Raw genomic sequence first — 72,089 nt, forward strand, 5'->3', positions numbered from 1 at the left:
TGTTAGTTTATTCATCACTAAAGTAAATAAAATGAGTTGAGATTTGAACCCTATTGCAATCCATAATGACTGAAAAGTGCTTTGAGTCTCTGCCCACTATTCTTACTCAAGTTTTGACTCCCTCGTACATGTTTTTAATCGCCCTAATATAAATTACAGTCACACCTCTAGCCTCCAAACATCTTTATATAACCCTTCTTGGGATTTTGACGTAGGCATTTTTCTACATTAATGAACTCCATATCTAAATTCTTTTTCTTCTTTCTATATTGCTCAATCAATCTCCTTACTAGACGAATGACTTCTATAATTAAACGCTCCGATGTGAATTCAAATTGATTTTCGTAACAGACACACCTATTTTTACCCTAAAGTACTACACCTATCCTCTATCAAATGTTCATTGCATGAATTAACAATTTAAACTTCTATAGTTGTTGTAATTTTGAATATCATATTTGTTTTACAATGAAATTATTGTACTCCACCTATATTATTCAAGCATTTTTTTATGTTAATGAATAGCATTAAACAACCCGATTGTCATGACCCGATCCTATATATCCTGGACGTGGCCGAGAGAGCCATTGCTGCTCCCCAAACGAGCCCTCATCTTGGATACTACAAGTGAAAGACTAACTCAAGCATACACAAACATCAAACTGACAGAAACGTTTAACAACTTACTGTATCTCAAACTCTCTGAATATTCTGAGTATGATACATAAGTTTTAAATAAAACATATGAAACTAAAAGATTCTCCAAAACTGTTTGTCTATGAAGCCTCTATTGTATAAAGACGAGTTTCGGGACAAGACCCACAACATCAAAATGCTACTACTAACAACTCATAAATATTGGAGTCCATCGGAAGCAAGGAGGTTTCACTCAAAAGCTGATGAGATGATGAAGTGATCTTAAAGAAACTCCTATTGAGGATCCTAAGTACCTGAATCTGCATCATAAAAATATGCGGGTCGAATGACACCAATACATTGAATGTATGGGTATGTAATATAGCTGAATAACAAATAATTGAGCTGAAAGTCTGAAGGTAACGCAACTAAAATATAGTATAAATCATGATGAAAATTCGTTCAAGATCTTACGCTAAAGATGCAATAATAGAAAATACTGAATTGAAATATATATATATATATATATATATATATATATATATATTACTTTACTCGGGAGTTTCTCTAATCGACAACCATCACTATGAGCCTTGTGATGTTACAACGTCTCGCTCATGCTGCTAGAATTGTCCTATACCTTGTCGGGATATAGAACAAACTCAACTCATGGATCCACTAAAAGGTCTACTTAAAGGCAATGAGGAGTCACCCGAAAGTCGGTGCGATCCTAACTCACGTTGGCTTCGTGATTTATGGAGAATGTGAGTTGTCTGAACTCTTCTGTATATCGATGCTCAATACTACTCTCAAAATATATATAACACTCAATGCTCAAGTAAAATTACTCTTTGATTGAGATAAGTTCTCAAAAGGGCCTCTTTAAACGGTAACTGTTCTGTACTCAATCTTTCTAAAAATTCTGAAAACACTTTATACCTTTTTGGAAATAGTACTCTCTTTTCAATGTGAAAATAATACCATCTTTAAGGGTAATAAAACTTCTCTTTATCTGATTAATAAAATCCGATTCTTTTAAATTAATAGTGTAGACATTAAAATTTTGTGGGACTCTACGTTCAATTCGAATTGGGACTCTAGAAGGTGTGTTCAGTTTCAATTAGAATTCCTATAGGCTACTCAACTCTAAACCCTAGTTTATGCCTATATAAAGGGTACTAAATTCTCTTAAAAGACATCTCAAAATATCCCATAAACTCTTGGGTATTTTTAAAGATCAAGATCTCGAATATTCTACAAAAGTCATGGAATATTCATATAGAGGTTAAATTTAAATCATCCTAGTTCGAGAAATACGCCATTAACGGCCTTCAAATCATGTATAAATCTTAGGAGAGTAGAATCAAGGGAGGAACAAAATTGTACCCGCAAATCTTGATCAATAAAATCATGTTTCTTCATATTTTATTTGTGTGGTTTATTTATTTTCCATATGTTTAAAATTTGTTGCAAACAAATAGTAACATCTTTTTTTTTCATTTCATCATAACATATTATTTTCTTATTTATTATTAAAAATATACTTAAATAAATAACTTTAGAATTTATTTTTCTTAAAAGAGATGATTATATATTTCAATAAGTTCTAGAATACACGCTTTGCGTGTACCTAGTATATAATTTTTCTAGAAAATCATGTAAATATTATTAAATAATATGTTTGAGTTATACTATAAAAATTAACTTACAAACTAGTTTAGGTCTCTGGAAATGATAAATATCGATGATATTTGAATCTGTTTGACACTAATGATGAGAGGCCAAAATCACGTCTTTTGAGAAAAAAACGTTTTATTTTAAAAAATTTAGGTGTTTGGCTAATTAGTAAAAGTATTTTTAAATGGAAGCAGAAATAATTTTTGCTGTTGTTGAAAAGAAGTTAAATTTTTATATATATAAAATAATTTAATGATAGATATTTAAAATAATCTTAATATTAAAAGTGTGTTGATACTTGTCACTTTTCATAATTTGACTCTCAAAAGTGTTTTGTTTTTAAAAGATTGGTCAAACACAAATTAATTTTTTTTCAAAAGCATTATTCTGAAAAACTATTTGAAAAAAAAAATACTTCTAAAATCAAGTAATTTTTAGCCTGGATGAATGAATTAAAAAAAGATAACTTACTATAACTTTTATCCGATTTTATCTTCTTTTTTATTTTTATTTTTTTGTTATCTCTTGTTTTTAAAAAATAAAATAAATTGTTCCAGTTGTTATGTTTAGCTTTCAAATATTCTTTAGAAAAAAATCAATAAAGACACAAATATTATTTGAGTAGGAAATTATAAGTTTTCACAAAAATAAATTGAATGAATTGAAGTCATGTTTCATTGTTCGTATACTGAAATAATTTATATAATGTAAAATTACCCGTGCTTTTAAAATCCTTAATACCTACACTTTTCATATAGTTCAAACCGAAATCAAATAATGAAAAAGACAATATGTAATTTGATTTTTGTTTAACTAAAGAATCAAAAAGAAAAAATCAAATCAAATTATACACATTTTATATCTTTTTAAAATTTAATCATTAGGTTGATTTTAATCTACTTATGTCACATGCATTATGGTACTATTAAAGCTCATTTCTTAAAAAACATGTCCACACACATTTTAAAAGTTTAATTATCAAACACTCATTTGATATGGTGTAATGTAATACATTATCGATTTTTAGTTTTCTTTCCAAAGACATCTGTCTACTTTTATTTAAAATTATATATTATTTTGTTAATGTGAAACATGTGAAAGTGAAAGAACCTTTATAATTATGCAATTCAAATAATACAAAAACTTCAAAATAATATTGAAATATAATATAAAGTTCAGATCCATTCATCTTATAATAGTAACGAGAAACTATTTATTTTTAATACTCATTTGAAATAATTATTTTATGTCGGTGTTTGAATCAAATCAAATGACTTTTATTTGATTTGTTTTTATTTAATTTAGAAGTTCAAAAATTAATATAATAAAATTAAAAAGTAATATTTCCATTTCTGATTCGGTTGAGACCGCGTGGATCCCACCACAACCAAAACCGCCAACTCAAACTGATTCGTAGGCGGTGTGAATGAACCGTAAATAAACATGATTACATTGCTTATAAGTTATAGCCAAATAATGAATCATAAATGGAAATCTATCAAATGCTATTCATTGTCATCATTATCAATTTAAAAAAAATTTCAATTTAGCAAAAAATATTAGTTTACTTTTGAATTAAATAGCCATAAAATCATTATTCTACTGACCAGTTAAATTTAGATATACTAACAATCTGTCACATAACAAAACAAGTGGTCTTAAACTCATGTAATAGGAGCATGAAACTTTTAATAAAAAGTCAGAGAAAAGTGTTGAAAACTCCTCTAAATTTGATCAGAATTTAGTGGTGTATTTCACTCATGTTACAAGATCGGATATGCATTTAAGTTCAGTTAATCAAGTAAAAATATGTTTTTAAGACTGTCAATAGTTTGATGATAAACTAATAATTTTGCTCTGAAATTAAGGTTATTTCTAATAATTATCTTTTAATAAAAAGAATATGAATCAAATGATATTTATGTCATTAAGTCACCGGAATCTTTTCATAAAAAAGTTACCTTATATATATAAATAATTCTTTTTTTTAATGTATATTTATATATTTTGATTCGATTCCCTGAATAAAAAATCAGCTAATAATTAGTCGGTTAAAAAATTACATGGTGTTAGTTAACCAGCATTAACGATTGATTGCGCCTTAAATATTAACTTAAACTTCTAGTATTATATTTACATGTGTCGTCTTCTTAAATATTCTTTAAATAAAAATAATGCCTTATTTAATTAAGCTTTAAAGATTTCTTAACTTCGCCAACACCTTTTTTATTTTTGTCGCAAATAACTTTTTATCCCCTCTTAAAGTAGCTTCCTTCATCTTTCAGTCTCTTTCGTCACAAGCATTTCTCTCTCTCCAGATCTTTAAATACCTGACCTAAACTGTACTAACCTTTTAATTATTTCCACAATTCTGATCAATTCAACTGTGTATCAAATGCTACAATAAAGTTTTAGAGGAAATGGAGAACGGAAAAGTACACAACGGAGGAGTTTCCTCGTCGGAAACCTTCAACGGCGGAGAAGATGTATTTAGTTCTAAACCGTCTGATGCTTCTACCGCCGATCATCTTGTTATGATGGTACACGGTATCCTCGGAAGGTAATTCTATGATTATGAAATGCGCGTTAATATCATTTTTCTCAACTTTTGCATCCAGAAATTAAGTTTTTAGGCATTTGTCCTGTTCGATGAAGATTCAAGTTGATTGTTTTTTGCTTTTTCTTTCAATCAGCATGTAAAGCTATAGATTTCCTTATCTGTTTGTAAATTAATGTCCTAAATTTGGAGCTGTTCCAATTGCTTCATTCTATGGGGAGTTCTGGGACTTATTGTGAGCAATTGATTGCCAGATCACAAGAATTTCCCTTGCCTGGCAATGAGAAAAATGGATTTGAAGTTTAATAATATTATCAACGATTTGGATAGTGTTTTGCATTGAGATTTTGATTAAATAAATTGTTGTCTTTGAGGATTGATAATAATAGTTAATTGTTAGTTGGAGCGATATATGAGATACTTGTGAAGGAAAGTGATTTCGCTCATAGTTGAGGGAAGATATTTTTCTCCTTTTGATGGAAAATGCTCCTGCTGACCAAACACCACAAAATGACTTCATACATTTTCCGTCATATCAAAGCCCAAGCACACTCTAAAATGCTGACTAGCCAATCCTGTTTCCTGTCTATTAATTCAGTTTGAAGTCAAATAACCACCACAGAAAAGTCTTTTCTGGAGTAATGATGGATTCTTACAAAATAAGTTAGTGCTTTTCTGGTGTTGGTTTTAAAAATTTATATTTATTGCTGGGTTTACTGTTCTTGTACTACGACAGTGCTTCGGACTGGAAGTTTGGTGCGGAGCAGTTTGTTCGGAATCTTCCCGACAAAGTTTTTGTTCATTGTAAGTACATATTGAGTGCCATTTCTGTTGTGTTTCAGCACTTTGTTTCTGTATGTCACGTAATTCTACCCTTTAATCCTCACCTTCTAATATTTGGTAGCTATTGCTCTAAATCAAAACTTTTCTTTTGTTCTTGCTTGCTATGCTGATTGACAAAGTAAGTTGGTTTCCCTTACTTTATCTTCTGTTTCTGTGGGCAGTCACCTAGTCTTTTTTTTCTTGCCTCCCACACTCTGCCTCTTATGCTGTGTAATCTCCTATTCCACATTCATTGCATACTAAAATTCAAGTCTGCTCTGATTGTGATTCCCAACTTCATTGGTCCTCCCTTTTCTAATTTGAGCGTTCTTGTATTGAATAGGTAGAGAACTTATTCTGTAAAAAGAGATTTTCTTACCTTCCCTGCTCATGTGGAACTTATTAGTATATGTATCAATGTCTCTGTTTTTACCTTCTTCATAATGGCCGAGCACTAGCATATTTTGCATGGTCTTGATGGACATTATTTTCTTCTTTGATGAACGATGAACATAATTTTCTTGGCAGGCAGTGAACGTAATATGGCTAAACTATCGTTGGATGGTGTGGATGTAATGGGAGAGCGATTAGCTGAGGAGGTTGATAGCTTCTATGTGATTTGATTTTCTTTTGTTTTTTCTCATTCCTTTTTCCTAATATTTTCTCCAAAACATGATGTGTATATCATATCTGATGGTAATGATATGGCTGTTAGGTTCTTGATGTGGTCAAAAGAAGGCCAGGTTTGAAGAAAATTTCTTTTGTTGCACATTCGGTTGGAGGAGTAGTGGCAAGATATGCAATTGGGAAATTATATAGACCTCCACGAACGGACAATGTGCAGAAATTCTCGGATGATACCAGTGAAGAAGGGTCAAAGGGGACAATAGTCGGCCTGGCACCAATAAATTTCATCACTGTTGCCTCACCTCATCTGGGTTCCAGGGGTAACAAGCAGGTATGAATTTATTTTGTCACCAATAGTTTTATGAGTATTTTATTGTTTGATAGAAAGTGGCCTCATCATATCTTGCTGAGGAAGAAAGGTTAATTTATGCATCTATGCCTTTGCCTTATGCCTTTTTAAGCTGGTGAAGCTTACTCTTGGATGAGAGGGCTCTGTCTCTTGGTGTTTTGAGACAATCGACACAGTCGACAATGAAATTTAGTTAGTGATTACGGGTGACTTAGTGCCTCAATATCATGGAATTACAATCACTTTGTAATGGATTATAATCAGGGATTTATGGGTGGTGCTACTATTTCACACATCATTGTATTTGATTACTGTCTGGATATCCCGGTAGACCATCATTTATCCAGTTGAATCTAGTGCTTGGTGTAAAACATACTATAACAGTTTAATCATAAAGCACTCCCTCATAAAAAAAACTAATCATAAAGCACCCAGTATATAAGTTTAAGTTTTTCCATGAATCTCAAAACTATCATGAAAAGAACATATTATCACCAACTTTTTAAATGATGGGTTCCTCATCTTCGACTATCATCTCCATCCTTAGTTGGTAAAGTAGCAAGTGTCGAGACAAAATCAACAAAAAACTTGAAAAGAATAATCAATAAATTCACTGAGATTGTAAGGTAAAATAGAGAAGCAAGGAATGCGCTGCATCAAGGGGAAAAACAATGGAAAGATGCATCTAATTTTTGGGAAAATTATTCTACAGCAGGAAGGACTTGGAAAAGCTTACTGCAAGATACAAAGTTTTACAGCTGCAAGAACCAGAAAATAACAGGAAGTATTCCTCATTTCCAGACAGTTTGTGTCCCTCCATCTTGATTAGTTGTCCAAGGGAATCTACCAACACGGGATGATATTTAACTTATCTTATTCTGATCCATATAGCTAACAACTCCTTAGATCTAATGGTAGCTTTGACTGTTCAGTAACCTTGAAGTTGTTTCAGGGTTTTCCTGTGTGTGATTCTGATCCTTCTTTTGATAAGAAGACCTCAAAGTTACTGAAATGTAAAAGAAAGATACCTCTTTGATTAACCTCGGCACTTCTTGTAAACTACATTCTTCTGCGTGTTACAGTGGCTTCTAGAACTACCAAGTTAATTATGATTTTGGATCATAGTATCATACTATATCATCTACTTGCCTAGCTGATAGTCAGTATTCTGGAGGGATCCTCTCTAGTAATAATAGATATTGATCCCCTATTTAATGTTGTGAACTGTGAAAAGGAGAATAGCTCAGTTATCTAACAGAAGGATCAAGAAGCAAAACTTTATCCATGCTTCTTCTGTTGTCTAGGTCTTAAGGAATGAGCAAGTATTCTTCTTTTTCTGAAGTCTATTTTTGCATTATTAAGATTGTGAGTTTTCTCCCTCCTGATCTTAAAAGATCTGCTTTGCTTTTTCTCTCTACAATATCTGCTTTGTCATTGTTGTTTTTTGCAATATTTAATTTTTGAGCTAATTGTCAGGTGCCATTTCTTTTTGGTGTAACTGCCTTTGAAAAAGCTGCTGGGCTCTGTGTTCATTGGATATTCAAGAAAACGGGCCGACACCTTTTCCTTAACGAAGATGAAGGAAAGCCTCCATTACTAAGACGGATGGTGGAAGATGATGGTGAATTACGCTTTATGTATGTCATAAGATTTACTTACTGCATGCATTGGACAACATGATCCTACCTTTTATGAGGATCTGCAGTAAAAGTACAGTTTGTTGATGCTAATTTGTTGCAAAACTCTCACATACAGGTCTGCATTAAGTTCATTCAAGCGAAGGGTCGCATACTCAAATGTTGGTTATGATCGTATCCTGTTTGTACTGTTGAATCAGGCAATCGACCTCTGTTATCAGAACTTCTAAAAGATCAAAGGCTATTTTTCCTTAACAACCTTTATTTAGATATTGTAGGTTGGGGAACATCATCAATTAGACGTAATAATGAACTGCCTAAGGTACAGAATTTGCTAGTGGATACCAATCAAATCGTATGTGCTACATTATATTAACAATTTGTGCTTGCAGTGGGAGGACTCCTTAAATAAGAAGTATCCTCACATTGTGTATCAAGAACATTGCAAGGCGTGTGATGGTGAGCAGGGTGAGTCTGTTGTGAAGGAAGGTGATCATTTTGACAAGCTAGAAGGTCAGTAACTCTCTTCTTATGAGAGAAATTCACTTCCAGTGAAATCATCCCTTGCTGCCCCCTCCTCCTGAGCTAGGTCTCAGATACATTTTCTAATGCTGCTCACTGAGCTTTTCATGATGCTATATGTTCTCAAATGTGTGCGGGATTGCTCTTTCTGTTATCTAAGGCTTAACACCAATACAAACAAAAAATCTGCTGTTCCTAAAGGACTATGCAATTTAGTTTGTAAATCAGAGTAGTCTTTGACCCTCCGATCTTTTTGAGAAATCAAGTTCTAAGTGCTTACTAGGACTCTTTTGTTGATGTGTTTTTTTTTTTTTTGGTTTTCCACCCGGTGTCCGGGTACCCACATTGGAGCCCGACTAAATCCGGATTCGCGCCAGAAAGTCCCACATTGAGGGGTAAAGCGCTCCCTAACAAAGACAACTCCGTACCCAAGGGGGCTCGAACCCGAGACCTCTTGGTTAAGGATGAAGGAGTACTTACCACTCCACCACAACCCTTGTTGGTGTGCTTGTTCGTTTGCAACTGTATTTGTTTTTAATGCAACTGAAATTTAGAGCTTTTGATGAGAGTTTAGTGCCTGTGGATAATATATTGATACAATACCTATCTCAAAGAAGGAAGAGGAAGAAAAGGTTGTTTTGTCTTGGCTTCCTAATATTGTAGTACTAAAACTGATTTGACCAGTTGACCTATAATAAAATATTATTGTGCTAATGCTTTGACCATTTATCCAGAGGAATTGGTGACTGGTTTATCTCGGGTATCCTGGGAGAAAATAGATGTCAGCTTTCACAGCAGCAGGAACAGATTTGCTGCACATAGTGTTATTCAGGTCTCCCTCTTTCTGTACTCCCCTAGCATTATCTCTCTCTATGCCTATCTCTCTCTCGCCTTAATACAAACAATTTCATCAATGCACAAAACCTTCTTTTTAAATATATTTTGTTTTGGTTTGGACTTGTTAGAGAATTTCTATTATAAAGTACGTATATATTTAAGTTATTTTGACTTTTATTTTATTTTGTATGATGGGGATAAGAAATGAGCTTAAATGAAGAAGTGAGGGTTCATATAGCCGACCGCAACTTGTTTGGGACTGAAGCATAGTTGTTGTTGTTTTTTGTTCTCCTGGAATCACAGTCAGTTACATTTAATTTATGTTGATGAATCTGAATCACGTGCTCACTTTATCAACAAAAATCTGACAACAACTCCTATTTTTTTCCTGGGTGTTACTTGTTAAGTATTGATAGCAAAAGCATTAACTAGTCGTCCTGCGTAGACTAGGCATGTTCTTTAGGTTTATTTGTGAGACTGCATATGCTTACCCACAAATTTACACTTGAAACAGGCATTTTTCCATCTTTTATTCTCTGAGATGCTTATAAATTTATTTATTTATAAAAAGAAAAATAAAATAAAATAGATTTTATAAGGAAAAAAATAATACAGGTTTGAGCAGAGGGCGTGTGTGTGGTGCTCAAAATATGGAAGTTACTTGGATTAGATTGTCTATCACGTGCTTGAATAATGCCCTTTTGTGCACTATTTTTGAGGTTGGATAAAGTACCATTGTTACTTTTGTCCTATATGTGCAAACCCAAATCAGGTGGATCCTTCCAGTGATCACATATACAAAACCAAACACACAAGGAGCCCTGCAACATTTTTTTTTTATGACAAGGGAAACTTGCAGCCGCACCCTTTGGGTGCGCACAGGGTAAAAAAATCCCTCCTGTGCAATAGCTCGCAAACCACACAGGAGAGGTAATCCACACTAGGCAAGCCTGGTGTGACGATCGACCCAGAAGGCAAACCCCTTGCTTTCGTTGGCAAGGGTTTCGAACTTGAGACCTCCAACATGGAATTCCCAAGCCCAAACCACTGGGCCACCCCGAAGGGTAAGGAGCCCTGCAACATAGTGCCTAGTTTGCTTGAAAGGATTGTAAATATCAGGTTACTGCCAAAATGTTGCAAAGTTTTCCAACCCATATAATAAAGTGTTAATTGTTCTTATCTTGGTAGGAAGCACTTTTGTCCACCACATAATGTTTTTGATGAGAGCTGTAGTGTATGTGATGATCAGAGTTGCGTTGTATCACCTGAAAATGTGTTGATCTTTAGTATTTGGCCACTTCTACATATTTTTGAGACTACATAGCATCAATGGCACATGTGCACAAATTTCTGAGTAAATATGTTTGTACTTTGGCAAGTTAGCTCTATAACTGATAGGGTACTTTATAGGCTTGGAGAGTGATGGTGGTTGGAACAAAGTGATGAAATTTCATGCCTAGATCTTCATAAGTGAGCTACGTTTATGCCTATTAGGTACTATACAGCATCAAGGGCACTTGTGCACAGATTGCCGAGTGATTTGGTTTGTATTGGTAATTTATTGACCTGGAGAGTGGTCATCGTGGGAAGAGCTTGTGTAAAATTTTGACACCCTTGTGGCATGGTAATGAATTTTCTTCTGCAAGCTATCCCATGGTTCATTTTTTTGGAAGTTTAAAACCAGTTATGCTAATATAGTATTAGTTGGTGGCTCAGTTTGGAACAAAGAGGTGGTTGGTGGACTGAATCTGGTGTTCGTAAGTAAGACTGATCTTAGGTCATCAGTGTTGCTTATCAGGGGTTGACCGTGTCATTTACTTAAAAAATCCTGTAACTGAATGATGATCAGAGTATACAAAGGTCAATCAGAAGGAAAAAAAAGGGGTCATTTGGCATGATATTGTGTAAGGGAAAAAGTGAGCGTTGGATCTGTTGTATTGCTTGACATTTTAAAATTCCTAGTACAATTTCTTGGAGTTTTATATTCTATGCCTCTATACTGTTTGAAATAGAGCTTCAGACTTGACAATGTGTATATGTTCCTCAGATTTTATGTGCCTGCTTCAAAATTGAGATCCTTGTGTTGCCAATGATGTCACGCATATTAAAAGAGATATTGTACTTGTAATTAAGGCTTTCCAGTCCTTCATGCTTATTAGTTAATATTTAGAATGCTTGTTGCATTGCTTTAAGGGTTTAAGATCAATAGTGTGTATAATCCTCGTGGTATTGCTTGCTTATAGGTGAAGGATCACTACATGCATGCAGAAGGTGCTGATGTTGTCCAACATATAATAGATAATTTTCTTTTATAGAAGTCAATAAAATCTGAAGCACATTGGATCGTGGTGGAGAATACTGAATTTACAAGGTAACCTTAGCTTGCGTCTACAAACCTGTTTCTTTTTCTTTCAAAAGATTTAGATGTTCTGCTTAGGAGATCTGGTATAGTTTGTGTGATTTGTTTTAATTTACTTGGTTGCAGGTCAGAATTGTACTAGTGTCTTGTGATTACGACATTTATGAAATTTACAGTAAGCAGTTTTGTTAACTCAATAATGTCCTAATGTAACCTTAAACCTGTTTCATTCTCAATGAAAAAACATTATTTTTCCATGTTAGAAGTAGTTATTACTTTTCTGTGGAGGTTGTTGGATATCATGCTCCAAAGTCCAAACCGTTTTCCCTCTCTTCCCCGATGTGCTATTACAGTAGGCATGGACGAATTGGAGATACAAAGTTGTATGTGGATACAACTTAGGTTTTCACTTGCCTAATGAAGGAAAGCTGGGGGAGCTGCACATTTCTTATATTCATATTTCAATCAGTTGTTGCTCCCGTAAGAGGGGGTTATGTTCATTGAGTTGTTCGATCTAGAGTCGATTAAAATATGAAGTGAAGGCTTAGTAGTTTTTGTTCTGTTTTATACCGAACGATTTCCTAGGTCTTTTAAGGAGGACTGACAGCCCAAAGCAAAAATGATCCTTGCCTCAAAGCAGTCAGAGTTACCAAAGGGGAGCATGATGAGGAAAAGGTAAGGACGAGTAGAAGTAGGATTTGTCATATTAAATTGAAAAAAGGTGTAACCAAGGGGTTCTTTTACACGAGAAAAATACTAAATTATAGAAGAGAAAGGTACTAAGCAGTTTCAAAGACTAATTCGTAAATGTAAGCTTGGCGTGTCTAGTGCAGGTCTCTATGAGATAAACTCATTTTCTTTTTGAGTTTTGATCCCATAACCTTTCTGACTCTCCTCTTCAACAACCCGGCAATTTTAATCTTCCGTACATGAATTAAATAACTTCATACATAGAATCGTCTACTATACGAACAATGGACACACATGTATTTAGTATACCAAAATCACAATATAAATTTTTGATATGGTATGGTAATTCGGTATATACTACACCATTCCCACCCTTGGTCTTAGATCTTGAGAAATAATTTGAAGAATAAGAAATTAATGTTAAGAATAAAATAATAATAAAAAAATTATTTTTTCTTGATATATTAAAAGTGATGAGTAAAAATAAAAAATTATTTTTAAAATATTGAATAAATAAAATTGAATAGAGTGAGCACTTCCTTATAAACACAAATTTTCATTTTCTAAAATGGATACGATAAAGAAAAGTAAAGTAAAATGTGGGGAATTGGTGTGATGTGGTTGTCCTGATTAGAACAACAACAATAATAATAACATATACAACAAAATTTCACAAAGTGGAGTCTGGTAAAAAGTATATATGAGCTTTATTACTATTTCTTCGAGATAAAAATGTTGTTTTTAATCCACCGACTCAAGTAAATCAAAGAAACTATTAAAAATGATAGTGGAGAGAAACATGACAACTAGTAACAAAGTAGTGCAGAACATATTTGCAAGAAATTGTAACAATAACAACAACGTGCGATTACTTAAACAAAATAAATTACAAAAAGTATTAGATATCAAAAATTCAAAGACTACATGAATAGGCTAATACTACAACCGATACAATGTTTTGTACGGCTCCCAAGCCAAATACATAAATAAACTAGTAATAAGACAATTCTCAATTACCTAATACCCTTCTACCAACACTAACAATTATAATAACATAACTTGTGCAAAAAAATGTTCTCACTCTGTTTATTTTTACCTATTCAATGTTTTATTTATCACTTTTGATATATAAAAATAGAATTATTTCTCTCTATTTTATTTTGAATATTAGTCATTCACTTAATTATATATTATTAATTAGTATAAAATATTATAATAAATACTTATATTAATATTATTTTGGCATGCAAAATCAAAGCGGTAGAAAGGAGGGTGTGCATTTTTTTACACAAGGTTATGCCATTATTTGTTTTTATTTTTTTTGGATAAAGTTATGCCATTATTGTTATTAACGTTGAGAAATAAAAATGGCAAGTCAAATAAATGTAATATGGAGTTTTTACACTTTGCTCTGATCAAGTCAACCTCATCACGCCAGTTCCCACATTTCACTGCACTGTTGGTTGCTTCAATTCCCTCTCTCTTCCTCATTCACCTTCCACAGAGCAGCTATGGAGCTCTCGTTATCCAACTCTTCTTCACTTCGTTTTCCTCAAAATGATTTCCTTTCTCTCCATAATTACTCAAGACCTGGATCCTTTCATACATTTTCCAACAAAAAATTGGCATCAAAATCAATTTCTCTATGGAGACCGTTGATTTGGCGCCAACCTCGTTTACTTCGACTCAAAGCTCAAACCTCTACCGAAAGCAATGCTAGTGGTGATAAACATGGCGATGACGATTTTATTGTAGAGGATGTTCCGCACTTGACCGATTTTCTTCCCGATTTACCGGTAATTTACGAAATCCTGTAAAAATATAATTTGTACTACTTTGAAATTGCTTGTTGTTTCTACCTACTCGAAACTCCTGTTTCCCGATCTACGGAGTTGTATTTGGATGGATTGTTTCTGTAAGATCCTTCAATTTGATTTTTTTCTTTCAAGCGTGTCATTTTGAATCCGTAGTATTAAATTAATGTTTCCCCTGAAAATCTAATGCTGCTAATGGTGTTTCTGGCTTAATGCCAGATGTTAAAAGAAGGATAATACTTGTGATGGTATACGATTATTTTCAGTTGTGATGTTTTTGGGATATAAGGTAGTATGATATATCCATCTGCCTATCTCAACTATCTAGTGATGTGCATGTCACTACGTAAAATTATCCGTCTTTCTTTTCATGGTTTAATTGTTGCCAGCTCTTCTAGTGTCTACCTGAATTTTTGAGAACTATTATGCTTGTAGAGGTTATTTGAAAATTGTAAGAAGTGGTAACATAGTAGTTGGGTATTTGGCTGAGTTACCAAAGAAGTAGTATTACAAAGTTTCTTGGTTATTGCTAATCCGGCATTTTTATTGCAGTCATATACTAATCCATTGAAAAAGAGCCAAGCTTATGCTATTGTCAAGTAAGTAAGAGTGCTTTATTTTTGTGAAACTTAAAAAATCTACAGTGTTCTGTCTGTGCCTTATCTTGTGAGAGTATTGCTGCTTAAAGTTCCAGATGGTTTATCTTGACACAGGAAAACTTTTGTTAGTCCAGAAGATATGGTGGCAAAGGAAGTATGTGGCCCTTTTATCTGTTCAGCTGTTCCCTTTATGCCTATTATGCCTTCTTTAGTTTAATTGCTAGTATGCATGTTTGGTTTTAGATCATCGTTCAGAAGGACAGCCCCAGGGGAATACATTTTCGGCGTGCAGGACCTCGAGAAAAGGTCTCACTTTGAATGCTAACCTATAATACTGGTGTTTTAAAAATATTTCATTCTAAAGATACTTTTGGTTTTAGGTTTTCTTTACACCGGAAGAAGTCCGTGCTTGTATTGTGACATGTGGTGGTTTATGCCCAGGAATCAATACAGTGATTCGTGAAATTGTATGTGGCTTAAAGAATATGTATGGAGTTGATGATGTACTTGGCATTCAGGTCAGTATAATGGGAACACAATTCTTGTGTTTTCATTCAATGTATAAATTCGGTCATTCATTTCCAAGAAAAAAGAAAAAAAAACAAAGATAAAGATTGCATAATATTATTGTTCTCTTTGAAACTCTTCATTGAATAAAATTGATTCTTTTCTGGTTTCTAGTGGTTAGGGAACACCGAACTGATATTGGCTGCTGGCTGTCAGTTTTACACGAATAGTACCAAAGTTTAGTAAATGTTTGTGAATCAAGTACCACTTTTTTTTTTTGTGGGGCGGGGGGGGGGGGGGTTAAACTTTGCCTCCATTGATCAATGAAGTACCACTCTTTTACCAAACATACGCCTATCCAATTACAATTTACTTTGGGCAGATTATGTGCTAATCAATGAAGGATTTTTGTCTTTGCAATACATCCAATACGCAGTACAAATGCAAAAATGACCGGATTTTCAAATAACCCAAAGAAGATATGAGGTGCTTGGAAATGGTTGAAGTGTCGAATAGGATGATCACTATGACTCTAACCCTCAGTAAGTATACCAAATAGAAATGACTAACTCAATGTTACTAGAGTTGCTTCACAAATAATGTATGTTACCAGATAGTCATTATGTTTGGAGCCTGACGGTGAGTGTTGGGGAATAATAGAGCTTCTGTTAAGTCATTCTATGAAAATCATTTGAGTAGGGAGGAGGTTGCATTTTCATATAGCTCAATTTAGATCCCAAAGGTGCCGAAAAAAGGTGTGTTTCTTCATGTGGTTAGGAACTAGAGAGGTGATTCTGACAACAGAGAATATCAGGAAGTGGCTGGTCATTTGTGTTAGTTGGTGCTTCAAGTGCATGGAGGCGGGTAAACTGTCGATCATCTCCTTCTACATTGTCGTTTTTCCTTGAGGTTATGGTGGAATATACTTAATTTGTTTGGTATATCATGCAAGGCCAAGCACTGTTAAGGAGTTAGTGTTGTGTTGGAATTGTGGGAGGAGGAGGACAAGGCACATGGCTGAAATGTTGTGCCACAAGCACTTTTGTGGGTTATTTGCAGAGAAAGAAATAAGAGTGCTTTTGTGGGGGTAGGGGTATAGATGGATTTTGTTAAGTTGAAGAGTACTCTTCTATCCCTTGTTTTCTCTTGATGCATCCATGAAGTTCCTTGTTGTATAGAAGATTGGGTGTCTTTTGTAAATAAAAAAAATCATGTATTATGTAGGTTCTCTAATTTTTGGTATGAATGCATTTTGGCCCAAACATTAGTGAGATTTATTTACTTTATCAAAAAATTAAGGAGTCTGTTTGATTTTCGTTTGCTGGTCCAATTTCTTGCTCTTTTCTTGTGGTTTGGTGATGATGACGAAATACTAAATTTTCATTTGGTATTCTGAAATCTTAGAAAAATTATGAAGTTTTGATGTGAGCTTTGTTAATCTTATTTATTTGTCTGTTTCTGTTGGAGCAGTCTATCAGAGATCCTACCGTCAATATCTTGTATTTCTACATGTTTGTCGTAGTTTCTGCGCCTAGAGGCTTTAATACTATTTCTATATTTCCAGGGAGGTTACAGTGGGTTTTACTCAAAAAATACCCTGAACTTGACAACAAAAGTCGTTAATGATATTCATAAACGTGGTGGAACCTTTCTTCAAACATCTAGAGGAGGTCATGATACTAAAAAGATTGTTGACAACATTCAAGACCGTGGAATAAATCAGGTATTGTTACTTGTCCTCCAAAAAGAAAAAAGACTGGTGTATTGTACCCATCTGTGATGTCAAGCCTGGAAGTTTAGTACAACCTGACAGTGTTTAGTTGCTTTCTTCATTTTTGAGTTCTAGGTATACATAATTGGAGGGGATGGAACTCAAAAAGGGGCTGCTGCAATCTACAAGGTGTTTGTACTATGCTATTTTCTCTTCCTCAATTAGTTTCTAACTATTGAAACTATTATTCTTAAATAACTCTAAGATTGCATCTATATGTTTGCCAAGGAAGTTGAAAAACGTGGTATTAAGGTAGCTGTTGCTGGGATTCCCAAGACAATTGATAATGATATCGCGGTAAGTAATGCCAACTAAAGTGTGATGTTTATCTTGTACTATTTCTGTTTGCTGATGAACACTTAAGTTGTGCTGCTTGTTGCCTCAGGGTGATCTGTTTTGTCTTATAAGTTTAAGTCATGATTTATGCCATACATTGAGGAAACAGGGAAAAACGTAAGGAAACAAAAGTTCTGCTCAAATACTTATACCATATGTGAACTGGAGCTTAGTTTCTGTTCAACATGGAATGACTTAGTCATTCAGAATATAGATTGATACATCTACAATTCTTTTGTATTTCCCTGTTTGTTTTACCTGTTTGTTTGTCCAAGAGCCAATCAAATCAAAGAAGATTTGTTGGGTAATAAATAGTAGAAGCAAGTTGATATATCTCAAGAGAATTTCCAGTAAAATTTGTTGACATGCTTCTAAAATATTCCTTTATAATGAGTGCAAGTTTCTAAAATTCTCTCACATGGAAGTTTATATATTTGACCTAGAAGCATAAATAGGACACAACAACTACATTGATACTCATGTTTTAAACAATTTCCTGTACAATGTTTGGAAACATAAAAAGGGCATGAAAAGAGACGTACACATGATTTTTGTCAGCTGCCTTGCACATGATTTTTGCCAGCTACCTGTGCTAGATTTCTCCTTCGTTTAATATGAGAACTAGAAAACCTCCAAAGTCTTGTATGATGTGCTAAAAATTTCCGCTCTCTCTTTTCCTGATGTGGATGGTTTGGTGAATTAGCAGATGTGCATTCCGTGGAAAAAATTCAAAGAAATGTAACTGTTTAAGAGATTGTGTGAATGAAACATTTGAAATAAGAACTTACTAAGCACGGCTAATTCACATTTTCTCTTACCCCACTGCACAAGCTAATTTCAGACTTCCATGGAGTATTACTTTTATGTTGCCGAGATCATGTTTGGAGGGATCTATCTGAAAGCTCCCTGAAGCGTTTCCTAGTAATTTTCCTCTTCAAATAGATGGTAGTCTCAGGGCCTGCATGAGAGATAGTTACTTTATGTGCTTTCACTTTATGCATTTTTTAATTTATCCTAGCTGGGGATTTTTAAAACGCTTTAACACATGAAAGAACCTAGATGACACTCTTAAACATATCAAATCATTGGACTTTCCACATTGAAAAACTTCTCGTATGCATTTCAGCAGGGTTGTGTCCAATTTTTTATTCTTACAATGTCATGTAGGTGATAGACAAATCTTTTGGCTTTGATACTGCTGTGGAAGAAGCTCAGAGGGCCATTAATGCTGCCCATGTAGAGGCAGAAAGCGTGCAGAATGGAGTTGGTATAGTAAAGCTTATGGGAAGATACAGTGGTAAGTAGCTTGATTGATGTAATAGGCGATGTTCCTTGTCTCATTTCTTGTCATCTTGAATTCTTATGTATCTATGAAACATCTCTGTTAAACATTTCCTCTTTTGGTTCTGCAGGATTCATTGCAATGCTTGCAACTTTAGGTAACCGTGATGTGGTAAGACCTTGGCAATGGAGTTTTAATATTTTTATATTTCAAATTCAATAGGTATATGATATCTGATATCGCGTGTCTACAGAAGACTAAGTGATCTGGGGAAACGCCAGAAAGATTGAGATTGACGGCATAGGTTACAAATTGGGGTATTGCGGATTAGATAATTTAGATGGAGTTGATCATTGCACAACCAGGACTTAAATAATAAAGTTTTAGAAGTAAAGAGATATTAGGGGTTTCCTCTAGGGTGAGGAAATGAAACAATCAACATACTAGTGTCTCTTGAGAGGAATTCTCTTTCTCAAGATTTTGTGGGTTAAAAGATCAAATAGCACATCCAATTTACTCTAACGACAGTCCAGGTAGATGAAGTACAAAAAAAGTTGGGTTCAACTGCCTTTATTTTACTTTCAAGAGTAAAGGGTCTCGAATCTCACAACTTGTAACTCCACCTACTTTTCTCATGCCAGAGTGATCAATTGTTGCTTGAGAGTGATTAGCGGATATCAAATGAATCACAACATGCAACTGTGAGAGGTATAAACACAAGAAAAATACTATTAAGATTATCCTGAACTGTATACTGAGACCTATTTATACTCTATTCTACACAACACATAATACACCATTTCCAATGTAGGACACTAAGTCTACTACATACAGTAACTATCTTACGCTCCCCCTGAAGATCGTGTGTCATATGTAAAGAGCTTGTTACAGATGTAACTAAAACGAGGACTGGTGGGACTTGAGGAAAATATGCGGAAGCTGGTCATTTGGCTTCACAAATGTTATAACAATATTTCCCGAGAGTATCTTTTTTATAATAAAGTGACAGTCAATCTCAACGTGCTTAGTCCTTTCACGAAATGCTGAATTTGAATCAATATGAAGGGCCACTTGATTATAATACATAAGTTCCACTTCCATCTGAATGATCTCTCCAAACTTTAATTCTCTGAGCAACTATTTGGTTCAAATTAGCTATCAAGTTGCTACAACCATTTCTCAATATTCTGCTTCTACATTAAATCGAGCAACTACATTTTTTTAGCACCAAATTACATCCCAAAACACAATATCCTAACATAGAATGTCTATCAGAAGGTTATCACGTCTAATCAATGTCTGTATACCCAACAATCTATTGTGACCTTGATCCTCGCAAAGTAGTTCTTTGTTTGGAGCTAACTTTATATATCATAAAATGCTGACAATCGCATCCCAATGACTATCACAAGGAAAATCCATAAACTGACTTACAACACTCATAGGAAAAGATATGTTGGCTCTAGTCATTGTGAGGTAATTCAACTTAGATACCAACTGCCTATATCTTTCAGGATCACTATGCGGCTTCCCTGTCCTAGCAAGAGTTTAGCATTCGGATCCATTTGTGTCAATGTGTCTACATTCCGTTGTTCTTGTCTCTTCAAGAATGTCTAAGGCATACTTTTATTGTGAAATAACAATGCCTGAACTGGACTGAGGCGATCTCATTACCTAGAAAAATCTTCAGTTTGTTGAGATCTGTAGTCCAGAAAGTTATGTTGCTTCAAATTAGTAATATCATCCTGATCATTTGTGGTAATAAAAATATCGTCAACATAAACAACCAAATAAATACACAGTTTAGGAGCACAATGCTGCTAAAACACAGTGTGATCTACTTCACTTTGAGTCATGCCAAACACTAATGGTTATGTTGAACTTACCAAATGAGGCTCGAGGAGATTGCTTTAGGCCATAGAGCGACTGACACAATGGACATACAACGCCACTAGACTCTCGTTAAGCAACAAAACTGGGTGGTTGCTCTATATAAACTTCATCCTCAAGATCACCATAGGGAAAAACATTCTTAATGTCCAACTGACAAAGTGACTGATGACAAACAAGAACTATAGATAGAAAGAGGCGGACATATGCTATTTTTTAGATATAGGAGAGAAAGTATCATTGTAATCAAGACCAAATATTTGAGTATATCCTTTGGCAACAAGATGGGCCTTAAGCCAATTGATATGGCCGTTTGCACCAACTATGACTGCATAAATCCGACGACAACCAACAATAGGAAGAGTATTTCGGAATTACAAAATATACTAGGGATAAAAACGTGAAAGGCTTGGTCAAAGTAAAAGTGCTTATAAGCTGCAAAATCATAAGTTGGGATGATCAACTTATGACTTTTGGCTTATTTTAACTTGAAAACACTTAGCTTATGAACACTTTTGATGTTTACCAAATGCTAGATAAGCCAAAAATGTTTATAAGGCAGTTTGGCCAGCTTAAAAACTTAAGTCAAATACTCTCTAAAGCTAAAAATTTAGAGGATATGGATACTTTGGTATGGGAGATCCCAATTAAACACTCATTTCTTTGTCGAATGAAATGATAATGTACTTCTATAATCTATACCATGCATTCTTTCATAAAATTTTGGGTTTGAAGCGATGTGCATTGCAACTTGGTTGTCATAGATCAATTGCATTAGTGCATCTTACTCCACAAATAACTCTTTGTGAACCTACTTCACCCATACAAACTCACATGTAACCAAAACCATTGCTTAGTATTCAGCCTTTGCAGATTGAAGCAATAGCCGTCAACTTAGGGTTGCATTTTCTAAATTTTCGGCTTGTTAAAAAAAAAAGAACTAAAGCATCCCAGGATGAAGTGGATTGAGAACCATGAGGTCATACGTTCAAATTTTAGTGGAGGCGAAACACTAGGTGATTTCTTCCCATTTGTCTAAGCCTTGGTGGATAGAGTTATCCAGTACTTGTGTTGGTGAAGATAACATGTATCTCATGGAATTAGTCGAGGTGCACACAAGTTGGTGTGGACACTACAGTAATTGAAATAAAATGATAAAGAACTAAAAAGAAAAAAAAATTAAGAGAAGGACTTGATACCCTCGTCCTGATACTATGTAAAGAAAGAAGAGATACGAGATTAAATTTATTGTTTGGTTATTTCCTGAAGCATGTTGGAATTTAAATAGCGTTTAAAAGTAATCCAAGAAATAGAAAAAGATAGTAATTCCTATGCCTAATTACACAATTGCAGGGATTCTAAACCTTTGCAACATTCACAAGGTACGATTCTAGCCATATTTACAATTTCCTAATATTTGACATTCTTAACATCATGATAATCAAAATAGAATAGAGAAGTCATTCCTGCGACTTTCTTGCAAAACCAATTTGTCTATTTCTATTGGAGGAAGGGGGGAGCTTGCTCAAATGCTACTGCAACACAAGGGCAAAGATAGGATGTACTTTGGTTGAATAAGAAATTATATAATATATGTAGAGTCTTGAACCAGCATCAATATTATGGATCATATAATAAACATCTGTATCATGTCCAATGATATCTGTCTTTTTTCAGTTTGCACATGTTCATAGTATATGCTATGCAGTTCAAAGTATCTTCGTTAAACTGAAATCTAAGGGTAGCATACTTAAAAAAAATGGAATCTAAGGTGAATCTTTTATGTGATTTTTACTTTACATAGTACTTGATTATATTCATTTAATAATGTCTTAATTGTGCCAGGACTGTTGCTTGATCCCAGAGTCCCCATTTTACTTAGAAGGTCCAGGTGGGCTCTATGAATATGTTGAACAGCAGCTCAAAGAAAATAGGCATGTGTTAATTGTATTAGCAGAAGGTGCTGGGCAGGAATATGTTGCTCAAAGTATGCAAGCATTTCAAGAGAAAGATGCATCTGGAAATAGGCTACTCCTAGATGTCGGTCTTTGGTTAACACAACATATTAAGGTATAATCCGAGTGTCTTCCTCCATATCGCCGTTGGAGAGTTCCGCTGATAACTTGAATCTTGGTGTTTTTCTTTATATTATTTTTCTTGGTTTTATTCTTTCTGAACTTGGATCTGTAAGATGGCTCAAGCATTTCATAGCGCTTGGTTTTTAAGATGATCAGCCCAATTGCATGTGCATACGTCACATCCAGCTTAATGTTGAGCTACTTATGCCTTATAAACACTATTAACAGATTCCCTTTTATATAGATTGTTTTGTCAGGATGTACAATTTAAGACCCAAAACAATTTTAGTAGTGTATCTTCTTCCTTGTTCCCACTCTTGGAGTAGAGCTATTGCTCTGATTGGATGTTTTGTGCTGTTTGTTACTCTACTGGAACTGAATCATTTTGAATTTATGAGATCATGTAATCCCAAAGGAAATATGTGGATTGCTAGATGAGTGGTTCAATTGAATTTTTACAACAAACCAGTTAAATATTCAACTGTCCATGCCTAGGAAACTCTTTTTATGGTGAATTGTCTCTTCATCTGATATTACCTTATGTACAGGACCTGTGATTAGATACATGAAACACTTTATCTGGTGTCTTTTCCTTTCTTGATTACTTACTCTTCAAATGCCATTTTTGTTTGATGTTACAGGATCATTTCACAAATGTACGGAAGATGACAATAAATATGAAATACATAGGTACTTCCTGTTTCTTTGGATCTTGTCTCGGGCATATGATGTATGCTGGTTAAGTAATTTACAGTGTTATGCATCCCCTATTTGCTTATTGTCGAAATGTTAGTTCCTCCAATATCCCAAATTTATCACCTTTGTTTGAATTGGATGGATTTCAGAATAGGTTGAAACTATGTAGTACATACAGTAAAGAAAGCAAGGTGAAAACTAGAATTGAAGAAACTCTTTGATGACCTTGAGAAGTTGAGGAATAGGAGTCAATAGGGTGGATCCATGTAGTGATGTAGAAGGGTGGGGGTGCACTAGCACCCAGGCACTTGGCTAAAATCTCTTGTATGTATAGATATTTTCCAAAAAAATCAAATATAAAGAATGGGTGGCACCCGAACTCACATGGAATGCAGATCGTAGCTGCATTGGTTAAGCATGCGGGTTCCACCCGCTTGACCAGAGTTCGAATCTGTCCAAGTAAACATGGGCCTAATTTGCATTTTTTTATGACAAGGGAACCCGCAACCTCTACCCTTCGGGTGCGCACATGGTAAACCCTGCTCCAGTGTAATAATCCGCAAACCACATAAGGAAGGCAATTTATCTTTGCTCCCATCTTTCTTTGCTCAGTCAGCCTCATTGTTTTCTTCATTTATTTAAATAGGATGATTCTTCCCCCCCCTACTTTGCTTTAAAAATCATATTCCTTTAACTTTAAACAGTTTACATCTGCATTGACATTTACAATCCCCCTCTTATGTAATGTGCATTTTTTATAAATCATATGGAATGTCTGTTGAATCTTATTTTTTGCTCTCAATGTTTAGCAATAAATAAACGTTGATTGCTCTCAATGTTTAGCAAGGGTGTGGCCTAGTGTTGAGAATCCTGATGTCTCAGATTCAAAACTCAGCGGAGACAAAAAACACTAGGTGATTATTCCCATCTGTCCTAGCCTCCTGTTGCTGGTGGGAGGTGGCAGGTATCCTGTGGAATTAGTCGAGGTGCCCGAACACCATGCTCATCAAAAATAAATAAAATCGGTCAGCAACATGGCAAAGACTTATTCATGCTAGTTCATTTACTTTTTTCACACTATGATAACTGTTCATTTTATAGGTAGAAAACTATAATATTTATGATTAAAATTTGTTCATTGATGGAAAGGGTGCATTTCCTTTACAGAATGAAGTTGATTTACCTTGTGTTCTTGAAGAATTATGAATAGGTTGCAATTTTCTTGCAACTATGATATAAGTTCATTATCTCTAAATTGAAGGGGTGTAATTGCTTATTTCAAAAGGCTACTTTTCCTTTTTTTATTTTTTTATTTTTTTATTTTTTTATTTTTTTATTTTTTATGGTTCTCTTGATATTATTCTGTCAAATTTGAATCAAGAGAGCTAGGTCGAGTTGGACCTAGCCTATTTTATTTGGTGATCACGTGGTTTATTTGTGAACCAAAATTTGTTTAAACTGAACCGAATTAACCCAAAATGGATTGAACTGACCGAATGTACTCCACTCCCAAAATTCCACCTCAGTCTAGTGGTAGGTTTGCGTAAAATATAGTGGTACTCATAACCTTCAGATGCTGGGTAGGCCCCAACATAACTAAATAGAGTATGATATTATAAATTGAGGACGATACTTTCATTTGACGAAGGTGATTATCATTTTGCTACAGACAGAAAAGGGAGTGAGGCAGTCTTTTTGACAAAGGAAGTCTTCCCTATGGATGTATATTACTCTGCCTGTGAAGTTGTTTGGAAAATTGCAAAACAGGGAGCATAAAGAAAAAGAAAAAATGAGAGACCAAACGATTGTGCTAGTTGTTTAATGATTAATCAGTCTCTTTGGTTACTTTCTTGGCATTGTTCTTCTGTCAGTTTGAGAAGAAAAAAGAGAGCATAGAGGGAAGTAAGATTGTTTGGAAATTTTCAAAAGAAGTTATTTTATAAAACAGCAATATGAAGTTTGAGGAGTTGTCACTGACAAATTCATTTCTAAACTCTCTGTGGTTGATACACAGAATTTCCATCTTCAGCTTGAGGATCAAACAATTACATAAAAAGCAGAAGATGACACTTAATAGTGTTGCCTCTATGTGCAACCTTTGACAAATCTATTAGTTGTGTTACAGTGATAAGATACTTTTGTTGAATGATACGTTTAGGTGTTTGGTCCTTTTCTATGGAAGTTTAGAAAACTGAAGCATGAAAGTGTTTTACTTTCAGACATTCTTTCTCGATAGTATTCTGAGGTTGAATTATCAAAACTAGTAATGAGAGTAGGCTTCACATAAGTTGCTCAAACTTGGGTGCGGATCTAGAGGTTGGATCCTTCATGATCTAATTTTTAAGATTTCCATGTATGGATACGGGTGCGGGGATTCGCCTAAATATAATTATAATATCTAAAAATAGAGTTATAAAACCTAAATTATGAGATATTATGTGGAGAAATTTAGGAGAATCTTGGAAGGAGATTAAAGGCAAATGAGTGACATAGAAATTTCTATATAAAAGGTATTCCATTTTCTTCAATTTCACCTTAGCTTTTGTATTGACTATAGAAATCATTAAAACTGTTCAGACTTTCTCCATCGATTTTGATCGAAGTACCCAAAATCGGTTGACCAAATCGGACACGGATCCCACACCCACACCCACACCCATGTCGTCTCGACACGGGTGTGGCACCAAAAGTGAAGAGTCCGAGCAACTTAGGGTTTCATTAATTTGTTTGTGCAAACAATTTGTTGTTATTGCTTTATGTTTTTTGAATGTCTTAAGCTATATGATTCCCTAAACTCCTATATGTCAGTCAATTATTGTTCATATTATGTTCTGCACTCATTTGTTATCGACAGACCCTACATACATGATTCGAGCAATTCCAAGCAATGCATCAGATAACATCTACTGTACACTTCTTGCACAAAGTGCTGTCCATGGAGCGATGGCTGGATTCACAGGCTTCACAGTTGGACCTGTAAACAGCAGACATGCTTATATTCCAATTAATGTAAGCCTATTTGTGCATTTATTACTTTGTTGAATTGAAGTTAATTGATCGAAGTAGATTGGATAAAAAGAGGATCATTTATGACAGGCACCAACTAATTTAGAATTGATACATATTTTATATAAGTCAAAGTTATTGATGTATGTTGTCTGTGTAAAGTATGCTAGTTAGCAACATATATAAGTTTCTGCTTGAACTGGTCGAGGAAATTTATCAACCTAGCACTTTGCCATCCACTGATTCTTCTCATTGAATAATCTATACTTCTAACTTGGATCATATTACTTTGTCAATCAAAACCAGTGAAGCTTTTTCACCAACTTAATGAGGTATATAACCCTCTGTATGGTATGCGGATGATTATCATCCTTGGTATAGGAGATCTTAGAAATTTAGCTGCAGTTGCTTGTGGAATTAAAGAGGCATTTGAAGGTTGTGTGCAGATCATTTATGATTGAGTTTGCTAGTGGACATTTAAGAGTTGTTATTCCCATATTACTTTTTTTCTTTTCTTTTTTTGAATAATTTTGATGATTTTGTGAATGCTTTTATCCTGGTCAACCGTGTCTCCATGAAGATCTAATGCTTATGCCCTGATGTTTGATTGCAGCGTGTCACTGAGACTACAAACACCGTGAACATGACAGGCAGGATGTGGGCACGACTTCTTGCCTCTACTAATCAACCAAGCTTCGTTAATCATCAGACTGTGAGAGAAAGAGTTGATAAAGAGACTATTGATGCAATTAACAATATGAAGATTAATTCCACATAGATTTCATCATCCTGTAATCTCTCTCCGTAAGCATTTTTAACCAGATATTGATTTCAAGCCTAATTTGTTGGGAGCTGCAGTTTCCCAGTTCTGAAAAGCAAAGTGATTGAATATTTTTATCCATATTAAAATATTTATTGGACAGTTGTCTCCACACATCCAATACCTTTGTCTTTTTTGTTTTAATTTTTTTAAAACTATTTTAGGGTAGGAAAAGATTATTCAATGTAGAGGAGCACTTATGGGAAGATTATAGTCTGCCTTTTGATGTAATCAATGAGGTGTGTCTTATATGAGGTGCTTTTCAGTCATTTATTTTCTATATTTGATTTCATTTCCCCAGTCCTCACTTATGGGATTATACTGGGGTGTGTTGTCTATATTTGAATTCATTCTCTGAAATCTTGATGAACAGAAATTGAGACGTGTTTTTTGTAATTCATCATGTGCCATTGGAAGAGTGATGACAAGTGATATGCCCATTTTAGGTTGGAGTGTTTTTTTTATGGAAAAGCAAAGATAATCTTGAACAAAATGTCTAACCTTTGGTAACATCTGGATGAGACTAAATACAAAACTTGAGGTAATTTGGAGTCAAAATTCAGGGCTATACTCAACCTGGAAAACGTTGTTGCAACAATGATATCACTGTATATCATGCATAGATTTTGGTTGAATACGTACTCATATACATGATAACGTGAAATACACATCTCTACATGAAAGATATATATACATATATTGTTAAAGAATGACAAGTCTCACATTGTTAGTTAATAAGATGTGTGGATTCTTTATAAGACTTGAATAATCTTCCATCTTTTGAGCTAGTTTTTGGGGTCTTGCGTATAACTTTTCATTCAATGACAAACATGACGTACAATGAATATACAATATGTCTTGTGTATGTCAGGTATGTATATACTTGACAAATTATAATAATAATAATAATAAACGTACACGAGGAGAAGAAGTTATGAACGAAAACAAGAAATTCTGATGAAGAAAAAATAGATAGAGGTTTGATTTTTTTTTCAATTGAATTGTTCCAATGTGTAAATATTGTATAAACAATGTTTATGAATATATATACACTTCCTATACATAGTTATATATATATATATATATATATATATATATATATATATATATATTACATAACTATTTTACAATATCAATAAATTACATAGATATATGCCATTATTTTGTTAAAGAAATTTTGGTCACCTGTTCAATTATGTAAGGATGTATAGTATTGGGAAAAAATAGCTTTTGAACATAGTACACCCATAAGGGGTGCTTTCAACAATCAGTATTCAAGTTATAATTGCTATGCGTTTCCGCAAAAGAGGAAAACTATTATGTCTCCTAGTTAAGTTCAATCATAATATTATTTGGTGGTATACGATATGTATATGTATTTTAGAACTCCTTCTAACAACTTAGCATTTTGTTATTATTTCCAATCGGATGATTCATTAATCCAACTAGTAGAGAATTACAATGGATCGATTTTTTTTATTTCCATTGGAGATTAGGAATAGATGGACTTTCTAGCTGAGACATACCTCCCGCTAAAGAACACTATTGACAATGGGGTCCGGGAGGCCCTCAAAAAAAGTGATTGAGCAAGAAAGAAAGAAAGGATCAAAACATCACGGGCCGCACGCAAAAGAAGAGAGAGGATAGCCAAAGTTGTATTGAGGCCGCAGCAGCAAGAAAACAACAAGAGAGCACGTCTTTCCAACGAAGCAGCCTTCAGCAGGAGCTGCACTACAATACATGTTTGATTATTATTTTATCTAAAAATATCTTTAGATAAGCACCGTTTGCTAAAATTTATAAATTTATCGATATTTTATAAACTAAATCACCTAAAGATATCAAATCGTAATTATCCAATAATTAATATAGGCCCATGTAAAGAATTTAGAGACAACTTCGCAACTTGTATTTTCATATACTTGTCTAGAAATTAAACAAGAAAATATAATACACTGTTAGAGTGTTGATCCATCATTGTGGTGTTTAGCTAATCTAACCTTATAAATTGGTTAGATTAGCTAAGCGAGGGTCTTTAAAAAATAATTTTTTTATTTTCAAAATAAGGATAAAGATAAGATCTGCATGTTAGATTATATATATCTAACTTTTTCGGACTTCATTTTTTGAGATTACATTGTTATGTCATTTTTGTTGTTATTGCTTTTTGTAAACGCAAAAATGTTTATAACCCTAAATCAATTAAAAATCACAAGTCGATCATTCCTATTAACTTATTATTTTATAACTTATAAATATTTTTTGTTTGATTATACTTTGTTTGTTTTTATTCCTATTATCGTTAGTTATCTCTAAAATATTGTTCCTAAGTATTATTTTTATAATTATCTCTCTATTATGTTTCAATCATTTATCCGTTTTATGTAAGTATTTTCAAAATTTATACCTTCTAAAAATAGATTTAAGAACATGTCAATCATTTAACTGAAAATAATATTTATCAACACCTTTAGTTTTACCAAACATACTAACTATAATTATTTAAGTTTTAACACTTCTATCAACTACTTTTAATCTACTAAACCAAACAAAGAAAATATAGAAAACGTTGGCCCTTAGATAATTTATTTTATAATATTAGATTAATTAAGATCATTTTAAGTGGAGTAATATATAGAGAATTTTAGCACAAATTTTGTATGCTTTCGATCCTAAGTAAATAGTTTTGTTTGGATAATAGATTTTGAGCATCAGATAATATGATAAAAAATTACTTTTATGTACTTTATGTTTCTTCTTTTCATTATAACTTCCTCTTAATTTGTGCATGGATTATTAGATCAGCTCAATGGTATATATTGTCGTCTTTACCAGAACTCTTTGTGTTGTTAAAGTGTTCCTCTTAAAATATTTTTAATTTTAATTTTGGAAATACTTTTTCGCATAACTCAAGCATATATTATATTGTTAAATTAATTACATAAAATATGTCGATCTCCTTTAATTATATAGATTAACTTTAATTGGAAAAGCCATGAGGTTTCACGATTATTTTAGGTTAATGTGTATAATTAAAGAACGTGACACGTTTGAAGTGATTAACTTATTTATGTAAACAAGCAAAAAAACTTTTTCAACATTAGAGCTGAAAGTGTCTATGAACACTTTATCATGTGTTCAAGCACACGATCGAAACATGTTGTAGTTCGAATAGCTAAATAAAAGTTACTGATATAAATTTAAGAAGTTATTGGGATTGAGTCTTTTTAAAATGAACATGAGAAATAAAGTAAAGTAGAAGGGCGTAAATAATTTTTTTTCAATTTCATAAGGGGTACAAAATTCATTATAAGATAAGTAAAAGTGATCGGAGAGAGTAATGAGTAAGAAGAATGTTGTCTTGCTACCCAAATTCTATCCATCTTCAACTTTTCCACATTCTTATTCTAATGTCGTCCTCTATTACGTAACATACATGCGTTTTTGTCAATGTTTTTTTTTTTTTTTCAAATACTTGTAGATCATTGAAGTATGTTTAAGAAATTTTTATATAGTATATAGTATATTTTATTTTCAAAATTATAATTTTATATTTTAGGAAAGCTTATTTTTAAATATATTTTTTGAATGATTTGATAATATAAAAAAATTATTTGCACAATAATATATCGGATTTGAACTCATAAATATAATATTGCAATAGTAGTTCGACTAGTGTCTAGTAGTTAGCATTTGTAAGTATAAGGTATTAATGTTTAGTAAAGAGAAATATTCCCTTATCCTATTATTCTTAAATCAAAATGTTATTTGGAGGTTCTAATTGAACATATGATAAAATATTTTCTAACAGTTTCAATTCAAATTTTAAAAAAATACTGTCATATCTCCACATTTATTATATAGATAAATTAATTATATAAAATATTTTTTATTTTTATTTTATAGATTAATATCAAATTAAAAATGACATGAGGTTTTACCGACCATCAAGGCTAATATATACAGCTATAGTAGGTGATATACCTTAAGGGGTCGTTTGGTTTGAATATGAGTTATGATGGGATAAGTTATGTTGAGATAAGTTATGTTGGGATTAGTTATGATGGGATAAGTTGTCCTGGGATTATTTCTTATTGAGTGTTTGGTTTGTTATATTCAAAATAATATATATTGATAAATTTTAAGAACAAGTTGTTTGTTTACAAAATTACCCTTCACTTTATTTAAACTTTTTAAATTTTTCTTTGTGAGCTTTAGTTATTCATTTTTTAAAATAAAACTTTTATTTTTTTTAACTTAAATATTTTTGTTTATGTATTCCCATGATAAGTACCATGTGTATTTAAAAATATAACTTTTTTCTTATTTAGCTTAAAAATAGAACTTTCCTCTTAAGTTTATTAAAGAGAAGAAAATTTATGAGAAATCAAAATAAAATAAACATAAGAATTAGTCAAATAAATTCATAAATAAAAATTATATTTATATAGTATAATTTTTTAATAGAAAAATATGTATAATTATCATAAAAATAAGGAGTAGTAAATATTATTATACATGGTATTAAAAAAAATGTAAATATACATAAATGTAAAAAATGATATATAAAAAGGATTTAAAGGGACATATTTGTCATTTACCTATTCTATCTCGGGATAAGTTATCCCGGGATTACTATACCACCCATGGGGAGGGATAACTTATCCCGGTACTAATTATTAATCCCGGGATAAGTTATCCCGGACTTGCCAACCAAACAACATAATTTTTTTTTTATCCCATCACTATTTCCTTATCCCATCATTATTATTTCTAATCCCTCACACCAAACGAGCCCTAAGTGACTAATTTATTTATTTAAAATTTAAATCAAAAGTATTTAAAAATACTTTATCAGACATTCAAGTGTTTAATCAGAATACGTCATAGTGATAAGTTTAAGTAATTAGTCTTTTTAGAATGAAGATAAGAGAAGAAGTGAAAATATATATTAAAATACCGAAAAGAACACAAATCAACTATGTTTATTTATGAACTTAAAAAAAACCGACAAATTGATTTGAGTTTTATTTTTTTATTCCTTTCGTTCATTTTTATTTTTCAATATCAAGAAAAGACAATAATTTTTTTTTTCATTTTTACCTTCAATATTAAATATTTATTTTTCAAATTATTTTCTAATACCTCTAGAAGATAATTTGATAAAATACTTATATTATTAATTATTTTCTTAACATTCTTAATAGGTGTGTAAAGTTAAACTATAACAAGTAAAAAGCAAACGGAGTAAAATGAAAACCACTCAACTAACTACATCACCCGTCTACTCTCCTCTTCCGGCCAATTGTCACCGGCGGTATTAAATTCCCGACGTCGAACGGGAAATTATGGATGGCTTTTCTTCCTCTCAGCTTAAAAGCTGCACAATCGTAAGCTCTGGCAGCATCTACGTCGGTCTCGTAAGTTCCGAGCCAAACCCGTGAGCCTTTCCGGGTCGGATCTCTTATCTCCTCTGCATATTTTTCCCATGGTCGCCTCCGATCCGAACCCCTCTATACTGCTTCTTCTTTCCTTCATTGGCCGTCGAAGATCCATAACCCGACCCGGTAATGTTTCGATCCGGGTTGGATCCGACAGAGCTGGTTGTTGGGCTTAGAATGAAGTTATCGGGTTTGTAATGAGAGGTGAAAAAGGGTAATGGGTCGTAGTGAATGAAGGAGGTGTTCGCTTATGAGTTGTAACATTAATTTCTCTTCTTCTTTGCTTGTCATACTTTTTCTATTTAATTTGTTTGGTTGAGTACAAAACTTGAACTAAGAGAGCATAGATGAGTGTTGAAGATGGAAAAGGAAGTGTCTAGAGAGGCTACCTTCCTATATATACACTCTTTCGGTTTGGATTTACTTATTAAATTTTGGTTTGACATACTATTTAGAATTGATATACCACTTGTTATGAAAGTAACTTATATAAACTCTTACCATTATACAAATGACCCGCATATATTCCTATCGAGCTCACATATATCCTTCATCTAACGGAAATGAAAAAATTAGTTTTAAATTATTTTTTTACTTTTAATTTTAAAAAAAATAATGTAAGAATATATATATATATATATATGACCCTTCCAGCAAAGTTTGAGGTATATTTCAATCTTTTATATACATAAATTATTTTTTTATTTCTTTGATTATCATTATTTGAGTTTCTTATTCTTATTTTATTTTTTTCTTTCATTCTTTTGTGTAAAGAAAACATTTTAAAACTAATTTTTTTTGGCTATATTGTAATTTAGTTTTGTATTTGTAAAACAAAAAATTGGGATATCTATAATAAATTTTACAAGAAAATTAGTGAAACATAATTTGACCATCAAAATAATAAATTTAAACTAGTCTTTGAAACATGGATTATATTATTCTAAAATAATAAATTAAGATTAATTTTTTCACTTCCGTTAGAGAAAAAGAAAATATGTGAACCATTTGTATAACTATAGGATATATATGAGTCACTTTCATAACAAGAGGTATATCAGTTCTAAATAATAAAGTTAAGGCCTTGAAAGGTATATCAATCCTTTTTCCCTTAAGAAAATAACGACTGATATACTGAGCTTATCATTGATAAGATTTGAAAAATATTTACTCATTATATTTTTAAAGACATTTACTCAATGTCAATAAATTGAGAATATATAATAAGAAAAAAAATTATCCTTTTTTTAATTCGTTAAAAATGACTAAGTAAAAATAGAAATTAAATCCAAAGGAAGGGAGTATATACAAACATGACTAGATCACTATCATGAATTCATTAATTTGTCAGTGGTCGCTAAACTTGAATATTGCATTCATATCTTTCTGACTAGTCATAATTCCTTTTTGAAATTATAATAAGTTCCTAACTGTTTAATTTATTCACCTTTCGATAATTCAAAATGTTAGACTGATACAAGAAAAGTAATTCTCCATTCATATACCATAGTATGAAAAGAATCCAATTGTCATATAGTAATATTTATTTTCATCAACACTTATTTGGTTCGGTATTCTTTTTATTATTATTTCAAGAATAGTTAGATTTGTTTAGGCAAGTGCTCAATGATAAAGAGATAAACCAATTACAATTGGCCAGTTTCTTGATAAACGTGTTTGAAATTTTGCATACCTAAATTATATCTTGAATATAATACGGATTACTTAGAATTCCACAACTTTGAAATGTAGCTTTAAAGCAATCATAGTAGTAGAAAATGTAAGTTGATGAGATCATATCAATGGCTTCATATTACGAACGGAAAATGGTCATATTTGCCCTTATACTCTTAAAAAAGGGTTATATTTATCCCTCGTCATACTTTTTTGATATATTTGCCCTTACCATCCAACTATGGATTCATATTTGCCCTTTAGTCTCCAAGGGCAAATATGAACCCATAGTTGGATGGTAAGGGCAAACATATCAAAAAAGTATGACGAGACCATTTTCTAAGAGTACAAGAGCAAATATGACCTTTTTCCGTATTATGAATGTACAAAGTTTGTGATTCTAGCACTGTTGTTGACTTGTTGGAGTATACAAAGAAAGAAATATTTGGTAAAAATTTCTATGGATACAAATAATTTGACAATGATATTAGCATCATATTTTGAAGTATGAGTGATGGTATATAAGTTTTGTCAACACATGTAAGTTGTATATTCAGGTTATCACTAGAAGTCATTATGGCTCAATCAACTGAAATTCTTGAGAATAACATTCTTTCTTAATTTCTTCTTGGAATCTATCCACGAGCACTTCATCTAGTCTCTACTTAATTGTAGGCAATAAGAATCAATAGTACCATCATATTTTTTAGGTTTCACATCCTGAATTGAATCAGAATGGTGCATGGGTGCGTATTATATAGGCTATGGAATTTTATTAATCCGATCACATTTAACTGTTGATAGTAAAGTTGTTTATTATATATATTATATGTATGAAGACTTCAGTTGGAGGTGTTTTAACTTCAAGCAGCCAAGCAAGTTTTTTGGATTGTACTAGATGTCGCCCCTTGAATCACCACTCCAACCCTCGGGTTATCCATTTATGTCCCAGTTCAAGATTTCATTATGGTTTAGGATCAACAATATTGTGCCAATTTGTTTATCAGCCATATTTTTGCTTCCAAACACAAAATTAATTATTTATAAATCTTTACTAGATTGGGGTAATAAATTTATACACGCATACATATATACTTCTTGCTGAATCTTATATACTTCCACTACATACAAAATGAATAAATCAATCCAACAGATTTTTTAACCTTAAAATACAGAGCGTAGACACACCCACGATCTTATCCATATCCTATTAAACCCACCAAATCACCTCAGACATTTTAGAGTCAGGTGCCATATATTTATCCTTCATCTACCCAATACTGACTGACATTTCAAATTAAAATTACTTTTGTGGAGTAGTTCGATTTCCGATCATCAGAAGCTGGGAACCATATGTGGAGACAGTGGCGGCACCTCAAAAATGCCTTTTTCATCTCCACCCTCCCAAATAGCCGACCAATTCGACGGTGTTAATGGTGACGCAGTAACAACGTCTCTTTCCTCTTCTATTTTCACTTCCTTCTTCATTACTAATTCCTCTGTTTCTCTCACCCTTTTATTATTATTGCTCACCGGCTGTGGAATCTCAACATCATCATCATCATCATCATTTTGGAATTGCTTAAAGTTAGCAACTTCAAGTGGGAAATTCAATATTGCTTTGCTGCCTCTAAGCTTAAACGCTGCCCTGTCATATGCCTTGGCCGCATCCACAGCAGTATCAAATGTTCCTAACCAAACCCGAGTCCCCTTTCTATTCGGGTCACGAATCTCCGCCGCAAACTTCCCCCACGGCCTTCGTCTAACTCCCCTGTAATGCTTCTTCTCACTCTCAACTTCCACTTTCTGTACAACAACAGCCTTCGCGGGTATTGCAACGTTCAGAGATGGCTTGCGTTCTTTGAAGTTACTCTGCTTCGGAGAATTTGAGCTGATAACATGTGGTTTTGCCTCAATTTCGAAAAAACCATCAAACTCTGTTTTTGAGGTTTGAGTAGTTTCAAAAGAGAAACAAGCGTTAGAGCAGTAATATTCCATGAAAGCAACATCATCATCAAGAAGATGTTCCCTAATGGAATCAAGTGAGCTACAAGTTCCTTGTGGTGATGAACCCATTTTTCTTCTTCTAATCAAACACTGTTGGAGAAAGTAATTAATGTAAACTATTTATGTTCAAATTCAAAGTTGAAGAGAAAATTGAGTGGAAAAGAGAGTGTGTGGAGGATGGGTTATAAAGAGAAGAAATGAAGAGATGAGGTTTCATAGGAGCCTTCTCAGGTGGAGAAACGAAGCATCCTGCGCTTTAATACAAAATCCTAGTCCCTCTCATAGGTTTATTGCTTCACTAAATAATAAAATAAGGGGTCGTTTGTCGTGACCCAACAAATATAAGAATAGTTATATATTAGTAATGTTGGTGTTAATTATGTTAAATTATATTTTACGTGTTATTTGATTTGATATGTTAATAATAATATGTATATAATTTTTATTAAAAAATTACCTACTTCGTTTCACTTTGTTCGTTTTATTTTATTTTTGATCTATTTTTTTCAAAAGATATTATTCGTTTGGGAACTTTTTAATTTTAACTTTTTAAATGACATTAAAATCATAAGATAGAAGAACATTTTGATACATTATACACATCTTCCGTGAAACACTACAACATTAATTTATTTTTCTTAAATGAATCATACCAAAATTAGACAAACAAAACATTTTTTTTTAAAAAAAACAGAGAAGCGGGGTTATTTATTTACAAAATATCTTCCACAAATACAGTGAAAAGAATGTGAAAAAGGATTTGAGGAAAAATTATGTGTATTTAAACTTTTGCATTGCAAACATCATAATTATCATGAATTAATTATATACGAAATAATCTGATGGATCTCTATACTTGTATGCGTTTGTATTAGAAATCTTCTTTCTACTTAACCATTTATCAACGAACCCTTAAACTTATTAAAACAAAATATATTTAACCCCTCTGATCATTGATCATGCTTATGTGACATTAAGATGAATGAGTTGGTGAGAAAGTGTAACCACATGCATGTAAAGGCAAGTGAACAACATATTTAAATTTAAAAAATATAAAATAATAATTTTTTAAAAAAGTCATCTTCTTCCCCTCACTTCATCTGCTTCAGTCATCCCCCACCACCATTTCCGCCCCACCCCAATCCCCCTTTTCAGCCAACTCCCATCACCATTTTAATTAATTCAGTCCAAATAACTTTTAGACGAATTAATAACTCACTTATTTATTTAACTCAATTCATTCTGACTCGCTCAAGCGGAGTCCCACCACCTATTTGTCACCTATACTTGCATACAACATCAACTCCAATAAGGCAATCAACTTGCAAAAGGTTGTTTCCTTTTACCAACTAGGGAATTATCCAGGTTGCTGCCTTTTGTCCTATTATTAGTAATTCTTTTGCGGCTAATTTTACATAATTTTTTCTTGTAATTTTAAATTGAGGATGTTTATCACCTATTATATTAGGACAAATTACTTAACTACACTCCTTTACTTACCTTAATATTCATTTATCCCTACTCATTTCAAAATTTTCAAAAATCCCTTATTTACCTATGTATCCCGCATGTATCCCGTGCACAACGCTATATGTATCCCACTATGTATCAAACGCTATGTATCCCGTGCACAACGTTATGTATCCCACATGTATTCCATGTACAACGCTATGCATCTCGCTATGTGGAATGTATCAAACCTAATGTATCCTGTGCACAACGCTATGTATCTCGCTATGTGGAATGTATCAAACCTAATGTATCATGTGCACAACGCTATGTATCCCACAAACATCATTTTTAAGGGATTTTCGGTAAATAGAAAACTAAAAGGGATATGATGTTATTTAGTACTTATAATATGTGGTTCCTATAATTTATACATTATATTATGCTAAAGAATCAGGTTCTTGTAAGTCATCAAACAATAAGTAAAATTGCGGAAATATACACAATAAAAAAAAATTACCATGAAAAATACCTTACTTAAGGAAGTAAGAAATTGGACCTATTTTTGTAGGAATTGTATCAAATCTCCATTAAAACCTCAATAATTTTAGAATACAACTCTATAATCAAAGAAACTACTTGGTACTTTTCACTTACGATCAAATCAATTGAAACAATCCCTTTCAAGACTCTTCCACTGATCTAGAAAGTAGAAAGCAAAACTTTAACCCTCAAACACCTACTACAATCATATCATATCATATAATATATATATATATATATATATATATAAAAAAAAAGAACTCTAAGCCTGCCTACATGGCACCACCACAAACTAGGATTCTCTTTTAATTATTTATTTCCAAAACTAGCCTTCCGCTTTCATGAAAATTTGCGACTTTTATAAAGAGTTGCGATGTTTATGAAAAGTTGTGACTTTTATGAAAGGTTGTGACCTTTCCGAAGGGTTGTAACTTTTTCAAAGAGTTGTGACCTTTCCGATAAGGCACAATATACATTTGTTCACACTATCCTTTGTTGTCTATAAATAGAGAGATTTCCTCTCAATTTAAAACAACAAAAATTCTAAACTTCTTCTTCTTCTCCACAATTAAATATTCGTGTACTTTGCTCCTATTGAGTGGCTCACTACACTATTATTTTTGTATCAATACACTGGTGAATAAAATCGTTCCTAAGAGGATCTATTCCTTTAAACCTCGGGTACTAGAGGGGAATATTTTCTTAAGGGGACACTATGCATTCAGTGGACTCGATTTTTTCCTTTATGTTTCATTCTATTGTTACTGATTATTGTGTTTTTTTACAGTCATTAATTTATGCTTATGTTATCAATTGTTATTTTTGAGTACATGTTTTATACTTTGTTGCCAGAAAAAGAAGACAAGAATTAATAAACTTTTGACATGGGTTCAAGGATGTGCCGGACGACCTATAGAGGAATATGACTAGACTGGAGCCTCTTTTAATCCCAAAGACGTAGACAATTACATAATAAATTAATTGTTCATATTCAATATGAATTATGGATAGATTCTCAAGTTTACTGCAAGTTGTAAATACTTTTCTTGAAGTAATAGATGTGTTTCTCGACACTGTGATTGGAATAGAAGTGTAGTTTCAAATTGAATTTCATCACTCTAGTATGTTGATTTTTAAAAAACACCCAAACAAACTGAATAGATTTGTGTAATATTTTTTCCTTTCAAGTATATATAATAAGTTGAATTGTTGTCCAATATGATACATTCTCCCTTTAATTTTACATTTTAATAATTACTTATGATACATTTAAATGAGAAACTTTAAAATGATAAGTGTAAAACAAAGGTAGGACTGAACTTTCTACACGTTAGAATTAAAATATTTGTTCATTTTTTTCAGCCTTTTAAAATTTATTTATCCCTTCACCAACGATTATTTATTTATTAGAAAATTTAATATCTCCGGTTGATGTTTATTTGATTCCCAAAAATATCAAATAGTAACACTTCCTGAAAGCAAAAGAATAAATTATAAAATCAAATTAAAGATGATTGATTGAAGGATAAATGATAAGATGTTATAATTATCATCCTCCTTTACATTATTAATGTTTATTACTACTTAATTTTGTATGTAAGATAATATAGTGTTTTTCTTTTAACGAAAGATATATTTTAAGTATTATTTTATAAATTCCGTGTTATGAAATTCCCGTGCGAGGTACGGGTGATTTTACTAGTACTTGTATAAAAAGGACATAGGTTTATAAGATACTCACAAATAAAAGAATCACACATAATCAAATCAAGAACTAAAGCAACGACTTCCTTAAGAACATGTTCTTTTACTAATCAACTGAATATCACAATGAATGTTATTATCAAAAATAAATTTTGTATCTGTGCAAATAGCATCCAACATAATAACATCAATGTGGTGTATTGTACAGGAATAGTGATAGCCAATTTTTTATTGTCTTCTTGCTCCAAAACTCATCGAAACTTGGTTAAGAAATTCAATCCTGTTTGGACTTGGTTCCCTTATTTGTTTCAACGTTCACTCATTATCTCCTAAAACTTTTTTCCTTTTTGCAAATATGACAATATTTTTATGTCGAATTCTTGTTTTTTAATCCACACATTGCATATATGCAATTGTTCATGCACTTGGAATTTGCTTTGTCGCGTCTAATCTATATGGGCTCCATTCATTTGCGAAGGACCTAGTTCTTTCATTACGTGCATAAAACTTGTGTAAATCAGTTAAGACTTGGTTCTTCTGTAGTGGATTGTCAATCATAAACACAACTAGCTAGGCCTATCAAGAACTTGATCAATAGAAACTAATGATATTGACAGTTACATATTTATTTTCATATCATAAAATATGAATCGAGCAAAATTTAGATTGGTTGCGTATTTATATTAAATAACGCTTAATGAATGAAATTTGTAAAGATTGAAGATCGAAAAGACATATCATTCTAATCCTAATTCACCTCAGACTAATTAGTTTATAGTCAGGTGCATATTCATCAAATACTTATATATAATCCCAAATTATATCATTACAAGCTGAGAAAAGCTCATATGTGGAGACAATGGTGGCACCTCAAAAATACCTTTTCCATCCCAAATCGTCGACCAATTTGACGGTGTTAATGGAGCTGCCGCTGTTGGGACTATTCTTTCATCTTCTTCTTTTTTCCTTTCCTTGTTGATTACTAATTGCTCTGTTTCTCTCATCCTTTTACTCTCTGATGACTTTATCTCTGTTTTAAACTCATCATCATGATTTTGTTGCTTGAAGTTAGCAACTTCAAGTGGGAAATTCAATATTGCTTTGCTGCCTCTAAACTTAAACGCTGCCCTGTCATATGCCTTGGCCGCATCCACTGCAGTATCAAATGTTCCTAACCAAACCCGAGTTCCCTTTCTATTCGGATCACGAATCTCCGCTGCAAACTTCCCCCACGGCCTCTGCCTAACTCCCCTGTAATGCTTCTTCTCACTCTCAACTTCCACTTTCTCTACAACAACAGCCTTCGCGGGTATTGCAACGTTCAGAGATGGCTTGTGTTCTTTGAAGTTACTTTGCTTCGGGGAATTCGAACTGATAACATGTGGTTTTGCCTCAATTCGAAAAAACCATCAAACTCTGTTTTTGAGGTTTGAGTAGTTTCAAAAGATAAACAAGTGTTAGAGCAGTAATATTCCATGAAAGCAACATCATCATCAAGAAGATTACTTTTGACAATAGATATGTTGATAATATTTTTATTTATTTTTAGATTACTTTATAATTTTAATTTTCCACAATTAAGACCACAAGATGGATGACATTTGGGTAAATTTTAAAACGATAAAATACTTGTCAAAATTATTTTTTGAGAGTCAAACAATATGAACTTTGATCAACATTTTAAGAGATATATTTCTATATCATATTGATATGAAAAAATTGAAATTTATTTATACTTTTTGTATAACTTTTGAATATCTAAATTTTAATTTTAAAATAACAAATTAGTCTACTCTAATTAAACTTTAAAAATTAGGTAAATTGATTTTCAAAGAGCGAAACAAGATAGTTATTTTAGAACGGAGGAAGTATTGAAATATATTTAAAGATTACTGCTTGAAACAAAGTGCTGAAATGTGCTATTTTGGTCTTTTTGTTTGCTTACTTGTAATTAATTTTAAGTAACGTTTTTTTATTATTATTATATTAGTTAATGCATAGATCTAAAACATTTTAAAAAACATTCATACATAACTATTTAAATAAGGATTTAATTTATCGCTAATATAATAATTATCTTATTAATTTATTAGAGTAAATACATAAAAACCCTTCTGAACTTGTCCACATAACTTAATTTAGCACTATAACTTTACGGGTAATTCTTTATCCCCTTAACTCATTTCAAGTGAAATTAATATCTCCTTTTTGATGATATGGCAAAGAAAGTGTGATCACTCTCCCAAACTTGCGTGAAAAGGAGAAAAAGTAATAAAAAAAACAGATCAAATTCCAATTTCATTATTTTTTCCATTTCTCTCTCTCCACCTTTCATCTTGCTCACAAAGCCACTCGTATGCCACCATGAAATCAACCATTTCTCCATTCCTCTTCCTCTATCCCCACCCGACCTCTTCGATTCCATCAGAATAAAAAATGATTATTTTTTTTATCTTCTCGGAAAGGACAGAAAGCTGGTCGGAGGTGTCTATTGTGTGGTTAAAGAGAGCGAAAGTACTATGCCTTAATACTCTGAGGCGGGTGTTCAGTTCATGAAGAAATAAAATTGTTTGTACCAATGATGTTTGTGGTGGGTATTGTGGAGTCAATTCAAAAAATAGACAAGTAATTAAGGACAGAGGGAGTATTATTTTTTTAAAATGAAAATAATTCATTTGTAAGAATATATTATAAATTATTTTTGCACATAATTTTAAGTAATTAAAATGACGCATATAAGAACAGGAAAGCCGCAATTAAACATAAAACATAACACGTGAATTGACCAAAGGCAAAAAGGGACCCATCACTTGACTTTATTGCTCCTTTCGAAACCTACTTTTCAACGGCATTAACGCTTACAAAATATAATGTATGAGATAATACAAATAATAATATAGGTAACGTACCATCATCTTTGCCCTCATAAAATTAGTCCATTAAATTATAATTCATCTTATATATAAAAATTTAAGTTATTTAATAACCCACTTATTTATTGATAAATTAAACGAAATACTTATCAAATTATATTTTTTTATCCAAAATAACTCAATTATCATTAATAACTCAAAAAAAATCATTTGGCTCTATTTATGGCCAACAAAGTACATTTTTTGGTTGGCTTCTTTTCTTCTTCTCCTCCTCCTTCTTCGTTCCATCCTGAGTAAACATATCAAAAGTTCATTCAATTATGAAGAATTGTATAACAAAGTCATTTAACTTTGATTTGTTTCAATAAAATCACTCAGCTTACAATTTTTTTTTTATAAAATCACTCATTCAAATTTATCATAAAAAAATATGACGTAACAAATTAATTTTTTTTTTAATAAGATAGATATGAACTGTACTAATAAAATAAAATTTAAAAAGACCCATATTTTATGTAGGACCCACCCATCCAACCCACCACAAATCAACATAATTTTTATCTAAAACCCGTATTCCCCACTCTACGCTTCTTCACTAATTTTCTTTAAATTTATGTTTCAACAGATCAATCTCATATCTTAACCGAAGTGGCTTATTTTTCAGCTAAGTCAAGTTGGATGAATCAAATAAACACTACTTAATCAACATAAAAGAAAAATAGTTAAATAATAATTTGATCGTAACATATGTTGGGTCTAGGCACCGTAATTTTTTTCCATTTGTTAAAAAGTTCCTAGGAAAAGAGGAAAGATTTAATTAACAATGGTCATACATAATTGAATTTAAAGTTATGATACTAAAGAATTAGAAACAGTGCATGTTAGCTTCATCGAAGATCTGGAGAGTGGAGAAAATAAAATTTTCTTGGAAAAAGAAATTAAAAGAAAGAAATAGAGAATTTTATTGGGTCTTTAAATTTTATTTTATATAGAGTTCATGTCTACATGGCAGAAGAAAATAATTTAATTTTTTACTCATATTTTATAGGAAAAACTACAGAATATGGCAAACATCAATATACATTAAAGATAAATAGCTATAATTTTATTTTTTTTATGTTATATGGATATAATTACACAATAAATAGCAAAGTTAATTATATATAAATAAATAGGAAATTATTAAATATTAAATAGGAAAGTTATTATTACACACATAATTAATTATGCTAAGCACGTTTTATGTGATTGGTCCCCATATTTACCCTCATTAATACTTTCTCTTTCATCAATATCTCTTTATCACAATTTTTTTATATTTCCCCCACAAATTCCTTCCAATTTAAGATTCTTTTACATAACTCTAGGATCATTTTTTGTGATTTGAATTCATCATCTTCTCCGGTGACCTCTCATTTCTCCGATGGTTCTTTAGAGCTTTTGTCTTTTTTATTTTATTTTGTCTTTGCTATCTTGTTATGTTTGGTTCTTCTTTTTTTTTTTTTCTTTTTTTTTTTTGACTTGGGCTGAAACCAAGTTTGTATCATTTCCTTTTGTTTAATAAAATGGACCATTGGTTCTGTCTTTGAGGAAAAGAAATATCTTCTAATAGAATTTTTTCCTCATTTTTATGAAAATTATATTTGTATACATTTATATTTTTATCTACTTTTATAAGGTTTCAATTGAAGAATTATTTGTTTCTCCATTATAATGGCTATAGTTATAATAAGAAATAGAAGAAGAACATGAGCAAAAAGAGATTGAAGTTTGTTTGATTGTCAAATTTGTATATAGTAGAATACTTATATACATAGACATTTGTATTGTAATATTAACACAAATTAAAATGGTGATTCGTGAAATGGTGATTCCCCATGTTTACCCTCATTAATACTTTCCCATTCATCAATCTTCCTATATCACAAAATTTCGGGAAAATGCATAAGTACCCCCCAGCCTATGCCCGAAATCCCAGAGACACACCTAACCTTTACTAAGGTCCTATTACCCCCCCAAACTTAATTTATCTATAATATTCTACCCCTTTTCGGCCTACGTAGCACTATCCTTGGAAAAAATGTCAACATGCGCTGGGCCCACAAGATAGTGCCACGTAGGCCAAAAAGGGGTAGAATATTACATATAAAATAAGTTCGGGGAGGGGGGGGGGTAATAGGACCTTAGTAAAGGTTAGGTGTGTCTCTGGGATTTCGGGTATAGGCTGGGGGATACTTATGCATTTTCCCCAAAATTTCTGTATTTTTCTCCCAAATTTCTTCCAATTTAAGATCTTTTTGATGATTCTAGGAGCAATTTTTGTAATTTGAATTCATTAGATATCGCTTAATTGATTTTCTCCTCGTTTTTATGAAGATCATATTTGTATACATATATATTGCATCTATTTTTACAGGCTTTCGATTGAAGAATTATTTATTTCTACATTACAATGGCTATAGTTATAAAAAAAAAAAAAGTAGTACAAGAAGAACACGAGCAAAAAGAGATTGAGGTTTGTGTGATTGTCAAATTTGTATATAGTAGAATAGTTATATACATAGATACTTGTATTCTAATATTAACATAAGTTGAAATGGTGATTTGTGAATACAAATATATTTGGATATATAATCTATCGAATTTGAAAGGTTAATTAGGCAATACAAGTATAATTGGATACATTAATACAATTTTTTTTATAAACAAATACATGAGTCAATACCAAGCCTCAAGTATTATAAGAAAAACTTGACCAAAAAGAGATTGACGTTTGTTGGTTTTTTTCATTTTTATACAGCCGAATACTTGCACACTTTTGCTACCTACACATTCTATTATTTTTCATTTCTTTTTTGTTTATGTATTGTCAAATATATCCATCTTTTGTTTAACAACAATGTATTCATATGTATACTATATTGGTGTATTCATTTTTTGTTTAACAACAATGTATTCATTTTTCAAATTATCGTGTTCATATGCTAAATTGTTATACTTTATCTTGTTTAATATATTAATACATTAAGTTTTTACAAATACTTGTATCCTTGATATATTAATACTTTAAATTTTATAAATAAAGATACTAATTTGAATTTGTACAATTAATACAGTTTCCTTAGTTAGTTCATTGTAATTAAAACTATATTAGTGTATAAATAGAAAAATAGAAAAATAAAAAACATATACAATAATATAGCTAGAAAAAAAGTGAAATTGTAGTCATTTTTTATAAATACCATCCTTATAGCTATTGTACTTTAATAACCCTATAAATATAGTCATTTTTGTAAGTTGCTCTATTTTATAATGATAAATTTGATTGAGTGATATTATAAGAGGAAAACCTTTAAGTTGAGTGATTTTATTGAAACAAGTTAAAGTTGAATGACTTTGTTACACAATTTCTCACAGTTGAGTGACCTTTTGAGATATTTACTCATTCCATTCTCCTCCTTCCTTGAGCTCATATTTAAAATTTTGAACATTTTAGAGGAGGTTTTGAGTTGGTCAGGATTAAGAGACTCAATGTTCAACAATTAAAGCTTCTTTAAAGTTTGATTTTACAATTTGACGTGTCACAAACATGAATCGTTTCAAGTGAATAATATATCAAAAGGCTCAAAAACATCGAAAGGTGTTCCTATCTAAATTTTGAGATGTTTAAAGGAGATTTGAGTTGGCTCGAATTGAAAAAAAGTAGCCCGCAAATTTATAAATATTGTATCAACAACATATATGGATGTATATACATTTATGACATATAAATATACATCATATATACATGATTATATACTATTTATATAATATCGATACATTGCATATATATATGACCGTTTTTGTTGATTTCTTTAGTTGTACAGTATGTAAGAAACTTTTATATATTAACTCAGTCCAATCTATTTCAGTCCATCAAAATTTGGACTGATATCTAATCTAAATTAATAAAAAAATGACAAAATATTTTATTTTATTTGATATGTTACATATAATCATAATACAAAAACAATAATTTAATAAGATGCTAAAAAGATAAAAGAACAAAAAAAAAATATTAAACTTAGTAAGAGTCGCACATGCTGAATTATGACTCATATTTTAATTTATTTCACTCAAATAATTTTTAAACGGATCAATAACACATCTATTTATTAATTCAATTCATTCCGATCCTAGCAAGTTCAGTCAACCCACCCATTTTCTACCTTTACTTGCATTCAACGTCAACTCCAATAAGGCAATCAACCATATTCATTCAACTTGCAAAAGGTTGTTTCCTTTTATCAACTATAGGGAATTATCCAGGTTGTTGCCTTTTTGTCCTTTACCTGTAATTAGTAGTATACATAATCAGACAAATTAATTGAAGGAAAAATTACTTAAATACACAACACTTCTTTATCTATTTTCAATATTTTCTTATTTTTTTACTAAAATATAAAAATCCCTTATTTTTCCTCAATTCAACTTAACCGGATACTTTATTAGTTTAAGTATCCGCCCGTTATTAATTAAAATATTCACGCTGCTATATTATGCATCCGCCCGTTAATTAAATATCCGTGCTGCTAACAACTTAATAATTTAAGTATCCGTCCGTTATTAATTAAAGTATCCGCGCTGCTATATTAAGTATCCACACTGCTATATTATGTATCTGAAAAACACTAAAAAAGGAAATTTTTGATAATTAATAAAAGAGTAGGGAAAGGAAGTAATTTCTTTCTTATACTATGTCATTTGCCTAATTTTTACTTAATTGAATTAGACAACATTTGTTGTTATAGAATTAGGGAAAAGGACCTGATATTGAGTATCAAGTGGATAAGGGTTCACATGTGTCATCAACATAGGATAGGCGTGTCGTTGATTCAGGCGACTTTTCAAGAAGTTCTACAGAGGGCTTAGTAATTAGATTCATTAGTTAATTAAGTTTATCTTTTATCTTGACAAGGTATAGGATGACTTTGACAACATAGGTAAAACGTTGTATCATCATGAAACTCACGTGATGATTGTCGGTTAGAAAATCTTTTCAAAAAAAGTAAAGTTGTATTATTTTCAGTATGTTGTTGATGCATATTTTTAGTCATAAAGTTTTGTTGTTAATGTACACATACATGCATTACTATCAAGTTAACTTTATTTCAGTCTATCTTCACAATTATTCATTCAACTCAATATGTTCAATTTTAGCCTATTGTTACATTCAATTATTTTATATACCGTACATTTTATATATTGATGTCATTTGGCGAAACATTATATTATGATGCAGATTTAGGTATTCACGACATCAGAAGCATCACTAGGATTACTTTCATCCAATTTTGATGAGACCTCTTTACTTTCGCATGGCTCCAGTTTATCTAGCAGATTTGTTGTTCATATATATTATTAATGGAGTATTTAGGTCTGGGATCTTCTTCCAATAATTTATCTTCAATATGTTAGAGGCTTCATAGACTAGTCAATTGAATTATAATTTTCACCATTATTTTAGAAACATATTCATATTATAAAGATCTTAAATTTTTAACTAACTTTCACATAATTATAGCTCTCAATATAATAGTAAGTCAGACCAAGAATCTACTTGGATCAATAAAGATTCTGAGTGCAGGCAATGTGCAGGATATATGCTCCGAGCGTGATATCTTATCACTCTTATATGTTCCGTTGAAGGCTCAGCACACCGATCTCCTTACAATCCCATGCACTGTTTTTGTAAAGATAAGACAAATGTACCTAACTCAACTCCAAGAGTTAGCTCATGAGTACAAGTCTATATAAGAAGACCAATTTTTCATCCCTCTATCGAGGTGAGACTTCTTAACACTCCCCCACACGGTCAAACCTCAACTTGAGCGTGAACACTTCTAAATGGAGGCCCGACATCCGGTGAATGGAGGCCCAACATCGGTGAACAACAAATTGTGATGTGTTTGGCTCTGATACCATGTAATGATATGACACATGAGTCTAACTTAACCTCAAAAGCTAGCTCATGAGAGAAGGTTTGTCCAAGTCCATATAAGGAGACCAAATTCTCATCCCTCTGCCGATGTGGGACTTCTTAACAGTTTTTACTGTTACTATGCCTTAAGACCATCTCCAATCCAACACCAAATTTTACATCAAATTCTAAATTTGGTGTAAAATTTGATGTTTTGAGCTCCCACCCACACCAATTTTTACACCAAATTTGGTGTGTGAATAGTGTTACACCAAATTTGATGTAACACTATTCATCATATCAATTCACTTTTTCAATATTTTAATATTATTTCATTATACAAACTTTTAATTAAACATTATATAATTTGTATGTTTTAATTAAATCTCTTGTATATTTAATTATTTTTTATGTAATATTTTTATAATATTAATTTTAGATATAAAATTTAGCTTTCTTATAAAATAATTTTTCTATATATGACTTTTTAAAAAAATGAAATTTATGTTAATTCTACTATAAATTATAATTGGAGATAACTACAATTAACCTTCACAAAAATAAAAAATGCAAACATTGCTCATTTTGAACTACGTAATACATTAATAGAGCATTTATGGGAGCATCGTAGTGATCTTGAAAGTTGAATATTTATGTAGAATTTAAAATATTTTTTTCAATTATGTAATATTTATTTAATTGTATTTCATTAATGATTTCACTTTTATTTGTATTATCCATTATTATGTATAATGTATAATATTTGCTAGCAATTTATATTTATTTAAAAAATTATGGTACAAAATAATTTTAAATATAACGATTATAAAAGAAAATAATAATATATATGGTGAATGTTTTAGAAAGAATTTGTTTTATGAAATAAAAAAATGTAAATGAAATAAGAAATAATAATATAATAATGAAGAGAGAAAAAAATATTTTTTTTTGGTATAAAATTTGATATTTGTATTGGAGATAGAATTATGGGATAGCCTTCCACTTGGACTTAATATCTTACAAGTCCACAAAATAGTTTTAATAAAATTGGTGCAAGAGACAAGCTGCTTCATATAAATGTCTATGCTTTAAGATTTCCATATTATAAAATGAACAAATTTTAGAGTGATTGCGTATTTACATTAAATAACGCTTAATCAATGAAATTACTAAATATTGAAGATCCAAAGACACATCATTCTAATCCTAATTCACCTCAGACTTTATTTATAGTCAGGTGCATATTCATCAAATACACTTATATATAATCCCAAATTATATCATTACAAGCTGAGACAATGGTGACAGTGGCGGTACCTCAAAGATACCTTTTTCATCCCAAATCGTCGACCAATTTGACGGTGTTAATGGAGCTGCTGCCGCTGTTGAGACTATTCTTTCTTCTTCTTCTATTTTCCTTTCCTTGTTGATAACTAATTGCTCTGTTTCTCTCACCCTTTTACTCCCTGCTGTTTTAATCTCAACATCATCATGATTTTGTTGCTTAAAGTTAGCAACTTCAAGTGGGAAATTCAATATTGCTTTGCTGCCTCTAAGCTTAAACGCCGCCCTGTCATATGCCTTGGCCGCATCCACTGCAGTGTCGAAGGTTCCTAACCAAACCCGAGTCCCCTTTCTATTTGGGTCACGAATCTCCGCTGCAAACTTCCCCCAAGGCCTCTGCCTAACTCCCCTGTAATGCTTCTTCTCACTCTCAACTTTCACTTTCTGTACCACAACAGGTTTCGCGGGTATCGCAACGTTCAGAGATGGCTTGCGTTCTTTGAAGTTACTCTGTTTCGAGCTCATAACATGTGGTTTTGCCTTAAATTCGAAGAAACCATCATACTCTGTTTTTGAACTAGCACTAAAGAAGCTTGATATATCATCAAGATTTGAACTTTGAGTTGTTTCAAAAGAGAAACAACTCTTGTCCACAGATTCACAACTTTGGGAATAGTTTTCCATGAAAGCAAAATCATCAAGAAGATGTTGCCTAATCAAATCAAGTGAAGTACAAGTCTCTTGTGGAGAACCCATTTTTTTAGAATTTAAAAATGGAACTGAAGAGGAATGTAAAGTTGTGAGTTGAGTGGAAAAAAAGAGTGTGTTGAGGGTTGTTTATAAAGAGTGTAAATTTGAGGATTGGGAAGAGGTTTCCTATGAGGCTTCTAAGGTGGAGAGAGGAAGCATCATGTGGGGTAATCTATAAACCTTTATTTTTAGTGTTTACTGTTATAGACAAATTAAATACTACTATGTTATAATATTATTATTTCAAAGAAATCATGTGGGACAACAGAGTGATGGTGCTTGCTTTGTTTGTTTCTCTCTTTTGATGTTTTTCTTTTTTTCAATAAAAAAATTGGGTATTGATGGATGAGTCTTATCTCTTCCACCAAGAGTTCTATTTCTAGGTTGCTTCTTTTTTCCCTTTTTCTAAAATCTATTTAATAATGAGAGAAGTATCGACAATATTTCTGAATTTAGTGTAAATTATTAGTTTTATTTTTAAATTATTGATAATTTTGATATATTCCTGAATTGCCACATGACATAGCAAGTTGCCTCAAATTTTTGTAGAAGCACAAATTTTTTAATAAAAGATCGAGAGAAGTGTTGAAAACACCCCTACACTTGACAAGAATTTAGAGGTGTATTTCACTCATGTGCAAGATCTAAGGCTTATTTAAGTTCAATTAATAAAGTGTATATATATATTGTTCACGGTTTGGTTTGGGTCAGTTATTGGTCAAAATCAAAACCAAACCAATTTAATCGGTTTTAAAATTATCAAAACCAAACCAAATATAATATACATTTATCGGTTTGATTGTTTTCGGTTTTGGTTTTGTTTGGTTCGGTTATTCAGTTATTAACCATATATAAAAATAAAAGAAACAATTCATTCAAAACGTGAAAAAAGTGACAACAATCAATTCAAACCAAAAAATAGTTAGAATGACTGACATTACAGAACTTTCGATAATTGAATTTACTGAATTAAACTTCAAAATTCACTATTTTGGCATAGAAGGAAGAGACAATGACATTTTCAGTCCCACAAAGAATTTCCATAGACACTCATATACATGAAATCAATAAGAAAAATGTTCTCACCTTGGATATTTTTTCTTTCATAAGTAAATTATAAGTAAATTTTGATAAAACATATATAAAATCTTTAAAATTGTTTATGAATATAATATATTATGTATGTATAGTAATAAAATTTATGTATATAACTTGTTGGTTTGGTTCGGTTATTTCTTCGATTTTTTCTGAACAAAATCATAACCAAACCAAATACTATCAGTTCTTAACAATCTAAAACCAAACCAAACCAAAACTCAAATTAAAGCGGTTCATTTAATCGGTTTGGTTTGGGTTTTCGGTTTGGATTAGTTTTTATCCAAACCATGAACACCCCTATATATATATATATATAGTTCAAAAGTAAAACTAACAATTCGTGCCGAGTTTTGGCTCGTTACAATACTTCTCAATCTCTTATTTTTTTATTAATTGGTTAAATAAATTGTATGTTGGTATATTTTTAATTAGAACTTTTTATGGTCATACAAATGCTATGAAATATTTAAAATCACAAGTTCAATTTTTTTTAAAAATAATATAAAATAAGATAAAAAATTTTAAAAATGTTATACCGGATCAAATTATGACAAATAAAGTGAAATTGAGAAGTAAATATTATAAACAATATATGAACGTAACCTCTAACAAGGGGAAAAACTTGAGATCTTTTTTATTTTACTAGATGGACACATCTGAATCGAAATTGTTCAGATTTCAACAGATTAGGTGAAATAATTACTACTACTATTTATATAATCTAAGAGAGAAGTAGGATACTGAGAATACTACAAGTAGATCTTATGTAACTTTTAGCACAATATAATATATGAAAAATGTTTCTTTTAAATCAGTGAATATTATTTTAACACAAGTTGCATACGAAAATGGACTTCCTTTTTTTTCTTCTTCTGAATAAGACGTATTTTATATATATGTTAACGGGTAATAATACAGAATGTGACCTTTTTTGAAGGGTCATTAATTTAATAATATAATATAAGAGAAAAGAGTTAAAAATGTCTTTTATAAGTACACAGAATTTATAAAATTTGTCCTTCGTTATGTGTCAATCCTACGTTATTTAGTTGAATCGAATATGTTCTTATAGTGACATAATTTGATAAATCACTCTCTTCCTCGTTCTTAAACCCCTTAAACCATTACAATATATTTTTATCCGAAGCCTAGCCCCTCTTCTAAATTTCTCAACGCTACTTAAGTGGATTTAGTTTTTTTCCCACTAATTTTGATAAATTCCGAGTTATGTTATTTTGATGCAATGTAGATGCATTTTATAGTTTGAGGAATCTAATGACAAATTTGGCGGTTTGATGAAATGTTAAATAAATTTTCCTTTTTCATCACATATTTATAATTATATCTTTTTCTAGATCTTCTAATTTAAATTACAGAAAATGTTACTTTAAGTTGGTTAAAAATGGTGTAGAATGTGCTCTATGTGGTGTTCATATTGGTGAAAAAAAATCACTACTTTACATCTGCCGTCCTACAATTTAATTAGGAGGAAGCTACCATTTAATTTGGCACACATAATTGATGATGATGAGAGGTTGTAATAACATTGGTAAGAAAATGAAATTCAACCGCTTATATGATTATATTTAACTACTTAAAGGGAAATTATTTATGAACTTCGTTGCTGATCTGTCGCTATTTTGCTCTTAGCTAATGAAAATATGTCAAATTGGCAACAAATTTTGTTGTTTAGCTACCAAATTTGTCTGTCGCTAAATTCCGATTTTTTAAAAGTAGTTTTGAATGAGAAATATATATTCTTTGCCATAAATCAGTTTAGATTGAGTTTTTTTGTTTATTTTTTCCAACAAAAAAATTGATCTGCTTTTCAGAAGAAAACAAAACACACAGAATGTACTACTAGTCTGTTCCTCACTAAGAATTTATAATTAATGGATATTTAATGGTTGCTTGTTTGACTAATTTGGCTAATGTATATTTCCAGGAAAGTCTATTTTAACACCTGCAAAGTAGTGTATAGTCCTGTTAATTTTCAAAGCAAAGAAAAAATGAATATACAACTGAAAATAGCTATATCACCCAATCATTATTACACAATGAAATTCTTTCGTAGACTGGTCATCAACCAAATAAGAAAATATATAGTCAACATTATATTGTGTTAACAATAGAACTACAATGTGTAATGGGGTCTAGCCATTCCAACTCGTTCAAAATAACCTAAAGCACAAAATCCATATCTAAGAATTGTGTTCGTAAAGAAAGGTTACAATTTTTTGTTTAACCTTCCTATATGTGAAGAACGCTCCATAACCATGGCTTAATCATCCATAGACGCAACTGAAGAAGAGATCAGAGAAGAAGATACAGATTGGGGAAGACCAATTAACTTATTTTCATTATGAAGATAGTACATATTTATACAATGAGTAAAGTGTCAACTAGTGTGTTAACACACTAACAAAAAAGTAACATAATTGACAACTGGCTAATTAACTATTCTAACTAATTAATTGATTATACTAACTAACTAATCAGACCAGTATTATAATTAGCTAATTAATAAGACCCCCCCCCCCCCCCCCCTCAAGTTGGAGGTGTGGAGAACACTGATAACTTGCTTAATGTTGTAGAATGTTTTACTCCAATCAATGTCTTAGTTAATATATCTGTCAGCTGATTATCAGAGCTTATGTGATGCAAGGAAACGAGGCCTATTTGAAGCAAATTTCTCACAAAATGGCAGTCAACTTCAATATGCTTAGTGCGTTCATGAAACACTGGGTTTCGAGCTATATGTAGGGCAGATTGACTGTCACAGTACACTTCAATAGGTACAAGCAATGGCAATGTGAGTTCTGTTAATAATCTGCTCAACCATACTAACTCACCTGGAACTTTCCTTAGAGCTCTATACTTTGCTTCTGCTGAAGACAAAGATATAGTCTCTTGTTTCTTGGACTTCTAGCTGAGTGGACTGTTGCCTAACAAAACAATATAACCACTTACTAACTTCCTGGTGTTAGGGTAGGTAGCCCAATCAGAGTCACAATAAGCTTTGACATCATATGATTGTTCCGTGTACATGAAATTTTTTGGAGTGGGATCAGCCTTGAGATACCTTAGTATATGAAAAGATTCTTGTAAATGTGGTTCTCTAGGGTCCTGCATATATTGGTTGAGATGTTGTACACTGTATGATATGTCCATCCTAATGTTAGTCAAGAAATTCAGCTTCCCAATAAGCTTTCTATAAAACAATGGTTCTGACAAAGGATCTCCTTCCTTGGCATAGAGCTTTACTGCAGGGTCAAGTGGGGATGTACAACTGCTTATGCTTGCAACCTTGTAACTCTTTAACATGTCAAGAACAAATTTCCTTTGAGAGATAATAAGACCATCATCTTTGTAAAGAACTTCCATCCCAAGGAAATACTGTAATCTCCAAAGTCCTTAATCTTGAATTTGTCATGGAAGAAGGTTTTGAGTTCCTCAATTTCAGTAACACTTGTGCCTGTTAGAATCACATAATCTACATAAACATTAACAAAAATGCTAGAATTTTCAGACTTCTTATGAAACAAAGAATAGTCATTCAATGAGTGAGTGTACCCATTTACATACAAGGCTTCAGCTAATTTGGCATATCACTGTCTGCTGGCTTGTTTCAGACTATATAGGGACTTGTTTAGTCTGCATACCATCCCTGGCTTGTGCACTACTATGCCTAGGGAACCTCCATATATACCTCTTCATGTAATTCTCCACGAAGGAATGCATTGTTTACATCAAGCTGAAATATATTCCAGCCCTTCTTTACAACTATGGCTAGTAAAGCTCTTACAGTTGTAAATGTCTCTGTATAATCAACCCCAGCCTTTTGGGTGTATCTTTTCACTACAAGTCTTGCTTTGAATCTCAATAGTCCCATCAGCTTGTGTTTCACCTTATAAGCCCACCTACATCCTATGACCTTCTTGCCACTAGGTAGATTAACAAGATCCCAAATGTGGTTTGTATGTAATGCTTCAAACTCCTATGTCATGGCTCGTTGCCAGGCATGGTTCATAGCAACCTCCCTATATGAAGAAGGTTCATCATCATTACTGACATTTCTTACAAGTGTTTGACTCTCAAGTGCCAAGACTTCAGGTGGTACATGTTGGTGTTTGGAGAAGACAGTATTTAGGGAAATATTTGAATTTTGTAACTGTTTAGCCATAGTCTTGGACAAAACATAATCATGAAGGTATGTGGGCAATTTATGTGGTCTAGATGGTTTGCTGGAGGCAATATGTTCAGGATTAGAGGGTTGAATGGTAACATGTGAATTAGTTACATGATTAGGTGAAGTATGAGATGGAAGGTCACTTGTTTCAAGTACATCATTTTCAACATGTTGCACAGTTGGTGATTCAATGTCAGTATGCATGGTATCTGTGAAAGGCACATAGTGCAAGACAGAAGGAAAAGAAGAGACATTAGGAAGAACAACAAAAGGAAAAATGTGTTCTTTAAAATTACATCCCTGGAAATGTGTATCTTTTTTATAGTTAAATTGAGAACTTTGTAGCATTTTGATCCAAAAGGGTAGCCTATGAAGATATGGGGTGTGGTCCTGTCTTGGAATTTGTCCTTATGAGGTTTTGGAAGAGTTGGATAACATAGGCAACCAAACGTTTTCATGTGGGAATAGACTGGTTTAGTTTTGTACAACAACTCATATGGACATTTGCCTTTCATATGAGAAGTAGGAAGTCGGTTGATGATGTATGTAGCACACAACACACACTCACCCCAGTATTTGATAGGCAATTTGGATTGAAAACGAAGATCCCTGGCAGTTTCTAACAAGTACTTGTGTTTCCTTTCCACCACCCCCTTTTGCTGTAGTGTGTAGGGACAGGTTTTCTCATGAATTATTCCCTTTGTTGTAAGAAAAGTTGAGGTTTCTGCATTTACAAACTCAAGGCCATTGTTAGTTCTTATGGTCTGAACACTAGTGTTGAATTGGGTCTCAACCATGTACATGAAATTTTTGATAACTACTAAGGTGTTACTTTTACATGTTATTAACTGAGTCCATGTACACTTATTGTAATCATCAACAAGTGTGACAAAATAACTACAATTATCATGTGTCATCATATGGATGGACCTCATAGATCTATGTGTAACAATTGAAATATTTTAGTAGAGGTATGAGTGTTGTGAGGAAAAAGCAGTCTTTCTTGCCTTGCCTTTGGGCAAATGTTACAAAGAAAAGGTTGTTTGGCAGAAAAATTTTCAGATATAGACTTGATCTCCCTTATTTTCACACAAGGTACATGTCCAAGTCTATTATGCCATAACACATTCATATCATCACAAGCACGAGTCATAAAGGAAGCAGAAAAAACAGAAATTTTATTGAGTAGAATACAATGTTGAGCACATGTACTATGTTTACATGAACGAAAATGAAAAGAAACAGACTTAACATTGAAAAATCTTGAGACTTAGAATTGAAAACATCTTGACTTGGCACACAACCAGAAGTGGAAGTGGCTGAAGTAGCACATGTAGCACCATGATAATTGGGCTTTATCAGACACTTAGAACATAAAAAATATAGTCCATCTTTTGCTTTACCAATCACCAGAGGCCTCTTCATTGGAAGAGCCTGCAGAATGCATGAGGATTCAGAAAAAATACACAATACTTTTAGGTATGAATTTTGAAAGGCAATTAATTGAAACAAGATTGTACTTAAAAGAAGGCATATACAACACTTCATGCAGAACAATGTTTGATGCAAGTACCACACTACCAATTTTCACAACTTTCACCTTGTAACCATTTGATAAGGTAATTAATAAGGGGCAAGGAAGATAAGTAGTTAAGAATGTTATGTGAAAGGTCATATGATTAGAGGCTCATGAGTCAAGGATCCAAGAGTCAATTTTATTGTGAGAGCATATGCATGATAACTTGCCAAAATCAATTGTGGAGGTACATGCTATCATACCTGCAAAATTCACATTACCAATAGTAAATGCATTGTCCTTTTCAGCTTGAAATTGTTGTAACAACTCCACAAACTGAGTATATTGTTCTCTTGTTAATTGGGGACCTGTATCAGCATGAGTTCCTATGTGCCCTTCTTCTCCTGAACAACAACCACCATGGATATCATCCATAAGACCTTTTCCTTTGTTGAATTTGGGATTCTGATTTTTGCCTTTGTATCCATTATGATTAGAGGTGTTTGAATTCTGATAATTGTTTGTTTGTGGACTGTTTGTCTGTGGATAGACATGTAGCTTGTAGCATTGGTCCCTGGTGTTCCCTGGTTTCTTGTAGTAGTCACATATAATATGAGTCCTGGTGACAATATAGGAATTAGTCTGAGAATAATTACTTCTGAAATTGGGATTTGTGTTGCCTGTAGAAGAATAATTTGCCCTCATGGACCTAAAAGTACTTGCTCCTGCTGAACCATTTGTATTAAAAGCAACAGATTCCATGACCTTCTTCCTTGAATTACTTGCATTCAGAGATTCAGACTTCATGAACACTTGAGCATTATGTTTAATTTCTCTCTGTTTTTCATCCTACACCAACAAAGAAAAAGTTTGTGCTAGGGAAGGTAGTGGATTCATCATGAGGATATTCCCTCGAACTATAGTGTAAACCTCGTTTAATCCCTTAAGGAATTGTATCAATCTCCTATGCTGCTCTACCATGAGCATACTATCCTTAGCTCCACAAGTACAATTACAACTACATTGAGTTTTGACATGCCATGTGCTTAATTCTTCCCACACCCTTTTTCATCCTAGTGTAGTAGGTAGTAATGTCTAAAGTCCCATGTGACAGCTCATTGATCTCATGTTGAACCTGATACAACTTTGCACCATTGGTTTGATCATATCGATTTTCCAACTCTTTCCACAATTCAACTGAATCGGAAACATATTTCACACTTTCTGCAATTTCCTTAGACAGAGAATTGAGAATCCATGAAGTAACCATGTCATCACATCTTCCCTATTGACGGAAGTGTGATGTTCCTGGATCAAGCCTTTTGCAATCACTATTGATAAAGCCTAGCTTATTCTTAACCGACAGAACTCTAAGAACACTTCGTTTCCATGATCTATATCCTACTCCATCAAAAAGAGTTTGAACAAACGATACACCTAGATTATCCGAAGGATGCATATACAAAGGAGAACTAAGATCTTCACCACTAACACCATTGATGTTCACAGTATTCTCATTTGAAATAGAACCACTTTCAATCACCATTGTAAATTCAAATAAAAAACTCACAGAAGATGAATCGATCTAAATGAAGAAATACAGCGGGAAATAGAATGGATCCAAAAAACCTCAATCTAGCAAGTGATCAAAATACAACACATGAGCAAAACAAAAATCAAAGATGAAGTATAGAAGCACAAACAAATCAAAGTACCTCGTGCTCTGATATCATGTGAAGAATGCTCCATACTCATGGCTTAATCATCCATAGACGCAACTGAAGAAGAGATCAGAGAAGAAGATACAGAATTGGGGAAAACCAATTAACTGATTTTCATTATGGAGATAGTACATATTTATACAATGAGAAAAGTGTGAACTAGTGTGTTAACACACTAACAAAAAAGTAACAGAATTGACAGCGGGCTAACTAACTATTCTAACTAATTAATTGATTATAATAACTAACTAATCAGACTAGTATTATAATTAGCTAAATCATAAGACTATACCATAGCGATAAATTTATTCAAATTCATGTCACGGTGGGCGTCAGTTTACTTTTATTAAACTTCAATTCAGTACTTGGTTTTCGGCTTTAGAAAAGTGTGCATCGGATACCAAACCAAACTAATTCGGTTCGGTTTAGTTCGGTGTTTTTAAATCAATTTCTTATGTGAATAAAAATAAAATGAGGACAAAATTAAAGTATAAGATACTTAAAAATTAAAAGTATGTTAAGGGATGTGTCTCGCCATAGAACTCTTATTGTGCTAACTAAAAGACTATATTTGTCTTTGTCAAGAACAATGTGTCTCCAACTATTTCTCAAGAAAAAACAAGGACGAAGACAGGTTCCTTTACATAACTACATTAATAAAAATATGTTTTGGTTCCTCTTGAGAACTAATATTTGAAGTTAACAATTAAATTGTACATTTGTATTGCTATTTTGATTTGTTCATGAATGATTTAATTGTTAGTTGACTTTTTATTTTTAGTTAAGAGAATACCCATATATATATATATATATATATATATATAAAGTTTGATTATTCGGTGCTCTAAGTTCTGAGACTCTTACACCCAACACTATACCAAAGAATCAAACTTTTTGAAAAAGTAACACCGATATTGAACTGAAAAACCGAAGAACCGAATTAATTTGGTTGGATTTTCCGGTATTTATGCCCTAGTCACATTGATCTATCATGGGAGTAAATGATATTTTCACTAAAAAAAAGATTATTTTAAAGATTTAATAATCATGGAGTGACTCTCAATCATCTTATTAATTATATCCTTTTCAATTAGTATAATTTACGTATGAAGAAGATTAACACTTCTTATCTAAGCCCATAGTTAAGTACGTATACGTAACATGGCACGTGCGCTGACTAAAGGGACCTCATGATGACTTTATTCCTTCGTCTGAGACATACTTTTCAACGACTTTGTATTATTTTATTTAATTAGATAAAATAAAATAATATAAAAAAGATAAATAAATAAATAAAAATATATTTTTTTTAAATAATAAAATATAGACAACAAACTTGACTTACATTCATGATTCAACATCTACTCCAACAAGGCAAACAATCATCCTTCAACTTGCAAAGGATTGCTTTAATTTCGGAACGATCCGGGTTGCTTGGTGCCTCTTTCATTGATTCTATTTTGCTGATAAATACTTGCTTAGCGAAGTTTATAGTTTGTTTGATCCAGTTTTTTAGAGATAAAAAAATGCTTATTTTACAAAAGTACGATATTTAGTTAAGCTTTTAAGAGGTCAAAAATTTTTATTTTATAAATATAATGTAATTGGTCAACCTTTCGAGAGAAAATAAGTGCTAAGCAAGAGAAGAAGCTAAATAAAAAGTAGTGTTTCTCAAAAAAAATAAAATCACTTTTGAGTTAAATAGCTTTAGAAACACTTGGAAAAAACTTGATTAAATATTGTTACTCAAAAGTGCTTATAAAATTTATTGTCCAAACACAACCTGTTTCTCACAAAAAGTTTTTCTTCATTTTTCAAAATAATCTGATTTTAGAAGATTATCCAAACATGATAGTAAAAATTCTGTTAATCTTAATGAAATAATTTGCAACCATACAAATAATATCTAGAGATTGTTTTAGCTTATAAGTTCTAAAAGTCCTTTTTTCTTATAATCATGCCAAGTCAAATAGTGTCACATAAAATGAGACGGAGGAATATTGAAATTACCAATTGCAACTTCTCATTTAATCAACATAATTAGATCATATTTTCAGCGAAATAATAAAGGTTTTCTTCGTATAATATGCTTGGCATCGATACAAAGTTTAAAAAACAAAAACAAGTTAAAAATTTTGTGATCTTAAATTTAAGATATATTAAATGTATTAAAATAATCATTAATCATATGGTATTAAACTTATGTGAAAAGTTTAAATTAAAAAAATGTTAAAAATAAAAAATATATAATTTTATTTTAAATAAATTAAAAAGAAAGTAATATAAAATATATTAAAGATAGTAATATATTTCAGCCGCTTTCAACAGCCGTGATCCGATTTCATGGAGTACTTCAATATTTAAGAAATATTTTTCTATTTTTATACAATTGTTTGATTTCTTTCCCTGAAGATGTTATTTGGTCAATTTTTATTTTTTATTTTAAAACCCTTTTTCCTTCCTGTGGACCATCGATTAATTAATGTTCCCTTTCTTTGTTGCCGTTGACTCTCTTTGCAAAAAGAATTTAACTACATCAAAATACTAGAATTTTGGTTTTCTTGCTGAAATATATAAAAAAAATTACCTCTTGAAAAAGTAAACTAGATCAATAAATCGATATCCAACATTTTATATTGGAGCTCGATTAATTCATATTCACGCTATGCAGAGCTTCATTCGGAAGAAGCGCTCCTTACCAAAAAAATTTATATATTCAGAGCTCGAATCTGAGACTTCTAATTAAGGAGTATCACATTTTTTGTCAGTACCATATTTGTTTTCATAAAGCGGTCTTGATTATTAACTTCATATCATGTTGGTTGTCATTCAATTGTTTAATTATTTGTGGGAAAATGGACAAATATACCTCCGAATTTTCGTAAATGGTATACAGATACCTTCCGTCATATTTTGGGACATTGGTGCCCCTGCCGTCCAAAATCTAGAGCATATATGCCCTTCACTCTAACGGAAGACTATATAGGGACATGTGGCGCAATCTTGTCCGTCGATCTGATAGTTAATAAATGTCGGATCTGTGGATAGGATTGTGACACGTGTATGTCCGTTATTATAAAGGGTATATATGCTCTAGTTTTTGGATGGCAGGGGCACCAATGTCCCAAAAGTACAACGGAGGGTATCTACATACCATTTACGATAGTTCGAGGGGTATATTTGTCCTTTTTCCCATTTTTTTTAGAAAGGCATCGGTCTGTCCTATATTACGTTAAAGGGATCGACATTTATTTTAGGGAAAAAGGATAAATATACCCCTGAACTATCGTAAATGGTATGAAGATACCCTTCGTCATACTTTTGGGACATTGGTGCCCCTGCCATCCAAAAACTAAAGCATATATACCCTTTATACTAACGAGTATACACGTGTCATAATCTTATCCGCCGATTAAATATCGGATCGACGGATAAGATTGCGCCACATGTCCCTATTTAGTCTTCCGTTAGAGAAGGGTATATATGCTCTAATATTTAGACGGCAAGGGAATCAATGTCCTAATAGTATGACGGAGGGTATCTGCATACCATTTACGATAGTTCGGGGGTATATTTGTCCTTTTTCCCTTTATTTTATGTTACCATTTCAATTCAATTATCACTTTTATGTCATGATTTTTCAAGAAGATGGATAAAAACAAAAAAAATGAATCGATAAATTTATTCTAAATTTTATTTGGTTCAACTATTTGAAAAACTAACTTAATTAACTTAGCTCCTTTATTAGTAAAAATCGACCAGAATCGAATTGTAAATGTCCCCAACTCCGACCTTACAAATGGAAAAATCATACCAGAATCACTCCAAGCAGAACTATTACTATTAAATTTGGTAATTACTTCAAAGCTTATACTAAGTTTTGAGTTCATTTAGTGTTGATTTGAAGAGTTTATAGTCGAAAAATTTGAGTTGGTGCATAGAATAAGATGAACACGGTTGTATATCCTTCTATATATTTGTATATCTCACCTGCATATTTATGTGTTATTTTAAGTTGTCAGAGTGTCTGAAGTTTTGATGATTGAATAAACTTTGGACATGATTCTAGACGAAAGTGAGAGTTCCGTTCAGTGAAAACTACACCTGTCTAAAAGCCAATGATTCTGCAAAACCTGTTGCGGTTGGTGTGTGTCTCCCATAGCATAGCAGACTCTCAGCCAATGAAATTGCTTTGTGTGCTTGTGTCTACTCTATAATATGTATATTCTCCATTTACACAAACCAAGATTTTGCAAAAAAAAAAGGGATCTTTTAAAAAAAAACAAAAGCCTCTCTCAACGGAATATTGCTCAAGAACAGCCGAAGGACAAGATAGAGTGATCATTGTTCTTAGTTGTGGCTAGGGTTTATATTTCAGTGGTTAATTGTGTAAGATCTATTCCTAAGTTATAAAGGCATTAGATCGTTTAAAAATCTTGTTGAGCTTTCCGATTCTTAGCTAGAGTTAGCTATGTCGGGTTGTTAAAGTCTAAGTCAACTAGAGCTAGTTGATTCAGTGGGAAATAGAGCTATTGCTTTGCCTTTTGCTTGTAGTAGAGTTGTTACAGTAAGGGGTAGGGATTAAAGAGTTTTAGTTCCTAGGTTACAAGGGTTTGTAATATGAAGTTGTGCTTTGTTTTGAGTTAAATGGAGTTTGGGTGAAATCCTTTGAGACATGTCGTGGTTTTCTCCTCCCTTGAGCAAAAGAGTTTTCATGTTGTTTTACCTTGAGTTATTTACTTTTTGAACTTATATTTTGTCAAGGGATCTAGTCCATTGACTATTGTTGAGATTATGTAAATAAACAATGTAACTAATTCATTAAATGTATCTGAATAGTTAGTTATATGAGTTAGTTAGAAGTTAGTTAGAAAAGGAATCTTAGTTAGTTAGAAAATAAAAACTTTCTCTGTACTATATATATATATATATATATATATATATATATATATAGCAGTGATGTATGATTCATACAGATTGAATGAATAAGATCAATAGTTCATTCCCACTAAGACTCTCTAAGCTTTCTTCACTCCCATTAATGGAGGTTCTCAACATGGTATCAGAGCACAAAAAATTTACTATGATTCTCTTCTAATTTTCTTCTCTTTTTATACAATAGTAGATCGAGTGTTTGTCTTCTCGATTACAGTAATTCTCATCATTGGATTGATCATGGCACTTGTGGATAGCACTGCTGATGCTACTGGAGTTTAAGCTTCTACTTCAATCGATCATAATCATCCTCTCTATATTCATCCTTATGATACTCAAGGTGTTGTTCTCATCTCAATTCAGCTTCTAAGTTTTGAAAATTACTCATTATGGAGCAAATCCTTGAAGCTTGTTTTACTTGGCAAAAATAAACTAGATTTTCTGTTAGGAACTTGTACTAAGGACATGTATCCTTCCGCTGTGCATGATCAATGGGAGAGATGCAATGCTATTGTTCTAGGATGAATTATGAATACTGTGTCTAAGAGTCTAGTTATCACGGTGTAGACACACAAATTTTATTGGATTTATTAATTCATACAAAATTTGAATTAAATCCATGTTTGTTTGGGTTGAATGATTAATTTGGGCTTTACAAATAAATAAGTCCATTTTTTATTAAATTCAAGTCCAAGGTCCATTTCACCTTGAAGCCCAAACTCATGCCATGTGTCACAGTGACTAGGCATCGAAGACCAACAAGGTGACGCCACATGTCCAAATGAGGTGGTAGTCCCAGTCAAATGCAAGAACGAATCACAATGCGCCAAGTGTCAAAATGACATCCTTTGGCCAATCACAAGCAACCTTGTCCACTCCTTACAACAATAAATAGGGGACATACATGACATTCAAATGGGAGGAAAAAACTCTTCAACAAGCATTCCGCAATTAGAGAAAGCTACATCAACTACATAGCTCTTTGAAGGAGTGATCAACGGAGTTCTTCTCTGAGATCAAATACATCTCAAGGAGGTCTACATAAGCTACAACATCAACTACATAGCTCTTCGAAGGAGTGATCAACGAAGTTCTTCCCGGAGATCAACTTGCAACGACAAAGTGCTTCCCGACGTTCCCGGAGATCAAATACATCTCAAGGAGGTCTACATCATCCTACATTCGATAAATACGCTACTGAAGGCCCTCGAATCACGGAGAAACTTAGGAGAGAAGAATCAAGAGAACAACAGAATTGTACTCACAACAATTCATAAAAAAAAACAACATTTTTCTTTTATTTATTTTGCTTGCAGTTGATTTTCAGCGCTCAAGGAAATTTGTTGCGAACAAATTTGGAACAATTCTGTTGTTATCTTGATTCTCTCTCCTAAGATTCTCCAAGATTCGAGGGCCTTCAGTAGCTTATTTCTCGAAATATTAGATGATGTACGTAGAGCTCCTTGAGATGTTGTGGATCTCCGGGAACGTTGGAAAGCGCTTCGTCGTTTCAAGTCGATCTCCAGGAAGAACTCCGTTGATGACTCATTCGAAGAACTATGTAGTTGATGGTGTAGCTTCCTCCAATTGCAGAATGCTTGTTGACGAGTTTTCTTGATCCCTTTAGAATGTCATATCCATCCCCTATTTATAGTTGTAGCGAGTGGACAAGGTTGCTTTTGATTGGCCAAATGATGTCATTTTGACACTTGACATGTTGTGATTGGTTCTTGCATTTGATTGGGACTACCACCTCATTTGGACATGTGGCGTCACCTTGTTGGTTTTGGATGCCTAGTAACCGTGACACGTGGCATGAATTTGGGCTTCAAGGTGAAATGAACCTTGGATTTGAATTTAATAAGATGGATTTATTTATTTGTAAAGCCCAAATTAATCATTTAGCCCAAATGAACATGGATTTAATTCAAATTTTGTATGAATTTGATCCAATACAATTTATGTGTCTACAAATGCCCTTTACTTCGAGACTTATTGACGTGTAGGCTTGCCGAAGTTTGGCGACAAGACTTGAAGTATTCATGAATGTGTTTTTTTTTTTGGGACTTGTCAACGTGTAAGCTTGCCGAATTTGACGACGATAGTTGGAGTCTTCATGAATGTGTTTTCCCTTTTTGAGACTTCAAGAGTATTTGTTTCTTGTCATCGTATTCTAACTAGGCCACTACAAATGATTTACTTGTAGTGATCTGAATTTTTTTTTTAAACATTCTTGCTCGACAATCACGTGGACCCTCAATATTGATTTCAAATTAATGGGTCTAGTGAGTAGTAACATTATTTTTTTGTCTGATATTCCTTGCAAGGTGTGAGAAAGAACAAGAAGATTTATTGGATTTTGAATCAAATAAAAGGAATATCAACTTTCCTTTGGATGATTTTGTAAGAATCATTCTTGACATCTCAAGACTTATTGCTTTCCTTTTGAGTGCTGGCAACTTTCATTTAGATGGGTAAGAATTGATATGATTTCCTTCTTCCAATCTTACCACAACTTTCCTTGTACAAAGAATGAGAGTTGTTCAAATGAACTTCTATATAAGAATCTCTCATGTACAAAGGATTGATCAAAGAATCATTGAAAAAAAATAATTCTCCTAACCAAATCAATGTGGAACTCCAAATTTGGTTTGTTCTTTTCTCAATTTCGTGCAGTTCCGCCAAAATGCTCTTTTCTTGGTATAAAAGAGTTCAAACGATGAGCGACTTGACTCTGGAGAAACTAGACTTATAGTACTACGACATATCCAAAATTAACGTCAAAAAACCTTTTGTAATGACGGAAATTGATTTTTGAAGTTGGTCATCAAATGTGAAAGTTCTCCTCATAATTATGCGCAATCTCGCCAAAATGTCCTTTTCTCGGTGTAGCAGCATTCAAACGACAAGCCATTTGATTCTGGAGAAACTAGTCTTTTCGTACTACGACATATCCAAAAATCAACATTAAACACCTTCCGGATTGACGGGAATCAAATTTTGAAGTTGGTCATCAAATCTGGAAGTTCTCCTCACAGTTATGCACAATCTCACCAAAACATCCTTTTCTCAGTGTAGGTGCATTCAAACGACAAGCGGCTTGATTCTGGAGAAATTAGACTTTTGGTGCTACGATATATCCAAAAATCAATGTTAAACACCTTCTGGATTGATGGGAATCAAATTTTGAAGTTGGACCCCAAATCAGTTCTGCTCCCAGATATATGCAATCCCGCAAAACCATCCTTTTCTTGGTGTAGGAGCTTTCAAATGACAAGCGGGTTGATTCTCAAGAAACTAGACTCGTAGTACTGTGAAATGTCCAAAAATCAAGGTCAAACTCTTCCTGAATTGACAGAAATGATTTTTGAAGTTGGTCTTCAAATTTTGCCGTTTTCCTCACAGATTTGTGTTTTTTAGATTTTTCTTGTTTCTCTTTCTTGCAGGTAATGGTTGTGGTTGCATCTTTATTTAAGCATTGACATGTTTCTTAAACACGGGAGATTGATGTTCAAGATCTAATTTGGCCGTAATTCAAAGCTTTGTGCTACTGGCACCGGTATGTCGAACAAGATTGTTGTGCTGCTGCTCATGTTTGTCATGCCATATTGAAGGGTCATGCACTTACTACATGTGTTAGCAGAAGTAGATCAACCAAGAAAAAAATTGAAAACTTCGTGCAATTGGCACCGATGACTCCAATATATTTTTTTTCATTTCAGGTTTCTGAAAGAGCTTAAATCACTTAGAAGTTGCACGAGTTGTTCATATGATTGGCGTGGAACCACTCATCTCATCCTAGCAATGTTGGTAGAAAACTCACTCGAGGCATTCACCTTCCTTGCAGCCTTGGTAAAGAGAACTTTCCCCCTCCATTTTCATCCCCTTTTTGCGGCTCCACGAGAGAAACATTTGGAGTACTTTCATTTCATTTCCGATGAGAAAGCATCCAGTGTGAGGATGGCGAGAGAAACACTTGGTGTAGGCCTCCAAACATCAATGAACTAGATTGTGGATAATCTCATTGTTCAGGCTATAGTGTGGATTGACATCTTCCTTTCAATTTGAAGAAGTCCTTGGACCAATCTTATGACTTCTTGGAAGTACATGGATCTCGAATTCCTTACACTTTGTGATTCCAACTTTGCACGATTATGGTAGAAAATTCATAACTTGGAGTATGAATAGTGAAATCATGTGCTTCTTGTTCCGTTGGAAAAAAAACTCAAATAACTACAGTATATGTAAAAATCATGGCCAATGACTATATGGATTAGTACCAATATCGCTTCAAAGTCAGGTCACAATTTTGTATTTCTCGGCTTTTCAGCTTCGTGCGTCTGTAGTGTAAAATTCATAACTCAAAGTAGGAGTATTGAATTAACAATTTTCTTTTTTCGTTGGAAAGACAACTCAAAGAACTACACAATGTATAAAAATCACGGACAAATATTTTGTGGATTGGTACAGATATCACTTCAAAGTCAACTCACGATTCTGCCTCGCTCAACTCTTCAGCTTTGAGCAACTTTGGGAGAAAATCAATAACTCTGCGTAGGAGCCTCAAAATGATGCGATTCTTGTTTAATTGGAAGCATAACTCATAGACCTACAACATATGTAAAAATCACGGCCAAAAGAATTCCAGATTAGTACATATATATTTTCAAAGTTAGCTCAAATTCTGCCTTGCTCCACTCTTCAGCCTCGAGCAACTCTGGGAGAAAATCAATAACTCGGCGTAGGAGCCTCGAAATGATGCAATTCTTGTTTCATTGGAAGCATAACTCATAGACGTACAACATACATAAAAATCACGGCCAAAATCATTACGGAGTTTCACAAATATGTCTTTGAAGCCTGCTCAGTTTAATTTAGAAATCTGATGGTCTATTTCGCAGCTTTGAGCGGTAGTGGTAGAAATTTCATAACTTGGCGTAGAAACCTTTGAATCACGAGCCAATTTTTACGTTGCGAAGTAGACTCCAAGAACTGCAATATATGTGAAAGTCATGGTCAAAACATTTGCGGATTTTTACAAATGCGCCTTTGAAGTCAGCTAAGATGTCTTGCTTAACTCTTCTCCTTTGCTCATTTGTGACTCATTTGAACTCATGTGCTAGCTACATAATTTTAAAGAGTTAGTGTGATGATCACACAATGCCACCAAAATCCTCTCCTTTTTACTCATGTGACTGAGCTTAGAGTGATTACTCCAAGCGCCTACGTACCTCGGTGAAGAGGATCAAGTCATATCGTAGTTCAGGATGATGAGTTTTTTTTTAGTTTTTTTTTTTGGGCCGTACACAGTTTATACTCTTGCGGGCCAGGAGTAACATGCAGTTTATGTTCATACCTTAAGGAGCGTTGTAACATGCAGTTTAGGCTCATACGTTGAGGAGCATTTCAACTTGCAGTTTAGGCTCGTGCATCGAGGAGAATTTCATGGAAGAATTCCATCAATGTAATTGTCCTTCTAACCTTTATTGATGAAGCATTAATGTACTTCGATTTGGTATTGGATTTTATGCTTTCGCATTGTTGAAGCTGATTTGTACTTGATTTTGTGTCGACTTTTGAAAGTGGGAGTTTAGAAGTCCCTTGATGTTTTTGCCTTTTGGGAGTGACCAAAATCCAAGTATCGTCATTCTTTTTATTGGAGAAGTCATCTACCTTGGATGTGTTTGTTTTTTTCTTCAAGGCGGAAACTTCAACTGGTTCAAAGCTCCCAAACTGTAGTATGATGACATCTTCTTCAATTTTTGGCGATGCCACAGGACATAGAACTTTTGAAATTGAATCGTAATCAAGTTTGACACTAGCATGATTTATCTCAGCTGTCTCACCATCGTCAATGATGATATTTCCCTCTCGTACCAATGTCATGATCTTTTCTTTCAGAATGAAGCATTTTGTGGTGTGATGACCGATGATGCGATGGAATTTGCAATACATAAGATCATCAACTTTATTGGATTCTTTGGGTCGCTTTGACTCTGGGAGTGCAATGACTTTCTTGGTTAGCAGCTCATCAAGAATCGCAGGAACGTCAGAGTCCGAAAAGGGATACGCTTTTGCTTTTTACTCCTTCAAGGTAGATTGATTTTTCACTTCTCGCGTTTATTGATGCGCATCGATCTCTTTCAACTTTTGTCTCGTGGAGGCCTTCATAGAAGTCGTGGTTACCGCCATAGACTCATTAGTTGTGTAATCTAGTGACTCTTTGAATTGTGTATATTTTTTTCTTGGATCAAAGACATGAGATGTCTTTCCATGGCTTGCAATGCTCAATTCCATGTCATGATCACGTGTAGCTAGTTCTTCAAAAGTTCGAGGCTTAATTCCTTGAAGGATATATACAAGGCCCCAATGCATCCCTTGTATGCAAATTTCAACTGCAGAGATTTCAGAAAGTTGGTCTTTGCAATCTAAGCTCAACATTCACCAACGATTGATGTAGTCTACTACACGTTCATCCTTAATTTGTTTTGTTTTTGTCAATTCCATCATGCTCACTGTACGACGGGTACTGTAGAAACAATTGAGAAATTGTTTTTCTAATTGCTCCCAATAATCAATTGATTCAGGCTCTAAGTTTGTATACAAATCAAAGGCATTTTCTTTTAAAGAACGAACAAACTGCTTGACAAGAAGATCACCAAGTGTACCAGCACTGCTACAAGTCTCGACGAAATTGGCAATATGTTGCCTTGGATTTCCCCTTCCATCAAATTGTTGCAATTTTGGTGGTTGATACCTAATTGGCATCAGTAGACCGTTGATTCACTTAGAATTAGGCTTTGAATATCTTAAGGAACTTTGTGGTGGGCCACCATATTGAGCTTTAATGGTGTTTGTGATCATGTCTTGTAGTTGTTGAACTGTTAGAGTAGCTACTGAAGTAAATCGATTTGCGCTTTGAGAGTCAATTAGCTTGGTGGGAGAATCAATATCAACTTTTTCTTGTATTGTTAGAATATGATGTGACTCTCCAGAGTTGTAGAGATCTAACTTGCTCATAAGTTGGGTGATTTGGAGATCATTGTCATCAATAGACTTTTTCAAGGCTTCAATGGTTTGCTCCATCATTGCGAACTTCTCGTCCATGTCAGTTGCGTCAACCATCAAGGAGTTAACCTTTGTTGAAATTGAAGAATCCGTTTAATTCTTATATTCACCAAAGTTGAAGTCAGAGTGAAAGAGTTCATCAAACAACTTAGATGCGATGTTGCCTCCGGCGATTGCAGTTTTGAGTGTCATTTGAGACTTGATCTTTCTTGCCATCTCCAAAGAGGTGAAATATTCAGATCCATTCAAGGCATTTGTCTTGAACTCACGTCGAGTGACTGGATCAACTAATGTGGCAACAGTAGAGCCCTTACATGAAACATCATTGATCTTCTTGAAGGCCATTGCAAAATTGAACTTGTTTTT

General features: G+C 32.7%; 4 protein-coding genes across 5 annotated transcripts; 2 read left to right on the forward strand and 2 right to left on the reverse strand.

The window, feature by feature from the left end:
• Nucleotides 1-4,609: 4,609 nt before the first annotated feature.
• Nucleotides 4,610-12,288, forward strand: LOC125823182 (lipid droplet phospholipase 1-like). The gene is made up of 11 exons (XM_049502602.1): nt 4,610-4,873; nt 5,607-5,674; nt 6,221-6,291; nt 6,408-6,650; nt 8,145-8,305; nt 8,424-8,479; nt 8,575-8,627; nt 8,698-8,818; nt 9,562-9,659; nt 11,908-12,035; nt 12,150-12,288. The coding sequence occupies exons 1-10, from the start codon at nt 4,734-4,736 to the stop codon at nt 11,977-11,979; spliced, it is 1,083 nt and encodes a 360-aa protein (XP_049358559.1). The 5' UTR covers nt 4,610-4,733; the 3' UTR covers nt 11,980-12,035; nt 12,150-12,288.
• Nucleotides 12,289-14,144: 1,856 nt separating this feature from the next.
• LOC125823180 (ATP-dependent 6-phosphofructokinase 4, chloroplastic) lies at nt 14,145-27,633 on the forward strand. Its single transcript, XM_049502600.1, has 14 exons — nt 14,145-14,509; nt 15,080-15,126; nt 15,241-15,280; nt 15,370-15,432; nt 15,507-15,644; nt 17,198-17,356; nt 17,480-17,533; nt 17,633-17,701; nt 18,908-19,037; nt 19,153-19,193; nt 22,758-22,982; nt 23,632-23,680; nt 26,541-26,695; nt 27,306-27,633. The coding sequence occupies exons 1-14, from the start codon at nt 14,225-14,227 to the stop codon at nt 27,468-27,470; spliced, it is 1,620 nt and encodes a 539-aa protein (XP_049358557.1). The 5' UTR covers nt 14,145-14,224; the 3' UTR covers nt 27,471-27,633.
• Nucleotides 27,634-35,843: 8,210 nt separating this feature from the next.
• Nucleotides 35,844-36,875, reverse strand: LOC125823186 (ethylene-responsive transcription factor 5-like). The gene has a single exon (XM_049502607.1). It carries the CDS (start codon nt 36,701-36,703, stop codon nt 35,963-35,965), a length of 741 nt encoding a protein of 246 aa, XP_049358564.1. The 5' UTR covers nt 36,704-36,875; the 3' UTR covers nt 35,844-35,962.
• A 4,100-nt stretch (nt 36,876-40,975) lies between these two features.
• On the reverse strand, nt 40,976-51,233 carry LOC125823185 (ethylene-responsive transcription factor 5-like). Of its 2 annotated transcripts, XM_049502605.1 has the most exons (2): nt 50,903-51,233; nt 40,976-41,631 (listed from the first exon to the last, which is right to left on the reverse strand). In XM_049502605.1, the coding sequence occupies exons 1-2, from the start codon at nt 51,200-51,202 to the stop codon at nt 41,149-41,151; spliced, it is 783 nt and encodes a 260-aa protein (XP_049358562.1). In that variant the 5' UTR covers nt 51,203-51,233; the 3' UTR covers nt 40,976-41,148. The 2 variants fall into 2 exon arrangements, with proteins under 2 accessions (XP_049358562.1, XP_049358563.1); XM_049502606.1 differs by lacking the exon at nt 40,976-41,631 and having other exon boundaries at nt 50,256-51,233.
• Nucleotides 51,234-72,089: the final 20,856 nt, after the last annotated feature.

The sequence above is a fragment of the Solanum verrucosum genome, unplaced genomic scaffold (genome assembly GCF_900185275.1).
Source record: "Solanum verrucosum unplaced genomic scaffold, falcon-dt-bn FXZP01000199.1, whole genome shotgun sequence".
Taxonomy (NCBI): domain Eukaryota; kingdom Viridiplantae; phylum Streptophyta; class Magnoliopsida; order Solanales; family Solanaceae; genus Solanum; species Solanum verrucosum.

What these genes read in the sequence shown, in the direction of transcription:
- LOC125823182 (XM_049502602.1), top strand. Translation starts at nt 4,734, where the DNA reads ATGGAGAACGGAAAAGTACACAACGGAGGAGTTTCCTCGTCGGAAACC. An exon ending in GTTCCAGGGGTAACAAGCAG is followed by an intron (nt 6,651 to 8,144) that starts GTATGAATTTAT and finishes GCTAATTGTCAG; the next exon opens with GTGCCATTTCTTTTTGGTGT. An exon ending in CTCAAATGTTGGTTATGATC is followed by an intron (nt 8,480 to 8,574) that starts GTATCCTGTTTG and finishes ACCTTTATTTAG; the next exon opens with ATATTGTAGGTTGGGGAACA.
- LOC125823180 (XM_049502600.1), top strand. Translation starts at nt 14,225, where the DNA reads ATGGAGCTCTCGTTATCCAACTCTTCTTCACTTCGTTTTCCTCAAAAT. An exon ending in ATGATGTACTTGGCATTCAG is followed by an intron (nt 15,645 to 17,197) that starts GTCAGTATAATG and finishes CTATATTTCCAG; the next exon opens with GGAGGTTACAGTGGGTTTTA. An exon ending in ATGCTTATATTCCAATTAAT is followed by an intron (nt 26,696 to 27,305) that starts GTAAGCCTATTT and finishes GTTTGATTGCAG; the next exon opens with CGTGTCACTGAGACTACAAA.
- LOC125823186 (XM_049502607.1), bottom strand. Translation starts at nt 36,703, where the DNA reads ATGGGTTCATCACCACAAGGAACTTGTAGCTCACTTGATTCCATTAGG.
- LOC125823185 (XM_049502605.1), bottom strand. Translation starts at nt 51,202, where the DNA reads ATGGGTTCTCCACAAGAGACTTGTACTTCACTTGATTTGATTAGGCAA. An exon ending in TTGCGATACCCGCGAAACCT is followed by an intron (nt 41,632 to 50,902) that starts GTTGTGGTACAG and finishes ATACCCGCGAAG; the next exon opens with GCTGTTGTTGTAGAGAAAGT.